This window comes from Apium graveolens, chromosome 4, assembly GCF_009905375.1.
Source record: "Apium graveolens cultivar Ventura chromosome 4, ASM990537v1, whole genome shotgun sequence".
Taxonomy (NCBI): Eukaryota; Viridiplantae; Streptophyta; class Magnoliopsida; order Apiales; family Apiaceae; genus Apium; species Apium graveolens.
Window position 1 is genome coordinate 106,743,985 of NC_133650.1, and position 72,089 is coordinate 106,816,073.

A 72,089-nucleotide genomic window follows, 5' to 3' on the forward strand; every position below is an offset into this window, starting at 1 on the left:
CAAAACTCTCTTTTCTAAAAAGCATAAGAATGATACAATATTAGTCCAAGTCTATGTGGATGATATAATATTTGGGTCTACTAATGATAGTCTCTGTAAGAGATTTGCTAAGTTAATGCACATCAAATTTGAAATGAGCATGATGGGAGAGCTGAAGTTCTTTCTTGGATTACAAGTAAATCAAAGGTTAGATGGAAATTTTATTTATCAATCCAAGTATCTCAAGGAACTCCTCAAAAAGTACAATCTAGAGGATTCTGCATCAGCAAGGACTCCGTCAACTACAGTTGTCAAGCTTGGACCATGTGAAAACTCCATTAAGGTAGATGTCACAAGCTACAGAGGTATGATTGGCTCGTTACTCTATCTTACTGCAAGTAGACCAGATATTATGTATGCTACATGTTTATGTGCAAGGTTCCAAGCGGATCCTAGAGATATTCATCTCGTTGCTGTTAAACGAATCTTAAGATATCTTAATGGAACACCAATTCTAGGTATTTGGTACCCTAAAGAATCTGGATTTAACCTTGTTGGATATACAGATTCAGATTACGCAGGAAGTGTTGTTGATAGGAAAAGCACCTCAGGGAGTTGTCAATTCCTAGGTAGCAGACTAGTCTCATGGTACAGCAAGAAACAGCAAACAGTTTCAAATTCAACGGTCGAGGCTTAATATATTGCTGCTGGAAGCTGCTGTGCTAAGATCTTGTGGATTAGGAATCAGCTACGGGACTATGGCTCTGTATTGAACAAAATACCTATTCTATGTGACAATACAAGTGCAATAGCCATCACCAACAACCCTGTGCAGCATACAAGGACCAAGCACATTGACATCAGGTATCATTTTATGAGAGAGCACGTCATGAATGGTACTGTTGAACTATTTTTTGTTCCAACAGAAGAACAAATAGCAGATATTTTCACTAAACCTCTTGATGAATCCACATTTACCAAATTAGTTGGTAAATTGGGTATGTTGAATAGCTTTAGTGATTAAACTTGTGAATATCTGAAATCTGTTCTTGAGTGAATTTACAAATGAATTTTTCATAAATGAAAAATTCATTTGCAAATTTATTTTATCATTTTCCATAATTTCTTGCTTATTTCTATGTAATTTTTATTATCTTATCTTATTTATTTACTCAACTTGTTAATTTGAATGTCTCAGAATATTTTATTTTCTCTAAAAATATTTTTCTATGAATTTTATTTGCTAAAAAATCAAAAGAAATCTATTTTTGGACTGAATATATAATTATCTCTGAAATATTTTAATTGTGTAAATATTTTCTTCTATATCTATATTAGTATTTATTGTTGTTTTCTGTAATTATATATATATATGTTCTTTTTTTGTTAAAAACTGTTTATATTTGGTTTATAAAATATATATATATATATATATATGTTTGTTTTAATTTGATAATTGAATGACAATCGGCAAGACAATTGAAATTGTCTTGCTGAAAGTCATTTCAGTATATTTATATATAAATATTTAATTTATTTTATACTAGAATGACAATCGGCAAGACAATTGAAATTGTCTTGCTGAAAGTCATTCTAGTACATATAAATGTTTATTTTTAATTCAGTTTAATTTTATAACTGGCAAGATAATCGGTATGACTATTGATTGTCATGCCAGTAATAAAATTAATATCAGATATTTTATGTTTTATTTTGTACTGGTATGACAATCGGTATGACTATCAGATTGTCATACCAGTTATATATTATTACTATTTTTTTGTTTTTGTCTTCTCAATTTGCCTTGTATGACTATCGGTATGACAATCGGTAAGACTATCCCGAATTGTCATACCAGTTGTCTACTTAATGTTTTTTTTCTGTTTTATTTTCTAATTCACTCAGTACTCTTTCAAATTCCATCAGTTTTTTTTTCTCTCATTTTTTCTCTCTCTCTCTCTCTCTATTCGATCAAACTCAATCAGCCTTCATTGTCTTCCCTGCTCGAGTTTTTACTCAGCATACAAAAATCATCACTCCTGTGATATATACATACACGTATATACATACAGAAGTGCTGTCGATTTTTTGTTAAAAAAATCAGTTTGTGTTTGTTTGATTTTGGGTAATTCTATTTAATTTTGTTTGGTGTCTTGTGCTTTTTCAAATCTGCTTTTGTGAGTTAAGAACTTTAACGAGATACATTTCTTTCTAAATTTTTTGAATATAATTGATTTAATTCGAATTATTAAATTAATTTAATTAATTCGAATTTTCTTAATATTACTCTTAAAATTCTGAAAGTGTGTGTCTTATTATTATTTTTAAAATGGCTCTCAATTTCCAAATTGTTTCGCATAATCTTGTTGGTTATTTTAATCCAGATAAATGTGATGTAGAAAAATTTAAGCCGTGGATTAGATTTTTAAATGACCATTCGATTGTTAGCTCTGCTATTAAATCAAATGTGATTTTAAATGTTGATCTGCTCAGATGATTTGCACAACCTCTACTGTGGCCGATGATTTTAAATCTTTTTCATTCACCGTGGCAAACACACAGTATGTAGTTGATGAAACAGTCGTCAATCGAGCGTTAAATTTTCCTATGGACAATTTCTGTAATTTGCCCTCTGAAAATGATATTTCAAACTTTTTCCATGCTATTCACTATCAGGGGGTGATTAATTTAACCAAGTTGTCTAAATCCAATTTGGTTTCTAAATGGGACATTTTCTTCGATACACTTTCTAAAGTGTTTGCCAACTGCACTAAATCCAACTTTCACAACATAACTTCCACTCTGCAGTATATTGGTCTTGCGGTTGTTTTCAATCAAAGGGTCAATTTTGGCAAACTACTTTTACCCATTCTTCTGAGACGTCTCACTACTGCTTTACATGATCATTCTACAAATCGTAGGGTCTCGTGCTACTATGCTCGTTTTCTCATGCTCATAGCAGAACATATTCTCTCACCTGAGCATAAAACCCTTTTTGCTAACTCCTCAGTAACCGAACCCCCTCCAGTAAGCAAAAAGATTTACACCCGCCAAGACACAACTTTCAAATTCATGCAAGTTCCAGTACTTGTATTTGCTTTCATGGCCACTTATATTCCTTTACCTATCTTCAATCTTCCCGGTCATGAACAGCAAGCTCAACCTCCAGTGGTTCAAACCACCCAGGCTCAAACATCAGATGCTCTTCCTCTACAGGTAATAATTCCTCAAACTCAACCTATTCCTACTTCTGTTAAAAGACTTCCAGTGGTTGATAGGACTGACCATGAAGTTGTAGAACCACAGCTTCAATCCCAGGTCATAGAGCCAAACACAGAGTCACAACCTATCTCAACCTCTCCCCCACTGTCTAAAATGTTGCCTAGAAGGTTAGTAGGAAGTAGTATGTTAGTGGATGTGAATGAACCATCAGCTCTGCCTCCACCCAAGAAAAGGAGAACATTTACTGAGGCATCTGAAAGCCCATCCTTGTCCTCCCAACAGGACATGGACTTTGAAATGGCCACTGAACAGTTACTAGAAACATTCTCTGAACAGGATGAATCTATTGAAATTCGCCATAGGGTCATGGCATCCTACACTGAGTCAAGCACAATTTCATTACTCACAATGGAAGCATACAGACCAGTAGATGATACTCAGGACACGGAGCGAGGAGTGCACATTGAGTCGGTTACAGTGCCTGCCATAATTATGGCAGAAGAGCAGTCACATGCTTCTGAGGGAAAATCTGACTCTCAGCCACCTTTATTAGAGTCATTTTCTCCCCTCCCAGATCCAACACCTCTGGCTCCCTCACGGGATTCTCCACTCGCAGATTTATCTGGAGAAAGTGGAAGGCAACTCGGTCAATCTATCCCTGAAGCAATTCAGACATCTATTTCACATGAAATGATAGGTTTGACTGAGGATCGGGACTCGCGAATTCCCATTGCACCACCACTGACCTCTCTTGAAGAGGCTAGGGTGATCTTAAATGCAGGTACAGAAGATCAGCATCAGGAAGACTCCTCACGAGCAATTATATTGAGAGATACACAAGCACGTGAGTTGAGTGAATTAAACAGGAGAGATATTCAGGTGAGCGCACACACAGACACAAACACTGAAATCTGTTAGCTCAAATTGCTAATCTCAAGGAACAACTTGCAAAAAGTCAGGCTGAAGCTAAATCATTCAAAGTACAAGTGGTTGAACGGTCTTCTTCTTCCACCTCTGTCAATAATCAGCTGGCTCTCATTAGGACTGAAATATCATATTTGAAGACATCTGTTGTACCAAAGCTTAACTCAATCCAGGCATCTCCAACGTTATCAGCTGGCGACATTTCAAACTTCTGCTCTCTACATACAAGAATGACTTCTCTTGAAGACTTGGTTGAAATGAATCATTCACTAGATTCTTCCAGATTTCTGAAGATAGAGACGGGCATGGAACATCTGAATGAAGGGATGAAGCACCTGTACTACATGATCAAAAATTCTCACTACCCTAATGAAGAACAAAGGACTTTCTTTGAAGGGCCGTCTGGTGGAGGCTCAGGCTCGGGAGGTGATGGAGGTCATGGAGGATCTAAGGGAAAGTCTGTAGAGGATTCCTCAACTAAGGGGGAGAAGAAAGGGAGAAGTGAAAAGGGAAAAGAAAAAGATTCATCTGCTGGAGGCACCGGGAAGCCTGATGATATCTACTATAGTGGAGAACAGGATGACTTTGATATTTGTGACGTTCTCACTGAACCAGTCTTGGAAGATAAAGATGGTTTCTTTGAAGCTGAGGAGGAAAATGATTTTGGAGAATGGGAAGAGGAAGCTCCAGTGGATCCTCTGTTTGAAAAAGAGTTTCAGCAATAGCAGTCAGAGATGAAAAGAAAAGAAGCTGAACTCAAAAAGGTATCCCAGATCATTGACATGAGGAAAGACATCCAAAGAACAGAAACTCTTCAAAAGCAACGTCTTCATGACATTAAGGCTCAAGAAAGGAGAAGAGATATCAGACTGAAGATTGGTGAAAAATGGGATGAAGCTAGGAGAGTACTTGATATGCCTCAGCTGAGCACAAACAATGATAGGCAGTTTCTACATCTTCTGGACAAGCTGGAGATCTCTAATCCAAACAATGACATGTACATGAATGCTATAAAGACTGAAGTCTCAAGGATCACAGCTGCCTTTGACAGATCCCTAAATGAGATGAGCATATTTGTATTTTGTCAGAGCGAAGTATCTTTCAAGGTGTCACTTCATCTGTTTGAGAATCGTTCTTTGTCAGAGATTTGGGTTCTTCTCAACAAAGTCAAAAGAAGCTCAGAATTGAATGAAGTTCTTCGAGAAAGGCTCAAAGAGTTTGCCATCAGGGCTAGTCCTCAAGTGGTCAACAATCCTCATCAGGTAAGATTCTTTAAGTCTGACTGTCTTCAAATCTGCCAGCTCGATTCACAATCTCTTAAAGACTACCCAGCTAAGCATCTGGTCTGGATGGAACATCACCTAAGAACTGCTGGATATTCATCCATGTTGAAAACTCAAGCAGCTGATCTGATTCAAGCTTATTGTGAAAAGAATATTAAAAGGTACAATCAACTCAAGAATAAGCTAAAGACAGTTGGAGTTCAACCAGTTAGACCAGACAGCTTCACTTCAGAAAAGGATCGTGTCTTTGACAAGGAGTTGCTTCAAGATTTGGAAGAAGGTGAAGTCGGAAGAAAAGACAACTGAATTCAATTAGCTCAAAACTCAATGTAATATGATTAGAGCTTTATCAATCAAGATAGACTAATATAGTTATATGTTCAGGCTAGAGGAACATCTATCTTGTATTCACTTGTAAATTTCTTTCGGAATCTGGAAAATGTTAAATATAATCCAGAACTTTTCTGCTATTTACTTTGCATTACTGTTTATATCTTTTTCTTATTTGTTAGTTGAGTTATCCTCTAGGTATTTGTTGTTATTGTCTAACAAACAAATAGGGGGAGATTGAAAGGCATATGTCATAGCCTATTTGTTTATTCGAGGATTTAACTCAACTCAAATAAGGATGTAACAAGTAAATAGTGGTCCTATCGTCCGAGAGATCTCTCAGAGTAACATATGTCAAAGGATTAAGTAACATTGTTCTTCTACAGACTTGATGACTTAATTCACTGGAAGAAACTCAAGAAATTGATCATGCCTCAGTGATATAAATCAAGATTGTGGATTTAATCAAGTGACAGAGATCTCGTCAGGGTATCGATTAATTACAAGGATTTAGTCTGAAGAAAATCAAGAGTATCAAGGTCAAGGCATGAAGAAACGTCACGGAAGTTAGTCACTCATGAACCAGACAGTACATCGAGTGTCAACATTGAAGTGGTGGAATTGATTCTTAATTGACAATGATTTTCAGAAGATTTTTCAGAAGAATGGTTGCTGCTCAAGATTAGTATTAATTCTCTATTAATTAATTAAGTCATATAAATTAATTAAGAGAATAAATTAAATCTGCAAAGATTAATTTATTGATTAATTAAATTAATTGATTAATTAATTCAGAATTATTATTTGATTAAAATCTGTTTTAATCCAGCAAGACTATCTTTTGTATTAGCAAGACAATCGGTATGACAATCAATAGTCATACCGAAACTCATGCTAGTGCATTTAGATTGTCTTGCCGAAAGTCCTATCAGTTCAATTGATAGTCCTACCGAAAGTCTTACCAGTTCAAAGGATTGTCATGCTGAGCTAAATGGATTGTCTTGCCAGTTAAAAATCACAGGATTCTTTATTAAAACACAGCAGTTGTTTTTCAAGACAAGAAGAGCATTGAATATATCATTCAGCAGAACACAGAACAAAAAGAAAACCTGCAGAGAACTTATTGCAAATTCCCAGATCATTTATTTCTAGTATTTATTGTTAAATCCAATCCACTAGAAATACCTTTCTTGTTCTTGTGTAACTATCAAGCGGATCGAAATCCCTAGAACTTAATCTCAAATCGCTTTTTGCATTTAATCTTTTTATTGCAAAAATAGAAAAAGTTCATGTCGAATTTATTCTAGATTTGTGATAATTGATTTGAGATTAATCCCTTGTAAACGATACCGTTTGTTGTAACACCTTTCAAGTTTAATAATAGTTTTATTTAACTTGAATTTTGTTTCACTTTTTTATTCCGCATTTTATTCGATTAAACGGTATTGTTTGTATTCAACCCCCCTTCTACAAACATATTGAAACCTAACACCATTGGATCCACAATCCGATCCCCAATCAGTAATAAAACATCATCGTGCTGTTGCTCCTTAACCTCAGGGTTCGGAGTCCCGCTACTATATACGATAACGAACTACGCTTCTATCACGATATTTATAAGGGTTCCTATAAGGGTTTTAACTGTCAATACTACGTTAGGTAGCCCGACTATGAACTTGGCAAGAGTTCTTATTATCTTAGTGAACTTATTATCTTAATGTCACATCATCTCTGAGGTTTATAACCCTTAGCTCTGATACCATTTCTGTAACACCCCCAAATCCGGGGTCGGGGATCCGGGTTGTCACGAGTTCCATTTCCCTTAATAACACTCAATCTTAATAAATAACCAACTACTGCGTACTGTGACCCCACAATAAACACACACACCACAAGTTATAGTCTCAGAGATGAACATCCAAAAATAACCCAAGTCATTTTATTCCACAATTATAAGCCATTACACCTTAAAAAGGGTTTCTGAATAATTTACATATTCTTTGCCATTATTACAATTCATAATATACATAAGTCTGGTACATCAATAGTTGAAAACCTAGCCTATTGGTAGTTCCTACCTCAGCTACGGCGACATCAACACCTACAGGAAACTGCGGAACGTTTCCTATCCGCTCGCGAATTGGGAGCTTGATCCTGTTCATCTTGTATATCTGTTATTGTGTGATGAAAGAAGAAATCAAGGGTGAGCAACAAGCCCACCGAAATAATATGTATAATAATTAACAATATATGAGCATTCTCATAGTACTCAAGAAAGTCTTGGTTAAGAAGAAATAAACCAAGTTGATATCTTAACGCGACCAAGACGCAAAATATTCAGTGTATACATACATATATACTTTTCACCATCTTTGAAATCCTCTGACATGTATAATATACACAGAGTTCCAGTTTATAACTGTACAAAAATATCGTTGCAAGGTGATCTCATATATCTAACCTTGTCTCAATGTTTTTCTGAAAATCTTTGATATGCATAAGATAATCATTTACTAGATATAAGTTTAAAAGATGAAGTTACAAGATACTCCAATATACTTATATCTTTTCCGAATACTACTTGAACTACCACCGTTCAAGTTATAATTAGTTTCAAAAGTTCATCACACTGATGAGACTACAAGATAAGACTTGAATAGTTTCAATCTTTGAAATATCATTATAAATAATGAAGTTACGAGATACTTCATTAAGTCCTGATATATATATACACACTTATATATATATATACATTTCATACACTCCTTGAAAACCTCTGTTATGAAAATTATAAACAGGTTTGTAATATCCAATGAATTTGGAAAGGAGAAAACCTTGGCATAAACCTGATATCTTGCTGATCAGGCAAAGATACCAATAAGTAACCTTTTCTACTAGTAGATGGACGAATTCCCCACTGGTCATCACCCTGGCCGCAATAGGACCTTATACTGGACTGCCACTCAGCCACTTACGCATTTGATGGACTCCCACTGAGCCACTTACACTTTCATGGACGCCCACTGAGCCCATGTTGCTTATGCCGACTCAATAGATGGACTTACTTCCCGAATGTTGGGTAAGTAATCAATTCATTTATCAAAACAGCAACCTCGTTGCGAATATAAAATACACCACAGAGCCGGATCCCTCAGGTTTTGAGCGAATATTTAAATCTCCTTCGAAAGGAAGATCTTAAATATAAAAATGAGTTTTGGGATCCGCTTTAACTTTTAGAAAATTATTTTGAAGACTCGAAAACATTTTTAAGAATGTTTGGAGTAATGCTGATTTAATAAAATAAATCAGTCCCAATATATTTAGAAAATATCTAAGTATTATTATTTAAATAATATTCCCATAAAGAATAATCTTTATAAAAATAATTGAAGTAGAAATTTTAAAACTCATACTTGGAATGAATATTAATAACCAAAGATATACTTATACGAAAGTATGATCTTTATTTGAATAATCGAAAATAAGTTTGATTATCGAAACATTATTCTTTAATAAAATAAAGAATATTATTTAATAAATAAGAGGAGTCATAAGTCCACGAATGAATATTCAAAATAATATTCATAAAATAAAATAAACGGAGTCATAAGTCCTCGAATGAATATTCAAAATAATATTCATTAATTAAAATAAACAGAGTCATAAGTCCTCGAATGAATATTCAACTAAAATTCATTAAATAAATAAGCGGAGTCATAAGTCCTCAAATGAATATTCAAACTAATATTCATTAAATAAATAAGCGAAGTCATAAGTCCTCGAATGAATATTCAAAGTAATATTCATTAAATAAATAAGCGGAGTCATAAGTCCTCGAATAAATATTCAAAGTAATATTTATTAAATAAATAAAGCTATCGAATAAACCTTATTTGATTAATAGTTTTGAAACTATATCAATATATATATATAAATATATATATATATATATAATATACATGGGAACATCGACTCCCGGTTTTAGAAAATGTACACCTTTGGGTCCCCTATCCTAAGGGTATACGCAACTACTGCTTATCTCTAGCATAGGTATTATGCAACTTATAAGCATTGAAATCAACAGATAGATAACCAGATTACGAAACAGACATGCATATATATACCATCTCAGCATGCTTCAATATATCGCAAAATTTGCTAATTAACCAACATGCATCTATCACAAGATAATGCATATACATATATACATCACCACAACAGTATAACGGGTAGAAAACTTGCCTGAGCGAATGGGGGTGGTAAAAGGCCTGGGACGAGTCTGGTAACCTATAAACAACATATAAGTTGGAATTAAACCAAATTCGCTTAAGAATCTAGACTTTAACCAATTAGACTCTAACGCTTGCTTTTGCGCTTAACGATTCACTTACGTCGCTCGAGTACCCTCGGCTCCACTATTTTTAATAAATTAACCATTAAGAATTTTAAAGCAATTCTTTCGCAAGTACCTTACCAACTGGCTAATCCGCTTAACATAATTGTTTCATATCCCAATTAGTCATTTAAAGTCCTTAACCAAGGTTTCAAAGTAAGCCAAGGGGTAATGGTTCGGTCGCGAAATGCCGTTACTTAAAACGGTTGTTTCTCCTAAACCGTACATCGGATTCAAGTGAACCACATATCAAAACGAAGCTCGTAACATGAACTATCTAATCATGGCAATGGTCAAAACCTAATAGTGAGTTCTCAGGTCCTGATGTTAAGAACAAAATAGTCTAAAGTAAATCGAACATTACGACGACTATGTTAACGCGATTACCAATTTTTATCCTACTCCAAATCAACCACCAATCAACCCCAATTCAACCATACAACCAAACTCCATACATACAATGCTATAACAGCCCCAACAACTCAATATTTCCAATTTACACTACTTCCCAATCATGAACTAAAAGCTTACATAAGTTCTTTAACTAATCAACAAGATTTACAACTCCAAACACATCACAAAACCAACACATCTCTAAATACACAATAATCAAGCTTCTCATTAACCATTACAAACATAAAAACTCTAAATATACAAAAGTAGGGCTAGAGTATGAGATTATACCTTCCTTGGTGAGTAAAAGTAACCAAGGAGCTTGGAATCACCCTTGAAAGTCCTTACCAAAGCTTAATCTAAACAAAAACTCAAGAACAAAATTTCAAGTTCTTGAAAAACACTATTCACCAAGAACTTTGATGAATTGATTAGCTATGTTAAACATGGAATCTTGAGCTTAAACTTATGGCTCATCTAAGTTATGAATTATGGAAGCTAAAGAAACAAACCTCGTGAATTATGAAGGTGTGTAGCTTGATTTTTGAAATTTTTCCTTTGCTTTTCATGGAAAAACCGAGAGCAATAGATGGGGGAAGAAGAGAAATGAGTTTGTTTTCATTGCTTTTGATTTTGGTGTTTGTGAAATGAATACTTGGTGGATATTGCTTTAGTAAAGTGATGACATCACTTGGATGACCTCACCTCCAAGCCACATGTCTTTCCCTTAAGGTTTGATGATGTCACCTTCTCTTTTAACCACTTGTTTTAGCTTTTCTTGGAAGCTTCCTTCCCATTCTACTTGTATGTGCTTGTCCCTTGGTCGTTTATTTGTTTTACGGTTCGCTTAACTCTGTTCTCTTTTGTTGTTTGAGGGATCACATCCGGGATCTTATTACTTGGGTTTCCCCTAAATCTTTCTCAATATCTTATAATCCTTTAATGATCCTCTCTTATAATCCTTGAATTTAATTCCCTTTAACCATGTTACCTTATACTCAATTCTTTCGGTATCTGGTGGATTTTCGGGAAAAATTAAAGTGTTCGGATTTGGATTCTGGCGATCTTTACATACACTTATAGTGTGGTATCTCAGAAGATCAATAAAAGAACCCCTACATAGTGTGGTATGAAAAGTTTTCTTATTCAGCATAATCGGCAAAATCACTATTCATAAGGGTTTCAAAAATTCCAAAAATTGGGGTTATTACAGTCTCCCCTCCTTAAAAGGATTCCGTCCTGGAATCGGATAGAAAATGAATAGGGATGCTCTCTTAGCGTTGCACTTTCTAACTCTCAAGTCAATTTTCCCACATTGTGGTTCTACCATCAAACTCTGCCTAGTTTGATAACCCTTCTCCTAAGCACTCTGCCTAGTTCTCAATTTTCCATATAGGTTACGTCGGGTTGCATGTCTATGCGCTCATATGCCCCTATTTGTCTGACATCTGAATTATACTTCCTTAATATTGATACGTAGAACACGTTATGAACTTGCTACATGTTCGGGGGTAGGGCTAGCTCATATGCTAACTTCCCAATACGTCTTAATACCTCAAAGGGTCCAATAATTCGTGGGCTTAGCTGTCCTTTCTTTCCGAACCTCATCCATCTTTTCCAAGGGAATACCTATAACAGCACTAGGTCCCCTACTTCCTATTCATTGTCCTTTTGTGTCAAATTAACATACTTCGTGTGCCCATCTTGGGCTACTACCAGTCGTCCTCTGATTAAATCTATTATATCTTTGGTCCTTTGGACCACTGCTGATCCGAGAATCTTGCGCTCTCCAACTCCATCCTATCATAAGGGAGATCGACATTGTCTTTCCTCAAGGATCTTATAAGGCGATACCTCGATACTGACATACGATCGATTATCGTGAGAAAACTTAATCCGCGTTAAGTGATCATTCCAAATTCTTTCAAGTCTATTGCACCGATTCTCATCATAGCTTCTAGCATTATAGCTTTTGCTTCTCAATACCCATTCTTTTCCAGTTCGTAGTCGTTACTATCTTCCGTACCTAATACTATACTTGTTACACTTTTGCTCGTTAGCGTTCTATAACCTTTTAATAATTGCGTCAACCTTAGTATAACGAACGCGTTAGATTCGGAATACCACCGCACTGATACTACTCCTTTCTAGCTACTTCTATCTTTGAAAGATTGATCCATCGTATAGAAGTAAAAGAATTTATTGAGAGATCACTATGATCATGAAAACTTGTTATATCGCATAGTTAGTATAGAAGGTGGCCAGCCTTTAGTACTTGACAAGCAATTAAACAACATGTGGTATCCTACTAGGCTTCTATCACACAGATAGATAGTCATTCGGCAATACCTCCCCTTCTGGAAGGGTTGTTCTTCTCAGCTTACATGAAATGAAAAGAAGAGAAAAGAACGAACTGAAGAGAATTGTATATATGAAAAAAATATACTGCCACAAAATATCTGGCTTGGAATCTTCCTCTGAACTATAGAGGTTTGTCATAGGAGAACAAAACATATATGTATATATATCAACATCAAGTATTATAGCATCGTATTTCACATGCCTAAATATTTTTGCTATTCCGTCCATCATTCTATGGACCCATGCTCTTCCTCGAGCTTATACACAATCACCTTTGAAACTCCCTCGACATCGAAAATCGAATCTGGGATCTCATTCTAGACATCATCGTTACTAGAATTATATGCTTGCATCGCAACCTTCCTCGTATAGTCATACGACCCTCTACTGATAAGGAGGAATAAATATTCAATAGGTAGATAATCGACTTAATTAGTCTATCAATGATAACTTATACATCACCATGACCCGATTAGTGGTACTCAATCTCAACATTCATTACAATACAACTCTCACAGTTATCATTGTCTCATTATTCATAGACTCATTAGAGCATTACTATGGTCCACCACTGACCTACTATAGTCATTCACTTTCCATGAAGTCTTAATAGCTAACCATACGGAGTTCATACATATCGTATCGAATTCTTCTAAGGAGGTAACATGATCACCGTTCATGATTCATGAAGAACACTCCTGATCTTGACGTACATTCATGACATGAAGCAGATAAAATGTAGAAGAGTTTTAATAAAAGCAACGATAGTAGGTTAATACCATTCTTAATCATATGTCTATATTAGGAGACATGAAGCTCAAAGGTTTATTTAGTCCTTTTTGAAACATGGTCCTGGCTTATTCTCAAGGTAGTTCCTTCTAAGATAGATAGCCCGCTCATGGCGATTACACGAATTAAACATTTACCAAACTACTATTACGGTTGGGTATTGCACAGTCATCAGAAGGAATGTCAATCTTCCAAACCATAATACAACCTTCACGGCTTCAACCATTATCACTGCATTCCTCTGGCACGAGCGCCTATAATTGCTCTCTTGCACTTAGAGTGTCGGCCACCTCATTGGCCTTTCCTGATAGTAATAGTTCCTTATAATCAATGTCTTTTAACCACCTTCAACTAAATTTTCTACCTCATTTCAATCACTGCTTATGTGAAAATGCTTTTCTTAAGTCCTGGTGAGAAAGAAAAAAATCACCATTTTTCCATAAGTCATTGCCTTAGTCTTTAGATGTGAACATTGTCACGGCTGACTCTCGATCATACTTAGGACGTCTCTTATCATGGATCCTTCTTGTTTTCACCAATCTTGACCCTCATTGGGTCGATCTATACTTTATTATGGTTCAACACGTGCCCCACCTGGCATTATTATAATTACGTCATATTTCCTTTATCAAAATTTCTATTCTTGAGAACGTTGAATATTACCTTTTTCCTTGTAAAACCTTTAAGGTTATCCTTGAATCGCTCCTCCTGTATTCCGTAGATACGGGGCATATCAAAATACCATTTACTAATACTAGAACCATTGTCTATGTACTACCAAAAAATTTCTCTACTGATCTTTAAAGGTTGTTGTTACCATAATCCTTTTTAATTTATACTGCAAAAACTCATGATGTCCCTATTAAGGGTGAAATGCCAACCTTTATGCATTCCCCTAAGATTCATCTCAAGTTATCGAGGTTCTATCCTTAATTCCACCTTTAAAAAGGTACGTGCATCCTTCCATGGATAAATCAAGTCATATTTCCTTGATAGATTATCTTATTCATCATTCCCACCTCGATAGTCTATAACTAATTTTATAATAGCATCTTTATTCAAATTGAGGTCAATCCATATGGCCTCCAAAATATAACAATGGTTATCCGCTTTTCTCTCTTGATTTGGTAATGATAACATGGATGTTCTGGAAGATATTGGTCGTGTTCAACGTGAAAATCTTCTTAATAAATCCTCATGTACTTGTGTTGTTTATCTCAACAGTCATCTCAATGTTGGGATATCTTTCATACCTGACGTCTCCCTTTCTGGGTATCATGCCACCGGTCTTACACTTCACATTCTTGAAGGTCACTTCCTTCATCCAATTTTCCTAATTTCTTATTTTCTTGTCTCCTTAGTCTATCCGCGTCTCATTTTTATCCTTCGAACTATCTCAAGGTTTCCTCGAATACTCTCAACTTAAGGGGATTATTTATCCTTCCCGGTAGGGACACTGCTTCTCGATTAAATCTAGCTGGGAAGCTCCCTCTTGCGGAACCTCCGCCCATGCTCATGCTTTTCCTCTTTATTCTTTTCTTCTCTCTTTCTTTTTGCATCTGTTCACTTCTGGCTTCTGCAATTATTGCCTTTTGCACCAGAGTGGCATAATCTGTAAGCTCAAGGATTGCCACCCTATTTTGAATCCATGGTTTCGGTCCTTGCTGAAACCTCCTAGCTTTCTTTTCCTCGGTGTTCACAAACTCCGGCATGAACCTTGATAACTCAGTAAATTTTGCTTCATACTCTACTATAGATAAGTTATTCTGCTTTATCTCCAAGAACTTGAGCTCCATCTGGTTCTCCATAAACTTTGGGAAATATTTTCCCAAAAATAATTGACTGAACCTCTCCCAGGTTATGATAGCATCTGTCTCCATGTTTTTCTTGGCCTCCCACCAGTAGTTGGCCTCTCCCTTCAGAAGGTAGGTAGCAAACAGTCTTCTGTGCCTCATCGGTACTCAAAATCTCAAAGGATTTCTCTATTTCCTTTAGCCATGCCCTTGCCTCAACTGGGTCGGCTGATCCGTGGAACTCAGGGGCTTAAGGGACTTGAAAGCCATGAAAGAGTTTGCCACAATATTGTTATTTTCTTGAGGGGTGGGTTGGGTTGACGCTCCAAGTTCTACCTTAGTAGTTGCATGAATTGCCCCATGGGATCCATGCCTGGATTTGGTACTTGTTGCTCAACCTCAGCTTCTCCTTCTTCAGCCTCTATCTCAAATCCTTCAACATCAAATGTTTCCTCCTCCTCTTCATACTGAGAGTCATCCTGTTCAACATAATCCTCATCTTCCTCTTCACTGTGTTCTTGGTTCCTACCATCTTGGTTATGGCTTCCCTGGTCCTCAAACCCAGGGTTCGCCCTAGTTCAAATCCTTCTTGGCGGCATGATACTGATAAATTTTTGGAAAATTCAACGTTAGGTCACAATCATACATAAGATTGTGCCTTGCACAGTTTTTATAATGGGGAGAACGTTATCTCGCAATTATATTATATTATGACAGTTCTAAACACAAGAAGTGCAATAATAATAAAGATAAAAATAGTGATCTCGTCACTAAAGAACTGAACTGAAAGGAAACAAATATATACATAATGCGAGAAATTCATAGTTCGATCTGGTCAAAAGTACAACAGTGCTATAGTCATCTGCCCAAAAGTGAAATACATGAGTCTATCTGTCTAGTCAGAGAAAGGGATACTATATACAAGTCAACTATCCCGGAAAACTGGCTCTTACTATGGCCTCGACTAACTAGACGACTAGACTACCACATCACCGGTCCTGAATCAATCACCAGAGCGGGTCAACTCCCACACTCTCTCCATCACATGACAGAAAATGTAATCAGCCTGCCTCTTGGATATCTTGCCATGTCTGTCTCCATGAAGTGAGCGGAGCCTCGCACGGGCCATAAGCTCTATCCCAATCAGCTCTCTCCTCAGAGATCGGGGTATGGTAGCTCTAGCCTCATGAGCTCGTGCACGCCTACCATCACTCTCTGTATCTAACTATCTCTTGGCCTCATCCAGCCGGGACTTAGCAATAGCCACTCTAGTCCTCAGAACATCCTGAACATAGCCATGAGCTAACAAAGACTGCCTACGGGCAGGGTCGAGAGGTGGTGAATCCGGATCTGCTGGGGGTACCTCCTCGGTCTGCCTGGGCTCGGGAGTATGGGTCTCAGAGCTGTCATCATAGGGGCTCCAAGATAGTGGTGGAGGGGTAGGAGCTCTAACTACGGGGAGTGAGGGTAGGGGGTACCAGTATACTCCACGATGGCACCGACATGCTCCTCAACTACTGGGACCTCATCTGGGTCCTCCTTATCTAAAACCGCAATAACCTCTATTTCTAACTCCTCTGACGGGTCCTCCTCATCCATATCATCCTCCTCCTCAGGCTCCGCCTGATCCTCAGCATCTAGCAGTGCCTCTTCATGCTCACGCTCGAACATCTCTGGGTACTCTATCTCATGCGCCTACACATTAAACGAGCTAAGTTATTATCATGATACTTATAAGGATTCCCGTAAGGGTTTTAACTGTCAGCGCTACTTTAAGTAGTCCGACTATGAACTTGGCAAGAGTTCTTATTATCTTTGTGAGTTTATTATTATATCGTCGCATCCTCTCTGAGGTTTATAATGTTTAGCTCTGATACCATTTCTGTAACACCCCCAGATCCGGGTTCGGGAATCCGGGTTGTCACGGTCTTTCTTTTCATAAATATCACTTAACTTAATTAAAAATAATTAACCTCATGCTGTGACCCCACAATAACACACGCCACAACACGTTATAGTCTCAGAGATGAAATTGAAATAAGTACAAGTCCTTAAATCCACAATTTAAAAGTTATTACAACCCAAAATGATTACTTAATAAGTTTACAGTTAATTGCCATTATCTGCCACAAGTTATAATTATACATAATTGATTCCTAAAAGTAGAATGTCTGGTCTACAGATAGTTCTACCTCTGCAGCTATAGTAGCTATGATATCAACGGGAAGACGCGGGACGCTTCCCACGCTCTTACGCTGGGTCTGCTTGAGTCTGACCATCTTTCGTAACTGTTGTTGTGTGATGAAGAAATGAAGCAAGAGTGAGCATTACAGCTCGCAAGATAATATATAGTTTAATCAATAATGCAAGTATCTAAATAGATAGCTTACTGGAAACCTTTATCAAGTGTAAGGTAATTACTTACCGGATATAAGCTAAAAGGGAGATGAAGTTACCAAATACTTCACTATACTTATATCATTTTAGAAAACTACTTGAACTACCACTGTTCAAAGTATAATAAGTTTTGGAAGTTCGTCACATAGGTGAGACTACAAGATAAGACTTGAGTGGATTCAATCTTTGAAATATCATTTGAAAGAATGAAGTTATGAGATACTTCATTAAGTCCCGATATATATATATACTTATATATATATCTCATACATTCCCTGAAAACCTCTATTATGAAAAGTATAAACAGAGTTGTAATATCCAATAAATTTGGAACGAAGAGAATTTTGGCATAAACCCGATATCTTGCTGATCAGGCAAAGATACCAATAAGTAACCTATTCTACTAGTAGATGGATGAATCCCCCACCGGTCATCACCCTGGCCGTATTAGAACTTTGTGCTGGACCGCCACCCGGCCTCTTACATGTTGATGGACTGCCACCCAACCACTTACACTTTGATAGACCGTACCCCGACCTGTCACTTATGCCGACTCTGTTAGATGGACTTACTTCCCGAACGTTGGGCAAATAATCAAATTCTTTTATCAAAACAGCAACCTCGTTGCGAATATAAAATACACCACATAGCCGGATCCCTCAGATTTTTAAGCGAGTATTTAAATCCCCTTCGAAAGGAAGATCTTAAATTTGAAAACGAGTTTTGGGATCCGCTCTAACTTTTAAAATCATTTTGAAGAATCGAAAATATTTTTGAGAATGTTTGGAGTAATGTTGATTTCATAAAATAAATCAGTCCCGATATGTATGTAAATATATGAATATTATTTAAATAATATTCCCTTAAGGATAATCTTTATAAAAATAATTGAAGTAGAAGTTTTAAAACTCATTTTTGAAATGAATAATAAATAACAAAAGATATACTTATACGAAAGTACGATCTTTATTTGAATAATCGAAAATAAGTTTGATTATTATTCAAAACTATCGAACATACCTTATTCGATTAATAATTTTAGAAAACTATAACTATATATATATATATATTATACTCGGGAACATCGACTCCCGGTTTAGAAAAATGTTCACCTTCAGGTCCCTTATACTAAGGGTATACGCAACTACTGCTTATCTCTAGCATAGGTATTATGCAGTTTATAAGCATGTGAATTGATAATAGAGTATCAAGATTACGAAACATGCATGCATATAAATGTTATATCACATGCTCCAATATATCGCAAGACTTTGCTAATAATAACCATGCACTTATCTCAAGATAATGCATATACATATATACATCACAACAACAGTTATACGGGTAGAAAACTTGCCTGAGCGACTGGGGGTGGTAAAAGGCCTGGGGCGAGTCTGGTAACCTATAAATAACATATAAGTTGGAATTAAACCACGGTCGCTTAAGAAACTAGATTTAACCAATTAGACCCTAACGTTCGCTTTTGCGCTTAATGATTCACATAAGTCGCTCGAGTACCCTCGGCTCCACCATTTTTAATAAATTAACTGTTACGAATTTGAAGGCGACGCTTTCGCGAATACTCTACCAACTGACCCATTAACCTTACATAAATGTTTCATATTCTAATTAGTCACTTAAGGACCTTAACCAAGGTTTCAAATTAAGGCGAAGTGTAATGGTTCGTTCGCGAAACGCCGTTACTTAAAATGGTTGTTTCTCCTAAACCGTACATCGGATTCAAGCGAACCACATACCAGAACGAAGCTTATGACATGATCTAGATAAACATGGCAAAGTTACAGATTAAACAGTTAGCTCTCTGTCCCGAACACTAAGAACAAGCAGTTGTATGAAAACGGGCATTACGACGGCTATGTTTACGCGATTACCAAGTTTCAAACCACTCCAAACAACCACAAATCAACTCACAACCATCAATACAACCAAATTTCACCCAAACCCTTACTACATCAGTCCATAACCTCATGATTATCCAACTCATTCAATCTCAAACAAGAGCTACCAACTATACTTAAGGTTCATTAACTATAAACAAGATTCAACCATCAAAATCACTACAAACTCAACCAAACTTTAAGCAAAAAAGCATCATGCTTCTCATATACTATATCAATCAAAACCATTCCTAAATACTCAAAAGTAAAGCTAGGGTTTGGAGTTTATACCTTCTTGAAGCTTCTTAACACAACACAAGAGTTTTGAATGCCTAAAAGAACCTTGCTCATTGCTTGTATAACCTTAAACTTTCATAAAAAAAATCAAGAAAACTAAAGTTATTTCTTGAAATTACTATTCACCATCTTCTTCCTTGATTTATTGGAAGAGATTCATGAAGAATTGGAAGCTTAAACTCCTAGGATATACTTATCTAATCATCAAGAAGCTAAGGAATTTACCTTGGATTTGTTTATGAAGTGAAGCTTGGATTCTTGAATTTTTTCTTCCTTGGAAATGAAGGAGGCCGAGAGCACACAAGTAAGGTCAACTCTCCTTCTTTTTGTTTTATGAAAATGTGCTTCGTTGCTTCTCTTTTTGTCTTAGCAAATGATTTAATTTTTTTATCATGGTTAATTTTGCATGGTCCAAAATCAACCAACAAAACAAAACCCCTTTGTTATGCTTATGTCATCAAGCCCGTGTCATCTTTTTACACTTGTCTTCCCTTTGTGGTGTGATGACATCATCATCTACTAATCCCTTTGATTAACCCCTTAATTACTTGGCTAATGACCGCTTATCTGTTATACGGTTCGCTTGACTTTCGTTCTCGTTTATCGTATGAGGGATCATATCCGAGATCTTATTACTTGGGTTTCCTAAACTTTTCTCAATATTTTATATTCCTTTTATGATCCTCTCTTATAATCCTTGAATTAAAATCCTTTTAATCATGTTACCTTATACTCAATTCTTTCGGTATCTGGTGGATTTTCGGGAAAATCAAAGTGTTCGAATTTGGGTTTCAACGATCTCTACATACAGTTATATACCATATAGAGTACTAATAAGATCTCAGAATATCAATAAAAGAACTCCTACATAGTGTGGCATGAAAAGTTTTCTTAATCAGCATAATCAGCAAAATCACTATTCATAAGGGTTACAAAAAGTCCAAAATTTTTGGGGTTATTACATCATCAAAGAAGACTAACACAAAATCCCTGACTTGTTCCACAAACACTTCATTCATGAGACTTTGAAAGGTTATCGGGGCATTGGTCAAGCCAAATGGCATAACCATGAATTCATAGTGCCCCTGATGTGTCCTGAAAGCAGTCTTATGTATATCTTTAGGTTAAACTCTAATATGGTGATAACCACTCCTTAAGTCCAGTTTTGTGAACACAACACTGCCCTTCAGCTCAGCCAAGAGTTCTTCAATAATTGGTATAGGAAATTGATTTTTTATGGTGATAACATTTAAGGCCCTGTAATCAACACATAATCTCCAAGTGTTGTCTTTCTTTTTCACCAGGAGGACAGGAGAAGCATAGGGGGAGCTACTGTGTCTAATAATGCCTCCTTCCAACATTTCCTTCACAATTTTCTCTATTTCAGTTTTGTGCATTTGTACGGGTTTGAGTTTACTGGACTGCTATCAGTTTTGAGGGGTATTTTGTGGTCATGAGTTCTCGGAGGTGGTAACCCCTTAGGTTCTGCAAAGACGTCCACATACTCATCCAAGAAACTTTTAATTTCTTGGGGTATGTCCTCTTGTGGTGGTTTTTCTGAGACAACCATTACTTGGATTAGGAAACAATTATCTTCTTTATTTATCCACTTCTCATTTTTCTTTTCTGAAACTATAGTTAAACTACTAAGTACTGCAGTTTGCACCAACTGTATCCTCTTTTTCTTCCAATTTAATTGATGCGCCCATGCTGAAAATCGAAAACTACTGGACTCATCATCTGCATCCAGTTCACCCCAAGTATAACATCGTAACCACCAATAGGCATTACCAACATGTTTACCTCGAATTCCTCATCAGTCATTCTCCATTGAAACCATTTTACTTGTCGATCACAACTCAACCTTGCCCCATTAGCCACAATGACACTTACCGGAGAACATGGTCTTGTACTTAACCCAAGGCATTTAGCTGTGGATAGTGACTAAAGTTGTGTGTTGAACCACAATCTATCAACATTCTCAGCTTATGTTTGCCCCTTGTTCCTTGAATGCTCAATGTATGCAGTCCCTCATTGCCAGAAAGAGTATGGATAGAGACTTCAGAATCTACAGACATCTGTTCACCCTCATTTTCAGTTTCTTCCCAAACGATGGCCAATTCCCCTGAATCAGCAATTCATTTTCCTGGTTCATCTTCATCCTCAGTTGTTAACATGAAAAGCTGCTTGTTTCTACAATTATATCCAAGGACACATTTTTCATCACAATGTACACAAAGTCCTTTATTCATCCTGTCCCTGAAATCACTATATGATAACCTCCTTATAGCTTTATTATCTGGTTTACTACCATGGCTTGCTTGATTCTTGAGTTTGTCACCATAACGGTTGAAATTTTCTCATAGAAGATACCACTGTGCTCATGACAGGCTTAGCATTGACTTTAGACCTTTTTTCCATAGCTTCTATCACATATTCTTGTGCCCTGGCCTTGCCTCTTGCATCTTTCAATGAAATTGGCTTATGCAGGTACAAGGTGCTAGAAATTTCCTATTTTAACCCACTTAAGAAATTGTTGACAAAATACAGTTCATTTAAGTTGGGGTTCTGCACGACAATATGCTTCTTCAGTTCCTCAAATTGTGTGATGTACACCTTACCCTTCTGTATTAATTTGTTGAATTGGCCTTCAAGATTTTCACACCCCCCTTGGTAAATCTGTGACATACTAACCTGGAAAAGTCAATTCATAACAACTCTTGATGTTCCAATTCTACAGAGTGGTACCATGTGTCTGCCTCACCATCAAGGTACAGGGAGGGATATACCACTTTCTGCCTGTTGTCCAGTGAAGGGTTCAACTGAAAGAATTTTTCACATTTTGAAATCTACCCTCTGGGGTCTTTCCCTTCAAACCGGGGAAAGTAAATTTTTGGGAATTTGTACGGGTTAAAATGCTGGTGATTTCCAACAAATTGATGTAGTGTGAACTGAGAATGTCCTTGTTGAAAGTGGGGTGGATGGGGTGGTGGATATATATTTTGAAGGTACATAGGGAGCATATTTTGAGGTATAGTTTGGTTGAAAAACCCCTGTGGTGGAATAGTGTGGTTCTGGTAATTTTAATGCACAGCGTGTTGGTAATGAGGTTGTGAATACGCATTAAAATTGAGTGGGGTTTGTTGCTGGTTCAAGGGTATAGAATCAACATTATAATGTAAAGAAGTGAGATATTATTGTAAAAGTGGTGGTAAATTAGTGTTTACAACAGTTTGTGTGGGTGGATGTAGATATTGACTCATGTGTAAATTAGGGTTTGGAAGGGTTTGTGGCCGTACCTTTGGTTAGAAGGAAGTGATTGTTGGAACAGATGTGTAGTATCCAGTGGTAATGAGGCTCCTCCTTGGTGTGATGATCCACTTTTACCCATCAACTCCTCCCAGTTGTCATTGTATGCACCAAAATTTGTAGGGGTAGAAGGCACAAACCCAGGTGGGTACCCTGTATTCCTGACAGCAGTTTATTTCTGGGTTTGATCGGAAGAACCCATCTCCGCAGTTTCCGGTTGCTTTCATTTTGCAGTACTTTTGAGCAGATCTAATATATCATTGAATTTCTTACTGTTATCCATTGTAGCACTATTGAGTTGTTGCATCTGAAGCTTTATCTCCTCCATAGACATTTGTTCTCTATTGTTCTTCCTCTAGAATTATTTGCATCTGCTCAAACTTGTTCTCTAAGATACTGATGGAATTTTCATATTTTTGTAGGTTGTTTTTCACTCCTTCAGCCAAGGCCCAAGGTTGCTCTGATACCACTTAGTTACAACTAAGGGTTTCACCAATAATTTACAACTACAGCTAATAAAACAAAACTTGCAGCAAAAGAAAATTAAAGAAGAAAAAAAGCATATTCTCATTTTCAAAGATGATGTTCCACTTACAGCAATTTCCTATATATTGGCAGACAATTACTAACAATACTATAAAACATTTGCCCGGCACATAATAGACCAATGGATCAATAAAAAGCCCAACAACTAGTTAATACTACCCAACCCATTAACATCTAGTCATAACATTACATACGCGTTCTAAATCCAATTCAAACTATTACCAATTCATGACAATCATACTGAAATAAAATTGCTCTGCCGTTAAGTTATGTTGACTTTTAACTGAGTGCCGTTAAAAACCGACACGTATGCTGCCAGGTGGACTGCTAGGTTATTTTTTTACCCGATAACCCATAAGTTCGAACCGAGTAGCTAAATTAAAACCCAAGCTCAAATCATAAACTCCAACTCGCATCATGTCGTAAACCCAAACACATATCAGTAGTAATAACGGAGATCTGAAGAATGGAGAAAGACGACCATAACAACAAAGATTCACAGTAAGTATCACCTCGATTTAGTAAATATTTCAACTCGATTTAGGGTTTACCTATTACGAATTTTAATTTTCTATTTTGATTTGGGTTTTTTAATATTGGATTAAGTTTAATTAAGTAGAACTAAAACCTTTTCTTTTAAATCTTTCTCATTATGTTTCTTATGTGATGTTTTATTGAATTGTTACAGTAATTACTATGAAGTGAAGCTCAACTATGTGTCATGACCCGACCCGATTAATTGGTTAAGTAAGAATTAGTTAAGAAAGGCGGGAAAGAAAATTAGAATATATAGCTGATTAGTCTTTCGAAGAGGGGGGATTATGTTGTAGCACTTTGTGCAAATTCTGTTCTTCCTCCTTTCTTATCTTGTAACATTCTGATACACCTTCTCTGTGAACACAATTGTTCTTAATAAACCATACACATTTCTAGTATAATTTGAGTGGTTAGTCAGGATCTTTAAGTGTTCTTGACACTATGGTGGTCACTTCGTACATATTCCAGTGTTTTTTTATACGGGACCTCAGTGCATGGTATATGACAATGTCGATTTGGAGAATATGACTACTCAAGATCTTAAGACATCTGTAAGTAATGTATTTGGAGAGTATGATTTTCTATATTATACTAATGATGGTGGTTTTAAATTGGTGAATAACGATTCTATTAAAGAAGTTGTTTCTTATAGTAAACTTTTAGAAAATGTTACAACTTTGTATGTGTATCATGTAACCCCTCAAAATATACTCTGGTAAAGAAGTAGAAATTGATGAGGAAGATACATATTTTCGTAGTTTAGTGATGAAGAATTTGAAGATATTAGGAGAAATAGTAGGATTGACAGAAAGAAAATGGATGAGTTTGAGGTGCAGAACTCTAACAATGAAGGGAGTAGTGAAGAATATATAGTACCTCTAAAAGTGACTTAGATGGATACACTAGTGAAGAGTCTGATGATGAGGCTTGCTATGCTACACCTCCTGACTCTTTTAAGGCTAAAAGGGTAGCTGAAATTTTTAGTGAAAATACTAAAGCAAAAGATATAAAGTGGAAGGCAGGTCTCATATTTGCTGATAAAAAACAATTAAAGAATGCTGTTAAGAGTAGTTCAATGGAGACTGGTAGACCCTACAATTACGTAGTTGATGATTTAAAAAGGGTGCAAGTGGGATGTGCAAAAGGGTGTCCCTTTAAAATTTGGGTCACATATATTGAAGAGAATCAAAGTTGGTAGGTGAAGACTATTAGTGATGACCATAACTTTGTGTGGAGTTATAATAATAGGCTTCTGAGTTGTGACTGTTAAATGGCTTGCTGATAAATATGGGGAAAGAATTAGAAAAAATCCAAATTGGAAATTATGTGAAATGCAAAAGGAGTTAAAAAAGTAACTTAAAGTGGAAGTTGGTAAGTGGAACTCTGGAAGTGTTGTAGGGTGAGGCAAAGGGCATTGAGAGGTGTGGACGAGAAAATGAAAGAGCACTATGCTAATATTAGGAGATTTGGAGGAGAAATTTTAAGAAGTAATCTGAGAAATACTGTGAAAATTGCTACCACAAGGCTGCAGGAGGCGATCCACCTGGGTTTGAAAGAATGTAAGTTATGCAGGTTTGAAAAAGGCTTGGAAAGAAACTTTTAGGCTTAAACTTGGTCTAGATGGGTGTTTTTTAAAGACGGTATATGGAGGGCAGTTACTTAGTGCTGTGGGGAGGGATGGAAACAATTGCATGCTCCATGTTGCCATGGCTGTCGTGGAAAGTTAGAACTACTCCAGTTGGAAGTGATTTTTAGAATTGGTAATAGATGATTTAACTTTAGGAGAAGGAACAAACTTGACACTTATATCAGATCAACAAAAGGTATAGTGTTTACATTTGTAAGTTTTCACAGATCTTATAATTACCAATAACTACTAATTGTTGTTTTTTTAATGTTTGTAACAGGGATTAGATAAGACCATAAGAGAACTTTAGCCATTTGCAGAACACAGGTTCTGTACAAGGCATTTACTGTCAAATCTGAAGAAGGTGAATGCACAAATGCAGTAAGCAACTGCTTCTGTGATGCTAGCACTTCCACTCATCCTCAACGGTTCAAATCAGCCATGAGAAGTCTGGAGAGGGTGAGAAAATCATCTTGGGAGAAAATGAACGAGAATATCCAAGTGTGTGGTCTAAAGCATTTTTCAAGACTCATTCAATGGTTGATAGCACTGACAATAATATGAGCGAGTGCCTCAATAATTGGATTTTAAGAAAAAGGTATATGCCTGTAATAGAACTGTTACCAGAAATTCATGATATGCTTATGATGAGAATGCATCAAAATAGAGATGCCATGGCTAGAAGGGCTTGCATTATAGTTCCAAGAATGAAACAACTGTTGGATGATGCTTTAAAAGGTAGTGCAGGTTAGAAAGCATTGTAGGATGGTAGAGAAAAATATGTTGTCCAGGTAAATGGTAGCTCGTGTGAAGTCAGCTTAAAGCATAGAAATTGTTCATGCATGGTGTGGGATTTAACTGGACTGCCCTACAGTCATGGTGTCACAGCTATTCAAGAATCAAGACAGAATCCGGTAGATTTTTTAGCGCATTTGTTTACAAATGAAACCTGTATGAAGATATATTCAAATTACATAGATGTTATAAGATGTGAGGAATTAAAGGATGATGTTTTGGGTGACATTATTTTACCACCTATTATTGTCAAGAAGCTCAAAGGGAGGCCAAAAAAATTAAGAAGAAAAGAAGGGTGTGAAGGAAAAAGTGTTAGCAAAGGCAAGTATAAAAGGATGAGTTATTGTGCAGGGTTACGCACTGTGGATATTGCAGGAAGGAGGGACATAAGATCAATGTATGTCCTGATAAACCTCCTGATTATGTACGAAAGAAGTCTACCGGTAAAAGGGGAAGACAAAAAAAGGCACATGAAATGCGGCGTAATGACGTAGAGATTGAGGTTAAATTACAGGGTAATGAAGCTGTAACTGGTGAAGCATCTTTGATGGATGAGGTACTATATCAGATGGATGAGAAAACATATGCACATGAAGCACATGTTCAACCTAAAGTTAAAATGAAATTTGTAAGTTTTTTACATATATATGTCAATATTATGTGTTACTCCATCTGTCCCTCCTAATTATTATTGTGTATCCCAATCGTTATTGTGTCTAAGAGAGAGTGTCTGACACGTATTTTAAGATGAATAGAAAGTGTAGTTCTATAACTTTTTTTAAAAAAAAAAATTTTAATAAAAGTTTAAACATTTTATTTTTATTCAGAAAAAGATTTTTTTTAAAAAAAAATTATAAAATTATACTTTATATTCATCTTAAAATGCGTGTCGGACACTCTCAGAAACGATAGATAGAAACGATAACAATTGGCAGGAGGGAGTATTTATTATCATTGTTCTAAAAATTCCTGATTAATTCTTAAAAAATATTTGGGCGATCTATTTTTTGAAATCCGATTAATATTTATAAATTATTTTTGAAATATATATTTCATAATAAATAAGGTAAATATATTAAATATTATTAAAATATTTAAATATATCCGATTTTTGTTCCGATTTACCGATTAATCCATAACTAAACTAATTAATACAGATTATTGATTTTTACAACCATGTTTATTACGTGATAATTACATTATTGCATTTTTTTTAATGGATGCCTACGCCGGGATGAAGAAATAGTAGAAGTCATGTGACTACTTGTACCCCATGTGCTTCAACACCCCTAATGTCATTTCACAAAAACAGAGAGAAGGCAAGCAAATACCCAACTTAAGTCAATTGGCAGACAAGGGGCTCAAGTGGGAGTCTACAAGTTTAATATTTCAAGATATAATATGCAGTTGGTAGTTGAAATTGGTCTTTTATTTTTGGTACGATAGTTTTTAATGAAATAATATTTTGAATTCTAATTTTGCTTCATGAATAAAAGTTTAACATGTTTGTTTTTAATTTTTTAATTGGTAATAAAAGGTATAATTAATTTAGCTTTATAAAGAAATGTTATTCATGTTCCTTTACAAAGTTATAACCGATAATGATTTTTACAAAGGATCGGCTATGTTATGTATGGTTATTGGATAATTTGATGTAGGTTAGATTTACCGCATAATAAAATAGGTGTTTAAATTTTTACCACATCATGTTGACATGTCAGCTTTCCGTTGGTGCCCTTAAATGACTTAACAACGATTATGTGATTGCAACTTACGATTAGTTCAATGAGTTGACCGCTAACTTTTTAAGTATAATGACCCAGTTGCGACTTGAATTATATTTTAATTATGATTAAGCTAATTAACCTGATTTTCGTAGCATTTCAACTAGTATATAAATAAAGCATATATATGGTCTATATATTATATGCTACAATTTCTTTATTTCCATTACAATCATTAAAAAGTTCTCGAGTATATCGAGTTGTCTTGTAAACAAGTTCGAATATAACTAAACAAATTAATCGAGCGGCACGGGAATTTTGAGATCATCAAATTTTTTATGAAAACAGTATACTACTCGAGTTTGATTTATTCTCAAGATTTTATAGGTTAAATGGCTCGTTTAAAGTTTTTTAAAAAATGTAACTTACAACTTAAAGTTGAAATTTTAATATAAATGATATGGACATCGTAACTTATAAGTTATTTAAGTGTTTGTATAATTTTAGGTAGAAGTTATTTATAAGTTAATAACGTGATTGGTAATCATAACTTATAAATTATAGTTATTTTTGAAAGAAAATAAAAGTAAATATTAAATTACATAAATTATTAATTTTAATACATGAACATAAAATAAAAAAGCGAAAATTTAAAAATAAGGATTATGACCTCAGGATAAAACTATATAATACACATTATTCTTCTCGACGGAAATAAAAATACTATACAGGATAAAAAATATAATTAAATACAATTAGATTGATTTAGTTTGGCCGATATAATAGTCTCAAGTTAAATAAAAATTATAAGATTACTTTGATTAGTTGACATAATGGGGTTATATAATTATGAGTTTTCTTCAATGTCTAATTAAAAATATAAAATTTGAAAATTAAAATTATACAAAGCAAATAATACAAGCATTATTAAACTACGGCGAAATTAAAGATTATTTCGTGAGTGTTTTATGAGCGGTAAAATTGTAAAATTATTAAATTTTAGAACTTAAGATAGAATAAAAAGAATATAATAACAGGTTTAAATATATAATATAATTCATTTTTCATTCAACAAGTCATAATAAAAACAATATAATTTTAAAATAAGAGTAATTGATGCTCGTTGAGATAAGAAACAAAGAAATGAAATGTTGAATACTAGGCTCTCAGACATTTAAATTATGGATCAAATGGCTTGAAAATTTTGAATTTTCATTTTTTTCCAAACATTGCTGAAAGAATAATGATCATTTAACCTCGTACAAGTCTAAATGGCGTGCATCCAAAATGCACTAAATGGTGTTCACTTTAACATGTTGCTCCAGCTGAGTTGAATTTGATCGCAATATTCTCAGCAAGTTAATATTTTATAGATATATGTGGGTTATACTTTAGAAACATATTGTTTGCCCGGACACATGACATGCATCATGACAACTTACTATTTTTAAAATTTTGAATTACAAGATTAGACATTGAGAATCACAAAGAAAATCCTACATATTTTTTTCATATGTAACCAAAATTTACCTGTAAATACTTATGTTTGATCATAATTCTTGTTTTAATTATAACATTTTTTTCTAGAAATTAGTCATAATTAAAATATATTTTAAAATAATTATGCTCCGACCATGGTAGGGGGGTCATTTGGGTTTTATTTGAAAAAGTTTTTTTTTCTACGAAAAGAATAAAAATAAATTAATAAATTTAATGAAATTAAGAGCAAGCCTTATGTCAAAATTTGATTAGTGACTAATTACCAAACTTTAACGTTTTAGTGTTAATAAAATAACATATATCGACATGTGCACTGTTTTTTGGGACGAAAAGCTGGAAATTTTATTACGTACTCAAATCCGAAAGAATATAATTTTGGATCAAATTAGGAACATAACTCCTATCGAAACTACGACCTGACAAATAATATGATTCCCTTACTAGTTGATGGGCCACCATATTAGCATATTAGCAGACCGTTTAACAAAAAAAACTAACTAGTTTTGTTTAGTCGTAAAATACAACCACTCTCCTCAACAATAGAAACAAAATGCGATCTCATGGTCACACTGCTTCTAATTGCTTGCACCATAACTAAGCAAGCAGATTCCAAGCAGTTTCATGCCAGCCCCGTATATACATCCAACTTAGGGCCTCTTTGAACGCCATTGTTTCATCTGTAACAAGTGATACCAGGTTAGGGAGAAACAATGTTTTCGCTTCAATTAACTCACCTTTAGAATTTTTGGCCACTAAACCAAAACCTACACCACCTCGGACAATAAGCACATCTGCGTCCATCGATATCTTGACTTTGTTTGGCTAGGGCTTAACCCATATAGTAGCTCATCTCCTTCTATTTGAGTTTGAAGAGGAGTCACGAAGGACTTGCATTGGGTTATTATCCATTGTACTAGATATTGCCTTGCAGCCGCAACTGTTCTTCGACGGAGATTTTTTATTCCAGACGAGATTGTTCCTTGATATCCAAAGTGACCAGCATAATGTTATAATCTCAGCAAACAACCTGTTATCAACTGTATTGAATATGTCTATTAGCCATGATTTGAAGTTGTAGGCTCTTGAAATGGAATAGTTGGTAGTAAAATCGACCAACCTTTGTGTAGAGAAGTGACAAGTCACTAAGCAATGCAATATATTTTCAGTCTCCTCTTGGAAAACCGCACACATAACATCGACAGTGACTCATTTGATCTGAAGTTGAGACAATGTCGGTAAGTAATCAGATAAGGCTCTCCATACAAGATTTAAAGTTTTTGGCGGAGCTTTGATTCTTCAAATAATTTGGCAGATTGTATCATTTTCCTATGCATTCCAAGCTCCTTTCTGTGTTCTCAGGAACCTACAAGCAGATTTAACCGAATAGATGCTTGAATCCTCAAACCTCCAGTATAGTTCAAAACCTGACTTAGATATCAGGATAACTAGAACACGGGCTTGACCCCTCTCGTTAAGCACGTCTGCCACTTTCTCCAAATTCCACTCCTTTCGATTAGTACAGAGCAGAGAAGCAACCATTATGTCCTGCAGCGATTCAGGGTTTAAGGTAGTGTATGGGTTCTCCTAGGAGAGAAGCCAAGATTGTTCATGAATTTGAATCTGAGTACCTTTGGAGGGTAAAATTATTCAAGAATTGCATAAAAATAAATATTATTTTAAAATTATATTTAGCAGTACAAAAAATAAAAATTAATCGACCTCAAATGAGGTCGAATTTGAGGTCGTGAAATGAGATTGAACTGCTTCGACTTTCCTGCCGGAGTAGGCCGCCTTTTTCGACTTCAAATGAAGTCGACGTACGGGACCTCAAATGAGGTTGAAAGTTGGCGCATGAACCACCAAATTGGGTGGCCGAAATTCAAAAATGTCACCCAAATTTCTCCATATCTACAATTTTTTCTCTGAAATTTCAGAAAATATAAAAAAGTCCATGTTGTTTTAAAATTTACTTAGAAGCTCGTTAAATTTGTAAATTTCTTAAAATAGGGCCATGAGGTTTAAATTTTAATCACTCCCTACAAAATTACCAAAAATACGTGAGTTGGGCCCAAAATAAAGCATGTTTGTACTAATATTGATTGGATACAACATTCAAAAAATATTTTTTGAGAACTGTCGATGTGACACAAAAATTAAAAAAAATCGTAAAAAAATTAGGATTGAAATCCTACAGTTATTTTAAGTATCTAAAAAGACCAAAATACTCTGGAAAAATCCAAAAGTTTGTCGGAAAATTTAGAAATAATTATGAAAAATTATTTCTTGAGCTTGAAAAAATTTGAAAAAATTATTTTAATCCCCGAGAGAAAAATAGAGTATCTTTGGAGGAGAGAAAAATACCCGTAGGTATAAAATTATTCCTAAAAAACTAAGAAAAACTTGAAAAAAATACCTGGAAGTAAGAAAAAATTCCTAAAATATCAGAAACATTATGAAAAAATACATGTGGGTACTGAATAATTAGTAAAATATTAGGAGAAATTAAGGAAAATGCATGTGGGTATAAGGAAGATATATTATTTTTGAAAAAATTGTAAGACAAGAAAATTAAAGCCCGAAAAAAATCTGAAAATATGAATAAAGGTCGAGTAGCCCAAAATAGGCCTAGTAAAGTGATCATCATTTCAACCTCGTTTTTAGTCAAAAACCAAGTCTGAATTCTGGTCGAAAAGCTTCGACCACGAAGTCAAAGTTGACCAAGTTTTCGACCTGAATCCTAGTCGAAAACCAGGCCGTGAATCTTGGTCGAAATGATTCGACTAGGAGACGAGAGCCGGTTCTATTTTCGACCTCATTCCTGGTCAAAATATCGACAGGATACTGGTCGAAAATTTACAAGAAATTTTTGAAAAAATGTGAAAATTTCAGGAAAATAGGGAAATAATTTATAAAATTATTTTTCGTGAGGAAATGACGCGATATATTTTTTATTGAAACATCAAAAATAAAGAAATTTCCTCAAAAATATCAAAAAATTGCTAAACACGTGGAAAAATGTGGAAAAGTCAAAAAAATATTATGATTTTTCTAAAAAATGTTGAAGCCTTGAGTAAGGCAAATCGTTGTAAATGTGTAGGTCGCTCCACACTTTACACTAGAAAGGATACCCTGTAAGTGCATAAAATAACTTAACTTCTACGAAACCTTACATGGCTTTCCTAGAAGTTGGGGGCAAATGATAGAGAATAAAAATAACCCTGATTGCGTAATTAATATCGCATTAATTAGGCCTGATTTGGTCTGAAAGAGGAGCCCAATTAATGAAAGCCGATAATTAATATTGCATTTGTTAGATATATTTGAGATGTCATGTCTAATATAATTCATGTTTAGTTTTCAGATTTTAACAGACAGGACATATCAGGACTTACTGAAATCGGGACTTACTGGAAGTCAAAACTTAATATCAGAACTTAAGGTCATATCAGAACTTTAGTGCAGGAAGACTTACAGTTAAGGAAGGAAGCTAATTTACAGGAGAAGATCTAAACTAAAACAAAAGAAGATATGCATGGAAAGAGTTAGAAGACTGGAAGACTTGTAAAAGATATCTGATTGATATATTTTAGGAGACATAATTATATTCCATGTCAATTAGAAGTTATCTTGTAACTGTGTACTATATAAACACAGATTTAGGGTTTACACTATATGTGTTATCATTATCGAGAAGATTATATATTGTAACCTAACAGCTCTTAGTGATATTTGTTCATCACTGAGAGAGAACAACAATTCTTATTGTAACAGAGTTTATTTAATATATTTGATCTTCGTTACATACTTATGTTAAATCGATTTGACTGTATAAACACTGTATTCAACCCCCTTCTACAGTGTTGTGTGACCTAACAATTGGTATCAGAGCTTATTTGTTAACACACATACAGTAAATATCCAAACAATCATGTCTGAAGAAACACAAACTCCAACCAAGCCCACCAAAACTCAAGAAACTCAAAACACACAAACCCACAGTCGATATGAGACTATTAGGGTTCCCATACTGAGACCTTCTGAGTATCCCATATGGAAAGTGAAGATGACTATGTTTCTGGAAGCTACAGATCCAGAATACCTTGACAGAATTAATGAAGGACCACATAAGCCAACTAAGCTCTCTGTTGTAGTTGCTGATCAACCAACAAAGACCATACCAAAGAAGAAATGTGAGTATACAGCTGAAGACATCTCATCTATTGCCAAGGATGCAAGGGTAAGGCATTTGCTGCATAGTGTCATTGATAATGTCATGTCAAACAGGGTAATTCATTGCAAGACTGCAAAGGAGATATGGGATGCTTTGGACACAAGATACCAGGGAACAGATGCAATCAAAAAGAACATGAGGACTATACTCACTCAAGAGTATGAGCACTTTGACTCAAAAGCTGATGAGTCATTAACTGACCTATATGACAGGTTTGTCAAACTTTTGAAGGATCTGTCACTGGTGGACAAGGAATATGATCTTGAAGATTCAAATCTAAAATTCCTTTTAGCTTTTCCTGAAAGTTGGGATTTGAAGTCTACTACCATAAGAGACAACTATGATCTTACTGAAACTACTCTTGATGATATTTATGGTATGCTCAAAACTTATGAACTTGAGATGGATCAAAGGAGAAAGAGGCATGGAAGGAAGTCAAGGACAGTTGCTCTTAAAGCTGAGGAGGAATCTCCTAAAGTTGTTGTCTTAAAGAGGGGCAAAGGAAAGGCTCTCATCATAAAGTCTGATTCAGAGTCATCATATTCTGATAATGATGATTCAGAAACTGAATGTTTACTTGAAATGGATGCTGATGAAGAGATGATGAAATTGTGTGCTCTTATGATGAAGGGTATCACAAGGATAGCCTACAGGAAAGTCAGAAAAGGCAATAAGTTTTCCAGGAAAAGTGGAAGTTCTGATAAGAAAGGGTTCAGAAAGTCTGAAGGCAAAGGAGGAAAGTCTGACAGAGGAGACAACTCAAGTGTCAAATGCTACAATTGTGGTGAAAGAGGCCACATATCTCCTGACTGCAAGAAAGGAAAAAATGACAAAGGTAAGGCACTTGTCACAAAGAAGAAAAAATGGACAGACACTTCAGATTCTGAACATGAGGTGAATTATGCCTTGATGGCAAATGCTGATGGCAGTCCTGAAACTGCTGAATTAAAGGTACCTCAAACAACTTATGCTTTTCATACTGATGATATTACTGAGTTGAGATTATATCTTAAAACCATGTTCATTAGTTATAGAGATCATACTTTAACATGTGAAAGATTAACATCTGAAAATCTTGCTTTTAAAAAGAGGAATGACTATTTAGAAAAATAGTTAGTTATGTTTTATCAAATTCAGAAAGAAAGAGATGATGTTTTTTATGTTAAAGATGAAGTGCCAAAATTGAATGAATCTCTAAAACTGAGTTAGAAAAGGAAAGAGAAATTATCAGAACTTGGACTAACTCTGGTAGAACAACTCAGAATTTATTAAGTAGTGGAAACTGGAAAGAGGGCTTAGGTTATGGAGATGATAAAAGTGAGAAAGGAACTGAATAAATTGAGCCAATTGTTGTTAAACAAACTGATAAGCCAAAGGTAAATCCTGTTAAGTTTGTAGAAAAAACTATAAAGTCTGATTCAGAAAAGATAAAAGAATCTAGGACAGAAGTAAAAGAAAAATCAACTTCTGACAAATTACAACAGGATAAACCAGCTAAAGTAAACATAGGCTTAATGACAAAGAAGCAGCTTAAGCAACAGCTGAAAGAGATTAGGAATGTCAACAAGGTAAAGGAAGCTAGGAAAAATAGGAATGGAAAGGAAGGTGTGAATAAAAGCAATAATTATATGCCTGTTCCTAATGCTCCTAGAAAGAAATATTATAACTGTGGAAACTCTAACCATCTTGCTTCTTTTTGCAGGAAAAATAAAGATATAAACTCTTTACCTCCTAAATCAGGAGTTAAGAGTCAGTCTGTTAGGTTTAAGCCATAAAATCTTTGTTTTCATTGTGGTAGTTTATGGCATTCCATTTATACTTGTAAGGAATATCATAGTTTGTACTATGATTATTATCAAATAAAACCTTCTTTGAAGAAAGTTAGTATTATTCCTTCTAGTGTAAAGTCTGATACAAAGTCTGATATAAATTCTGATATACAGCATGTTAGCATAAACTCTGAAATTAAATCCGCTGCAAATGCTAACAAACTTAAAAAGGCCAAAGGATACAAGCAAGTCTGGGTCCTTAAAACTAACCAATAGTGGTCTTTGTGATTGCAGGGCAACAGGAACAATATCCTAGTGTTGAACAGTGGATGTTCAGGACATAAGACTGGAAATAAAGCCCTGCTATCAGACTTTGTGGAGAAAGCTGGCCCGGGAGTTTCTTATGGGGATGGCAACATGAGAAAAACTCTGGGATATGACAATATCAATCTTGGGAATGTCATCATTGAAACAGTAGCTCTCGTCTCAGGACTTAAACACAATCTGCTAAGTGTGAGTCAAATCTGTGACAGAGGTTATCATGTGGATTTCTTTGAAGAACACTGTAAAGTTGTAAGTAATTCTATAGGTAAAGTGGTTCTGAAAGGTTACATGCATGGTAACATTTATGAAGCCAGACTTTCAACAAGTTCTGATGGTTCTGCAATCTGTCTGTTTAGTAGAGTCCAATTGAAGAAAGCTGGAATCGGCACAAAAGACTCTCTCACTTAAATTTTAACAACATAAATGATCTTGTAAGGAAAGATCTTGTGAGAGAACTGCCAAAATCAATATTTTCTCCTGATGGCCTTTGTGATTCATGTCAAAAGGTAAAACAAAGAAAATCTTCATTCAAGAGCAAAACTGAATCTTCAATTCTTGAGCCTTATCACCTACTGCATGTTGATCTATTTGGTCCAGTCAATGTCATGTCTATTACAAAGAAGAAATAGGTTATGGTTATAGTGGATGAGTTCACAAGATACACTTGGGTGTATTTCTTGCACAAGAAGAATGAAACTGCATCTACTCTAACTGAACATGCCAAACAGCTGGATAAATTGGTCAAAGATTCTGTTAAAATAATAAGAAGTGATAATGGCACTGAGTTCAAGAATTCAATCATGGAAGAGTTCTGCAAAGAGCATGGAATCAAATAGGAATTTTCTGCACCTGGAACTCCACAGCAAAATGGAGTTGTAGAAAGAAAGAACAGGACTCTCATTGAAGCTGCACGAACTATGCTTGATGAAGCAAAGCTACCAACCTACTTTTGGGCTGAAGCTGTGCAGACTGTTTGTTTTACACAGAATGCTACACTCATAAACAAGCATGGAAAAACATCATATAAGATGGTGAAGACAAAGAAGCCAAATCTGAAATACTTTCATGTATTTGGATGTAAGTGTTTTGTTCTTAAGACTCATCCTGAACAGCTGTCAAAATTTGATCTAAAAGCTGATGAAGGAAATTTTGTTGGATATCCACTTTCTACAAAAGCCTTCAGAGTCTACAATTTAAGAACAAGGGTTGTCATGGAATCTATCAATGTATCTTCTGATGATAAAAAGATTACTGGACTTGAAGATTTCAATGATCATGATCAGTTGAGATTTGAAAATGAAAATTTAAGTTCTGATTCTGTAAATTCTGATGGCTTAAATCCTGATCCTGTAAGTTCTGACGGGTTAAATTCTGATGTCATTGAAACTGTTGTAACTACTTCAAGGGAAAATGCACCTGTCCAGGGGAGCAAGCTGAAGACCCTACCACAACTCAAGACTCTCAAGAAGTATCATAACCTGTCACTGGCTCTTCAAGTTCTGATTCATAAAGTTCTGATAATTCTAGAAACTCTGATTCTTCAAATCCTGAAGGAACCAACTCAAATTCTGAAGTCTCAGAGAGTATAACTACAGGGGGAGCATCATAAAATACTGATGGAGACATCATGGATCATGGGGGAGGATCCAGTTCTAGAAATCAACTTCCATCTGCAAGGAAGTGGACCAAATCACATACACCTGACTTAATAATTGGAGATCCTGAAGCAGGTGTCAGAACTAGAACTGCAACATCAAATGAATGTCTCCATCACTCCTTTCTATCTCAGACTAACCAAAGAAAGTGGAAAAAGCTCTTCATGTGTGCAAGCAATACAGGAAGAGTTGAATGAATTTGAAAGAAATAAAGTTTGGACCCTAGTGCCAAGACCAAAGAACAGATCTATTATTAGCACAAAATGGATGTTCAGAAACAAAACTGACAGTAATGGCATAATTACAAGGAACAAAGCAAGGCTGGTTGCTAAGGGTTACTCTCAACAGGAGGGTATTGATTGATGAAACATTTGCACCAGTTGCTAGATTGGAAGTCATAAGAATCTTTTTGGCTTATGCTGCTCACAAAAAGTTTAAAGTCTTTCAAATGGATGTGAAAAGTGCTTTTCTCAATGGAAAATTGGAAGAAGAGGTATATGTTGAACAAGCTCCAGGATTTGAAGATCCAAAATTTCTAAATCATGTCTACAGATTAGACAAAGCACTTTATGGCCTTAAGCAAGCTCCAAGAGCATGTTATGAGACTTTGGCTCAATTTCTTTTGGAAAGTGGATTTCACATATGAGGAAATGACTTACTTTTGGTACAGATATATGTTGATGATATCATATTTGGTTCTATAAATGCCAAACTATGTAAAAGGTTTGTAAAGCTTATGCAGCCAAGATATCAAATGAGTATGATGGGAGAACTTAGCTATTTTCTGGATTCAAGTCAAGCAAAATGAAGAAGGTACTTTTATCAATCAATCCAAGTACATCAGAAATTTACTGAAGAAATTTGGAATGCAAGACTGTTCAACTGCATCCATTCCCATGACCACTGCAACCAAGTTAGATAAAGATACTGGTTCATCAGTAGATATTACTAACTACAGAGGTATGATTGGCTCTTTATTCTATTTAACTGCTAGTAGACCGGATATCATGTATGCTACCTGTCTTTGTGCAAGATTTCAGGCTGATCCAAGAGAACCTCATTTTATAGTTGTGAAAAAGAATTTTCAAGTACCTCAAGGGTACAGCTGATCTAGGATTATGGTATCCTAGAGAATCAGACTTTAAGCTAATAGGTTACTCAGATGCAGATTTTGCAGGATGCAATATAGACAGGAAAAGCACTAGTGGAAGTTGCCAATTTTTTGGAGGTAGATTGGTTTCTTGGTTTAGCAAGAAACATAAATCAATTTCCACATCAACTGTAGAAGCAGAATATATTGTAGCAGGAAGCTGTTTTGCACAGATTCTTTGGATGAAGAATCAGTTACTGGACTATGGGTTATAATTTTCTAAAATACCTATTTACTGTGATAATCAAAGTGTTATTGCTATGACAGGTAATCCAGTTCAACACTCAATGACAAAGCACATCAGCATTAGGTACCATTTTATAAGGGAACATGTGATGGAAGGTACAGTGGAATTGCATTTTTTTCCAATAGATCAACAACTAGCAGATATCTTCACAAAACCACTATGTGAAGCTACTTTTACAAGACTGATAAATGAACTTGGAATGGTTTCAGGTTCTTTCTCTAAATCTGCTTAGTTTTTGTTCTCATGCATCAGACTTTATGATCAGTGTTTACAGATTGTCTTATCTTCATGTAATATGTGCTTAAATTGTAATACATTAAATGATGATTGTTATCTAAAGTGGATCTATATACTCTGATAGTGATTTGAATGTTCTGTGACTATTCATCCCAATGAGGATAACTGTTTTAGATGCTGACCTAGTAGTCTTTAACATACTTGAAATCCCATGTTTGAATTAGTTGTTTATGTGGAAATTCATTAACACAAGCAAATTCTGATTTTGAGCTTAGTCAAATTTACTTTGTGTATCTTATTACTAAGTCACAAACTAGAGTCTTGCTTCTTATCTGTCAAATTCTGATGTCAGTAAATCTTAAGGATGAACCACATACTTGATAAGCCTCACTTATCTAAAGAAATGAAAAGAAAATTGAAGTCAGGTACTCCTTTAAGATCTAGAGTAAATATGTGGAAGGGAAGACCCAAGTGCATTGCTGGTATTAAGTTATATGCATTAGAAAAGCAAATAATTTTTTTTTGGTGACTTTTCACATTCTCTGATTACTGGAGAAATACTCTAATAATAGCATAAATTATGATAGCAGTTGTGACTCACTTACACTGAGAAGCCACTACGAAAAAGAATGTTAAAAAATGCATAAAATGAGCACAAACAGTTGAGGTGGATTCTTGCATAAATTTATTCTATAGTAGACTTCATTATTAATGACAGATTTTAAGCACTTTTCTTAGTTATGCCTTATTTCTAAGATGTACTCAAGTTTATCAGACTTTAATCTTTATCTGATATTTTGCTAAATACACACACTCTCACTCCATATGAATAATGAAAATTACTATGGTGATTAAGTTGTTTTTGACAAACAGTTAAGTGTTATATGCTTAAATTCTGAGTACAAGTTTTGATGGAAGTTCTGATGATTAAACTTTGAAGAAACAAGTTAGTATTTGTATGAAGAATCACAGATACAAACATTCACTTTTTGAGTAAAGAAGCCATGTTCTGGTGACTGTTAAAATCTGATAAAAGTCAAGTTCTGATATTAAATCCTGATGGAAATTCTGATGCTTACGTGGTATTATTTATTTACTTGACTTATTTGTGGTAAATACTGAAACAGTTATATTTAATCAGAATATAATTAGGTGAGATAAAAACAGTCATAATCATTGAGTAAGTGGGAAGCGTATTTTCCTTAAAAAACTGCATGTGCACATTAATTACTGCTTAGTTCTTGTGTCCACTAACTCCTTCTTTAACTTTTTACCGACTGTTCACATATTTCCAGGTGTAAATTGTCTGCCATGCTTCGAAAATATAACTGTTATCACATGGGTTGTATAAATAAGAGAGTTAAAAGATTTTCTAATCTTTTACCTACTTTTCTTATTCTCTCATCTCTCTTATTTTCTCTCACCCACTAATATTCTCTGAAGCTATTTTTCATACAGGCATTTTATCAAACACCTTGAAAACACTCTTTTTCTCATTTGATTTTTCACAGAAATGGCACCAAAAGATATTGTTTTCAATGGAGCTAAGTTTGTTCCCAACAATTACTTGGCTATTCTTAGCAAGGGTGAAGCTCCATCAGAACTTCACTTTATTCAGGACTTCCTTGCTAACTCTGAGATTGGGTATGCTTTGACCCAACCAGAAGCCATCTCTGGAACTCAAGTGCTGGATTTTTGGAGAAGTGGCATGTATGATGATGGTGGTTCTCATGGGTTCCCAAGTATTATTTTTACAACAGGGGAGGATGAGCATGTAGTTACTTTGGCTACAGTTCGACAGGCTTTATATTTGCCAAAAAAACTGTGTCTACAGTTCAACAGTTGAGGAGCCTGCCCTTCAGCAGATGATGGCTAGTTTGGGCTATGAAAAGACATTGGTAAAGCTTGGTCAATTGAAGAGACCTCACATAAGGAGGGAATGAAGTTTCTTCTTTGACTGCATCACAAGAACCTTTGCAAACAAGTGTTCAAACTTTGATGCAATTCCTATCCTCAGTCAGAAAATTGGGCATGCTCTGATTACTCAATCTCACTTTGATTATGCTACTGTTGTACTAGGATTCATAGGGGATAGGATGACAGAAGATTAAAATACTGTATATTTTGCTAGATTCTGTCAACTTATTTATAGCTTTTGTAACTCTGATGCACCCCAATTAGCAAGTGAGTTGATTTCACCATTCAAACTTGCTAAGAGAGCATTTACCAACTTATTATCTTCTGATAATAAGAAAACTGTTTTGAGACCCCTCCAAATCCCACAATCAGTCAAACAGTTTTTAGTAAACTCTGATCCAGCCACATATTCTACCATATATCCTGATGTCCACCCAACCCAACCTCCATCAGTACCTTCAACAACTACACAACCAACCACCTCTCAACCTCAACCAACTCAACCTACCATCAGAACTTACTTTCAACCATCAACTCAATCCTCACAACAACAACTATCAACACATATCATCAGACCTTCATCTTCCAAGCCTAAGAGGGCAAAGTCTGTTCCTCAACCTCCACAAAAGAGAAGAAAGATGATTCTCAGGAATGAATCTGACAGTGAAGAGGAATAAGTACAGGTTCATGCATCAGAATCTGTGACTGTTGAAGCTGAAACTATGGCTTTTCAGAAAGAAACAGAAGCTGTAGGGTCAACCCAACAGGTAAATGCTGAAACTCAAAGTTCTGATACTTTGAAGAGGAAGATAACTGCTAGTTCTGATGCTCAAACAACTCCTTCACTAGCAAGAAGATTGAAGAAAATGAGAGCTAAAAGGCACATGGTTAAGCCTCCATCTGAGGATACTACTGAAGCTGAGGAAGGGGATCAGGAATCTCTGATCTCATCAGAACCTGTTGTAATTGAAGCTCTGTCATCCCCTACTCAAGCTCAAGATACTGTGTTAACACCTCATGTCTCTCCTATTCAAGCTACAGATACTGTTGAAGAACAACCTGCAAGTTCTGAGATAGATATTCATAATCTGAATATACCAATTGTTCTTTATCTGGAAGCTCCAATGACAGTAGCTCAGTCATCTCAAGTCAACTCTCCAATCTTAAATGCTGAGATACCATCTACTCCAACAACACCAGTTCTGGAGATAAATTCTGATGCTCAGAATTTAGATGAGATTGTTCCAGAATCTCCAGTTGCTTCACATACTCTAGTACTGTCAGAAGATAATGAGTCTTCCTCAAGTTCAGCAAACAGTGTTTCTGTTGATACTCCTGCTCCTATTCTGGGAAAGGAGGCACTTATTGAGAAATTAGTTGAGCAAGCAGCACCTATTCCTTGGGAAGATACTCACAGAGGTGTGGAGTGGACCAAGAAGTGGAATGAAACTAATTTCATTCCAAGCTCTAAAATATTGACAGACCATATTGGTAAAGCTGATGAGTTGCTCACAAATGCTGATTTCAAGACATAACTCAAAGTCACAGCTATGTCTACCAAGAATCTTCAAGGTCTACACCGTGCTACTCAAGAAAAGGTTGATAAGCTTCTTGAAAAAGCTAAAAAGCTAGATATGGAGACCAAGCTTGACAAAAAGAGGTTTATTAGACCTATTTCTGAAAAGGTAGAAGTAATTGAGAAAGTTCAAGAGAAGCAACATGCCCAAATTGCTGAGGTCCTGCAAAATCAAGCTTCTCAAAAAGCTCAATTGGATGAACTCCAATCTTCAGTTGAACTTCTTCTGTCTCTCTCTTATTAACTGATGATGCCAAAAAGGGGGAGAAGATAGTTAAGTCCAAATGCTCTAATGATCAAGTACTGAAGAAGAAAGATGATGAAGCTGATGACCAGGAAAATCCTAGCAAGGGTAGAGGTCAAGTTCAAGGTAAAGAGCACAGCAACAAGGTTTCTTCTAGGAAACTAATTACTGATGCAAGCAGATCTTCTCATCAAAAGAAGACAAGTTATGAAGCTGCTCAAACTCAAAATCTGATAGCAAGTGCTGATACTCAATATCTAATATCAAGTTCTGATGAGCAAAGTCTGATGACAAAGCCAGATGTTCTGATACAAGGTGGAAGTCAAGACTCCCAAAAGTTTATGCAAACTCTGAAGCTAAAGGGGAAGCAGACTACAGTCTACTACAAAGATCCCAAGATTCAGACACTTGATGAGAAAATTGCTAGAAGATTATTTCTGAAGAATAATCCAGGAATGGATTTGGAAAATCTCAAGGAGGAAGAAGCTAGATTTAAAGCTGAAAAGAAAAATCTAAAGCCAAAAGTTTCTGTTGCAAATAAACCTCCAAGGCCTAAGGAAAAAGGTATTGTGATCAAGGAGAAGTCACATACTGAGGCATCAAAGCCCAAAACAAGATCACAATTTGAGATTGATCCCAAAGACAAAGGGAAGGGAAAAGTTGATGAACCAACCAAGCCACTGGAGATGAAAATTCCTCAAATTCTGATAAAACCAGTGTGCAAAATGGTTCAAGTTACTGATGATACTCTTGCTGAAGATGGAGATGTTCAAACTCTGAAATGAAGGAAGATTTCTGAAGAATCAAAGACAACATCTGACAAGGCTCAAGTTGTTCAGAGTGAAGAACTGCAAGCTACAATAGAAACAGCAAGTTCTGACAAGGTCATCAAGACATCAACCTCTGACAGTGCTCAAGTTGATTTGGACAAGATGAAAGTAGCTGACAAAAAGAAACTCCTATGGAAGAATGTCAAACCATCAGATCCAAAGAAAAGCCAATTGTTATCTGATTTCATGACTGTTGGATTGAAAGCCAGAGAAGCAAGAGAGAGAGCTGGACTAGGTTCTGATGAAGCTAAGATTAAAACAAGAGTTGAAGTGTTGACTAGAGATCCATTTCTTTTAACTGACCAACCTCTTGAAGATGTTACACAGAAACACCTTGATAAGGTTATCTCTGTTCAAGTGGTACTGGATGCTCATGACAAACACAATGTCAAGGAAAATCTGATTTTATTTCTTGAAGATGGAAGGACATATCAGATGTCAGAATCAGATGTGCTGAATAAATCACTGAAAGAACTTCAATTCTTTCATTACCTTTTAGAGGTAAAGTCTAATATTACCAGGAGATGGTCAAATTTCATATTGAAGACCATCAGAGATAAAGCAAGAATTTCTGGTTCAAGAGTTACAGAATTCATTCCTAGTATTGTTGAAGATGATGGAAGTAAAAATCCAATGAAGAAGGATTCTGCTAAGCTTGAAGTGTTATTGAATGAGAAATGTCTATGCTACAATGAAGATTCTTCTCATCCTAGGGTAATAAGACTGAATGATGGTTTAGAAAGAAACCATATCTCTGCTTTAAGGGCTGCAATCTACCAGATTGGAAGTCAGAATGAAGAGATGAAGCAAGTCAAGACTACACTATCTCAACTCCCGAGGATTAAAGAAGAAAAGTTGATATCAAGCTTTGTCAAGAATCATTATGGATTCAGATTGACTCAGTGAGATTGGTAAAAGTTACAAGGACTGTAAGTTGTAGTTAGTTATCTAGTTAAACTCTGATTTGCATTTGTACTTAAATGTTTTTGACATCATCAAATCTATTAACTTGTATATTTTGCATAATTTACAAGTTGGGGGAGATTGTTAGATATATTTGAGATGTCATGTCTAATATGATTCATGTTTATTTTTCAGATCTTAACAAATAGGACATATCAGGACTTACTGAAATCAGGACTTACTGGAAGTCAGAACTTAATATCAGAACTTGAGGTCATTTCAGAACTTAAGTGCGGGAAGACTTACAGTTAAGGAAGGAAGCTGATTTACAGGAGAAGATCTAAACTAAAACAAAATAAGATATGCATAGAAAGAGTTAGAAGACTGGAAGAATTGTAGAAGATATCTGATTGATATATTTTAGGAGATAGAATTATATTCCATATCAATTAGAATTTATCTTGTAACTGTGTACTATATAAACACAGACTTAGGGTTTACACTATATGTGTTATCATTATCGAGAAGATTATACATTGTAACCTAGCAGCTCTTAGTGATATTTGTTCATCACTGAGAGAGAATAATAGTTCTTATTGTGACAGAGTTTATTCAATATACTTGATCTTTGTTACATACTTGTGTTAAATCGATTTGATTGTATAAATATTGTATTCAACCCCTTCTACAGTGTTGTGTGACCTAACAACATTAATTAGGCTATTAAGGCCCAAAGTTATGGTCTGATTAAGACCCAATGAAGTTAAAAGGCTTGGTCCACTACTTAGCAAGACAAAGCTTACATAAGGCCCACAAATCATGAATTCATTATTAAATTCGTAGGTCATAAATCAGCCAAAATTACAGTTGAGAAAATAAGTCAGATCAGACTGAAATTTTTAAAAGAGTAATCCCCAAGAAACACAATCCTATAAGGAAGCAAATCCTTACTTTTTAGAACTTCGAAACCCAATCAAACTTGGAGACTTGCCCACCAAGTCTCCTAACCCTAAAGCACAGGCTCCTAAAGCCTATATAAAGGCTACGACCCTCCATTCCCAGAACTACATTTTGGAGCACAGCCTAAGCGTCACAAAGCCGAGAAGGTTCCACAAGCCACGAGGCCATCACCTAGAGCGACGTTTTAGACTAAATTCTCAAAAAAGGACGAATAAGTCACTACATCCTTGGTGAGCCCTTGCCGCCATACCTCCGAGGGCATCACCAAGAACTACGTTTTGACTTGATCTTTGGCATACACCAAGGTACGTAGACATCTTGTGAGGGCAAATTTAAGCCACGAAACACAAGCGCAGTCATTAAAACTCAAAACTCTCAAACCCCTAGCATTGATTATATATAATAAATACACCTTAGATTTTTATCCACAACATATGTCTCTCTCATTTCCTTTTGTTTCCTTTCTTGGATGTCCCTTTCATTTATTTGTATTTTAAAAGTTTCCTAATATTAAAATTTTATAATATATACATTAATCACATATACTACTTTTTTTCGTTGTACCCACAATTATACATTAATTATTGATTAATCTCACTACTTTACTCATTTTTCTTATTTTTCACTGTTAATTTACACTTTTTCTCTTAATATATATGCTCGAATTGGGTGGGACGGAGTGAGTAAATATAGGTGAAACATAATAACATAATTAGGATGCACGCAAGGAAGCATAATACAGTAAAACCCCTATAAATTAATATAGTTAAGACCTGACAATCTTATTAATTTAGGAAGTTATTAATTTACCTATAAGTTAATAATTATTAATTTATAAAGAGTTTTCGACATTGAATAAAATTGAATTTATATTTTTTTAATATTAAAAATTTTAATTTATATAAATGCATGTTATAAATTATACTAATTTCTGTATTATACCTAATTTAATATAAATTAATTACAAATTTGAAGTAAATAAACAGATTTAGTGTATATATATTAATTTGATTATTAAAAATGATGGTGCAACCGTGTTAAATACGATACAAGACCTATGACACCTAAAATTACTCAATGACGTATGACTTTTAATATATTTTTTTTTTACAGAACTACGTCTTTTAATTGAAAATGACACTTTTAGATAGAATTAAGAAGATCCAGATATTTAGGTTTTAGAATAGACCGACCAAAAACCTGTGCAATGCAATAATTATTTTTAATATTACATAATTTTTTTGAATTTAATTTGAAGTAAAAATTTTAAATTTTGAAAATTATTTATTTAAAATTTTAATAATATGATTTAATAATACTTATTAATATACACATAGGTGTATAGGTTAGTGATAATATAGTTTTAAAAAAATAATGTAATGATTAAAATTTATATTTAAATTTATAGGTTTGTTAACGAAAGATTATTATATTTAATTAAAAGGTAAATTTAGCTGAGATCAATAATATACCAATTGTTATTAGTCTGTTAACCGATCAAATCCAACTAACTATATTCAAATTTATGTTAGTTTAATATGTTTAAACCCGAATCAATGATAAAATTTTATGTGTCAAATGGCAAAAAAATTATGTTAGCTTGAGATCAGTTATATCAACCAAATCTAGCTAATTATACTTATTATTTTGTTTAATTTTATTTTGGTCCGGGGTGATTATTATTTTATTTTGGACCGAATAGATAATATGTATTATTATTATTATTATTTTCGTACGGAACCCGCAGCCGCTATCATTCGGGTGCGCACTGGGTAAATCCCACGGGCTCACACAATAACCTGTAAATCATGTGAACCAATGCATAAATTCTCCTCCTGTGAGATTCGAACATGTGACGAAAAGGATGGTTATCCCCTCTTTAATCAACTGAGTCAACGCTTATTTTGTTTTGGTTTGATGATATTATATTGATTCCACGGATTTCCTTTCAAATTTTTATTTTATTATAGTCTAGTCCAATAATATAATGTTTTTAGTGGGACCAATAATATTTATTATTTTATTTTAGCCTGATTCTTCAAATCCAACTAACAATATGTAGTTTTTTTTTTATTTTTTATTTAAAATTTGAGACATATTATAATTCGTTTATGAATATTTATCTATTTATGAGAGTGTTTTATGTTAAATATTACTATAATTACGGTGACCAGACCAAATACCAACCAAACTTTCAATGTTTCGTTTTTATTATAATAATATAGATAAATATATTATAAATTTTTGTTATTGATATTTATAAAAATATTTGTTTGGATCCGAAATATGTGGTTATTCTATAATATGATATAACTATAATTTTTATTCCTATTTTATAATAAGATATATATAGTTATATAAAAAACTGAATTTAATATTAATTATAATTAGAATAATTGAACGACGTAGAAAAATCTAGAGGACATAAAATCCTAAACTTAACCCTCGATTTGCTCTTACGAAGCAAAATTGATTCGAAGAAGATGTGATATCGGTAGATAGCTTTGCTTGGTTATATGAGGGGTAGGCATTAAGTGTATCTTGATTAAAAAAAGGTTGCATGAGTTAAAGAAAAGAGGCTTTCTAATATATAATATTAATGAATTAATTTAAATAAAGTTAAATAACAAATTAAGGATAATAAAGTAATTTAATGAAGTATCGTATCAATCAAATTTTTAATATTTCGTGTTTTGTTTATTATAAGATAGTATAGATATCCTATTTGACTAATAATTTTGATAAATTTATATTAATCTATTATGATTAATATAAAATTTATAAATAAGGGTAATCATGTAAATTAAGTGTGTACCAAAAAATAGGTATTGTACCAAAATTTTAATTTTAATAAAGTTAAATAACAAATTAAGGATAATAAAGTAATTTAACGAATTACCGTATCAATCAAATTTTTAATATTTCATATTTCGTTTATTATAAAATGGTATAGATATCTTATATGACTAATAATTTTGATAACTTTATATTAATCTATTATGATTAATATAAAATTTATAAATAAGGGAAGTCATGTAAAATTCAGCTTGTACCAAAAAAGCAGGTACCGTACCAAAACTTTCAATGTTTTGTTTTTGTATAATAGTAATAGCTTTTGTATAATAGTAATAGATAGATTAGGGCAATCATGTAAAAAAACAGGTACATTACTAAAACTTTCAATATTTCGTATTTTATATAATAGTAATAGGTAGATTCGAGTTTTATGAAATATAAATGACAAATTACACATATTTTATAATAAATATACTTGTATGATTATGTAAAATTATTAACTTACGATATTATTAAGCTTATCCATACTATATTATAATAGACGAAATATTAAAAGTTTGGTAGTCGGTCGGTCGGTACTTGGTGAAATTACTTAATTACCCTTACTTAGTTATTTCAATTAAAATTATTGGGTCGAATTTATCTAATTGATATTGAAGTCAATTTCCTCTATTACTTTACCAATTTCAATTATATTTTATATCGAACTCTATATCATTATAATTTATATTAAACTCAACTTCTTCTACCAATTTATATTTTAATTTATATCGAGTTCTATATTATTATAATTTGTTACTTCGCGCTAAATTAATATGCAAACTAAATAAATTATTAAGATTTAGTTGATATGTCATGTGAATCGGGCTAAGATAAAATAATAACACACACTCTTCCTCAAAAAATTATACAAACGAACAGGGATAAACAAAATAATATATTTTATTTATCTAGGATAAAAAAATACATTATACAATTGATTCAGACTAGCACAAAACTAAAACAAAAATACAATTTGACTAACAAAAAAATAATATATACTAATTATTCAGTCTAAAACAAAATTATCTTATTGATCCACACTTAAAAAAAATAAAATAAACTAAAAATAATTAGTTTGATTTGGTCGGTGTATTCTAAAATAAAATAATATAAATTACTGATCCAAGATGAATCAAATTAATATTAGACTAAGTATAATTCGTATCATATTGATGTATACTAAAAATCAAATTTTAATTAAAACGTAAATGTTGTTTTTAAAAAAATACACATAGAATTATCAATAAAGCTATATTGTTCAGTCAATAATATTGTCTTTTTCAAATATCTTTTATAAAATTACTGTTAATCGATTAAGTAATCAACATGTTAAAATAATATTTTTTAAGGTCCCAACATAATAAAGACATTATATTTGTACCCTCAATAAAATAATAATTTCGTTATAAAAACATTTCCCTCCTTACTAATTCTATCACTTTAAATTAGTTTAAATGTTCTAAAAAGTAATGAACATATACATCTACTAATATAATTATCATGAAGTCATATCATTTAAAGTTTTAAATGAACAAAACTAAAAATTGAATTCAATTTTTTTCTAAAAATTTATGTAATATTAAAAAAAAATTGTGTGATCCGTGCATCACACGAGTTTTAAGCTAGTATATTTACGCATGATTTTTATTAAAAAATATTATCATGTTATGAAAATTTGGCGAAGAGAAAAAAGAGTATTAATCTAGTACTGTATTAATTTATGGAGGTTGTATTGTATTAGGTTTGGTGTGTGACGTGGAAGATATAGATCAGACACAAGAGGCTATATGAAGTCTCAACTAAAAAGACCAAACCAGACACAAACATCCAGATTAGGAATTACAAAAAGGAACAAGACACGAAACTTCCGAATAATTTAATTGGTAATAATAATAATAATAAGCAGATTCCATTACAAATCATTAATTACTTCTCATCCCCCATTCTTCTTCTCCACTTTCTCAGTCCATTATTCCTCTAAGAAGGTATCATCTATGTCTTTCTTTTAATTCTATTATTACAATCTTAACTACAATTAATTAGTCTTGATTTGATTATATCTGTGAGGATTCTATAATCATTTAGCTCACATGTTGATACATGTTTGTATGTTTGATGTATGTTCTATGTTTGTTCGATGTGATTAATAGTCACCACATTATTATAGTTTAAATTGATTCTATTATGTTTCTTCCCTTTCATATTTAATCATTATAAATTTTGTGAAATATTAATCCTATCCTCGCCTAAACTTGAACAAGTAGTATATATAGCTTTAATAAGATTTAAGATTACGGAATTTTAGTGAATTAGTTGATTTAAGAATTTAACGGTATAGGCAAGCCCATTAATCATCCGGTTATTATCAATTCCCTCAAACAAACATAGCTCAAGGCCTTGTTTGGATTGGGGGTTGAGGAGGGAGGGGTTGGGTTGGGATAGGGTAGGTTGAACCCTAACCAGAGTGATTAGGGGTTGAACCCTTTGACATGTTTGGTTTGGTTTGTGGTTGGAGTAAGGTTAATTTTTATCATGTATGAATTATATATTGAAAAACAAGTGAATGTTTTTAAATTTATCTAAAAAATTTAACTAAATTTTAAAATATTTTTTAAATATTAAAATAATTTCAAAAAGAAAAAAATGAAAAAACTTTAATAGAGAGAGAGAGTGAGAGAAAGAGAGGATGAATAAAAAAAGTAAGCTGCGAAAAGTTTAATTTTTGTATTGCAAATTAACCCCTTTCAACCCCCTTGATGAACCCTCACAATACCCAACCCTTGCTTTGATAAACTTTCCCAAACATGGTTCTCTTGAGCCCGCCCTACCCCAGCCCAATCCCCCATACAAATACAGCCTAAGAGTTTTTCTGGATTTTGGGTTAAATATATGCACTATTCAAGTAAGAACCTAATTACCTGAGGATGTCCTCGTTAATTATTTTTAAAATCATGATCTGGCTGCAAATATATGTTGGTAGAATTGGTGGGAAAAGAGCATTGTGATTTTAAATAAAAATTGAACGAAATGGAAAATTGTTCTACTAGCAAAAAAATTAGGAAAAGCCTATGAATTCAACAAAAGACTAGATTGGATTCAAGCTTTCCAGGTTCTTCTTGTGTCTGAACGAAATTGAGATGAGGGTGCGTATGATTACAATTCTTGAATTTATAACCCTGTCTAAATTGTAATGGACCGAAGCTATGAGTTATGCACATAATCATGTTGCTTGGCTCTTAAATGCAATTTGACTGTCATCCATCCTTAATTATGCTATATTTGCACTGTAGAGTGAAGTCGGTCTATTTTTCTATACCCCCTCCGTCCCGCTGGGAAGTTTACGCACACTATTTGCACGCATTTCGAGACTTCTATAAAGTATAATTTCATAATGTTTTTTTAAATTTTTTTTTATAAAAGTTTAAACATAAAACTTTTATTCAGGAAAAAAAAATTAAAAATATTATGGAATTATACTTTAAACGAGCATTAAAAAGCGTGCCAAAAAGTAACGTAAACAATCTAGTGGGACTGAGGGAGTACAAGATAAGCTTAATGGCTAAAGATGTTTTTCCAAATTGATCATTTGTCCATGTCTTGTATAGTCGTATTTATGTGTATAGATTAATTAATTGAATTGACTTGGTTTTAGGCAACATGGGCATGAGATTGGAGTTCATAGTTCTTGTTATGTTGGGGACTAGCTTGCTGTGTCATTCTAGGGACTTGGGAATCATGGATCCTTTTGCTGGAAAAACTCTGTCAGGTAAAAAAGAAAATACATCACTGTTTCTATATATTCCCTTGTTGATAATGTCAAAAGACTTGCATAGTTTCTTAAGTTAGTAGATATTCTTGCATAGTCTCGCCTAAGATATCTGACAAATCCTTTAAACCAGATTTTTCGAGCTACTTCACTTTTGCCTAATCACTTTCACGTTCTCCACTTTAATAAAGAAATTTATAAGATTTTTATGCCTTTATATAACCAGAGTTTGAATCTAGAATCTAGATGTTACACAACTTATGGTATTTTATTGTTGCAGTCTCGCAGGCAAAATATTTGGGTTTGGAATGGGAAACTAAAGCTTCTAAAGATGTTGGCAAGAAAGAAAATGTTTGCACGCTGTGTGAAGAATTTGCTACAGATGCGCAGAATTACTTATCTGCTAACAAAACTCAAAAGGAGATTGTGGACATGCTTCAGAAGTCATGCACAAAGCTGCACTCTTTCAAGCAAGAGGTGAGCCCTTTTTACTTCTCTTAAATCCTCAAAGATTTATGTGTGGGACAAAGTATTCATTTTTATCACAAGTTCCAGAGTCTTTTATGGATTAAAATTTATCAAAAAGCACGCACATATAGTTCTGTATTTTTCTGTTGCTTTAATCTACTCTGATTTGCTGTTTTTTGACAGTGTCTCACATTGGTGGATTATTATGTTCCTCTTTTCTTCATGGAGATCTCCTCTATAGAGCCTGAAGATTTCTGCCAGAAGGTCAATCTTTGTGAACAAATAACTTTTATTTCTCAGCATCTCAAGAAGGATAGCTGTGAGTTTTGCCAGAAAACCGTTGCAGAAGCTTTGTTGAAGTTGAAAGATCCCGATACTGAGGTACGTGCTTAGAGCAAGTCCAATGCTAGATGCAAAATGGCTACAGCCATTGCTATAATTTGGCATCAAAAAGTGTTTTTTGGTGCTAAAATAGAACTTCAACTCCAATGCTAGTTGCATTTTGAAACCAAATAATTCCAAATTTAACTCATTTTTGTCTTTCCCTTCGAAATCTTATTTAAAGTTTACCAATATGCATATCATTTATGGTTACTTGATAATGTAGCATTGAAACATAAATGCATCCTTGGTTTCAAATTTAGAATCAAGAATGCATATATGCATCTTTGCATCCAAGGATAGAACTTCTTTGGAGTTGAAATTTTTAGCATTTGGTTTCAAATTATGAAAATGGCAACACTTATAGCATTGCATTGGACCTGCTCTTACAATTATGAGCTGACCAGGGTTGTTCTCACTGCAAAACATATTTTTTTTGTATATAAACCCATTGCTCACATGGACTAAACTTGTAATAAGAATTTTTATGTCAACCATGTACAGTTGTATACTAGATTCATCACTATATAGTATATAGATCTGCGGAAGCCCTGAAAAGATAGATTTTATTTAATTTTTAGTCTGTACAACGAGGCAACTCTAATCCATTTAGATTTTCTACTTGGATCAAGTTGTAAAAGGCTCAAAATGCTAAAAATAACCTACTCTACAATTTCACGCAGAGTTGGCTCGTTGGTTCATATAAAGATAAGTTTTTTTTTTGTATTATACTAGTCATGGTGCTCAAATTAATTGCGCATTTTCATAATTTTGGTTTTATATAGTAATAACCAACAGGAAAATTTTAAGAAAGAAAGAAATTTAGGTAACAAAAGCGATACACGGCGTGCTTTAGGTTTTCTCTATCTAATATCTAAAAGCTGGACTAACCCTTTGGTTTTTAATTTTTTTACTGTGGTAACTACCAAATCCCCTAAAAATTTGAGCATATGCTAGGTCTATAGGAATTAATTTTATCTAAAAGCTTCTAGTCCAAAGTTTTATTTTAGGTGCTTGTATTTTTCTGTCCTAGGTTTGTAGATTCAATTTTTTTGATACATGCAATTTTGCAGTCATTTACTTATCTTTTTGTGTAAAAACCCCTTGACCGGCAGATCTAAAGGTTTTGAGGGATTATCCTTTTAGTATTCTGACTGGGTGTCGGATAAGCTCTTTTGTTTGGTGTTTTGGTGCTTGTCTATATTTTGATTTTTTGATTCCGCGTTTCCACGGTACTCCGTGGTGTTAAGTATGGGTTCAAATGTAGGTCGATGTCAAGGATCTGTCTCTTTTTTAGAAACAAAAATATAAAATTGTTAAAGGTCTCACAATGTTCGGGCCACAGATTAGGGATTCTTTTGTGAGTTTATAAGAGATAGAATTTAATTGTTGTCCAAGTCATGACCAGGTATTCCGAAAGTCCAGTTAAAGAGATGTGATAAGTTTATATACTCAGGCATCCTCTTAGCATTATGTTGCCAATCTATAATATGTGAAAGACGTACTGATGTCTGTAAACATAGTGTAATTAATCTTGACTCGTATCATGTGAATATTGTAAGACCTCTAAAGAAGGGCCACAATTATGACCTGTTATCATTTTTTAGTTAGTTTTCTAATTAGTATTTGAATTTGAATTTTCTTTCAGCTGGAATTGGTTGAAATGCTACTAAAGGTTTGCAATTCAGTGAAGGGCTATGAGAAACAGGTTAGATAAAATTCTCTTATAATCATACACTCTTGAGCATTCACTTTTTTCGTTATACGACGTCTTTAAGCTTTCACATGTATTTAAATCTCTTGTGTGGGCTTTGACATCACTTCAATTTTAATTGCAGTGTAAAAAGATGGTGTTCGAGTACGGACCTATAATACTTGTGAACGCAGAGCATTTGCTAGAATCAAATGACATATGCACTATGCTCCATGCTTGCGAGTCATCCATATCAAATACCAAACAAGCATACTCGGAAGAAACAATCATGCTTGCTTCATCTTAAATTGTGCATAAGCCGGAAGAATCTTGTCTGGAGATCAGAATCAGCATATAATGAATTCTCCTCCTCCCACCATCACATGTAAAATGATACTGCCATTATAAGAATCTGCGTACGTCCTGTATATTACTGTTTTTACTGGAGACAGTTGCTAATCATATTCTAGACAATATGTAAGACGTTTTTCCTCATCTGCGATTATGTTACAAATTTAAATAGATATTTAAGTTGTGTATCCCCGAATTAATTATTTTTAAGTTGTTCCTGGTGGTATCAAGCTTAAAAGGTACATATGTAAGACCTTATCGCAAGTAGCATCAAACAACGAGTAATTATTAGGCCAATTTGGTATCCAGATAATTTGTCTTCTCCTTCAATTTGGGGCAAATTGAATATTTACAAAATGGTGTATTTTCAGAGGACGAACCGGTATGAAACTTGACGAGTCATGTGTGGGGGGGCAGTTGTGACCTGTGCTTATCTAAATGCTTTTTGCGCCAAGTGAACAAGAAAGGCAACCGTTAATCACAGAAAAGATGATGTACCTAATACTTTAGAACCTAATCACTTTCTTTATGTGCTATTTCAATTACGTACCTTACACTTATTCTCTTCTAGATATATACGAGTTAATACTCCTCTGTTTTTTTATACATGACATTTGACTTTTTGGCACACATATTTAGGAGGGTTGACCGCATATCTAGAATTATTATTTTTAAGAAATTTTTTTTTAATAAAAATATGGGATCAAAACTTTTATTCATAAAAAAAATTTGAAAAAAAATATTTTAATTATGTAGTCAAACCTCCTAAATATGTGTGCCAGAAAGTCAAAATTCCTAAATATGTGTGCCAGAAAGTCAAACGTCACAGAGGGAGTAATTATTACTCTACAAAAGTAGGCGCTAGGGGTGTACGCGGTTCAGATCGGTTTTATGATAAAAGTCGAACCAAAACGCGAAGAGCGGTTTTAGAAAATTGTTATCCACAACCGCATTTGCGGTTGCGGTTAACCGCGTCAATTGCGGTTGCGAATTTGCGGTTATTGCGGATCGGTTTGCGGTTCAACCACTTATTATAAAATAATTAATAATTTGCAAAAAATTAACCGATCGGTTTGAGATTGTGTGTAAGATGCAAATTAGTTGAGTGTTGTGCTTTTAGAAGGACCATTAGATTAGATTGATCTAATGGTTAAAATTAATTTCTAGTTTATATTTTAATTTTGGTTTTTATTTGATCATTTTCATATATATATATATATATAAAATTAATCTAAGCCATTAGATCTACCTAATCTAATGGCCCCCCTAAATCACCACACCCAACTACTCTGCACCCTCCCACACCCAATTTCAGCTTTTCCCCTCCATTTTTAATTTGATTTTTCCGTCAAATCGTAAGTTTTTTTTAAAATCCGATTTCACTGTATTTTTCTACATCTCTCAACGATCGATTTGCATACCATATATATATATATATATATATATATATATATAGGGACCTGCTCAAATGAGAACCCCCGTTAATGTGAGAACTGAGATATAATTTTAGCCATATATTCTTTTATCCAAATTAAATCATAACCATCCAATTAATTTTTTAAAATTTACCTTTTTACTTCATCTCTCACAACTACCTCATTTCTCTCCACCCACCATCACCACCTCCTGCTCTTACCCACTACCACCATCGCTCCAACCTCGCACCACCGCCTGCCGGTTACTGCCACCCTCCACGCCGATAAACACAAATCTGGTCATCGTCATCATCTCTCTCTCTCTCCCCCCTCACTCCCTCCCTCTCTCTCATCACTAACATCGCCAAACACCACCCTTGCCTCTTTTTCACCACTCACTCCGCCCATTTCCGGTGTCAACTCCCTACGACCACGCTTTAAGATCTGAAACTCCGATCCTGATATGATTTATCTCCGAAAAAACTTCGACTAATTAAATTTAGACCTTAAACTAGTAATCCATTAAGTTTTGCTGAATTTTATGATGGTTGTGTCAATTTTGGTGATTTTGGAGGAGGAAGTGCGACTATTGTGGCGTTTATAATTTATTTGTGCTGATTTAAATTTTATCTGGTAATTTCGTTATGATGTCGGTTGTTGGAGTTGGTGGCTGGATTTGGTGGCGAGAAATCGTGGCTGAGTATGGTGATTTTCGTTTGCCGATGGTGATTTTTGGTTTTTCGGTGATAATTTGTTTTATTCTGGTGGTTAGTGCATGGCCGGACAGAGTTGTAGTATGGTGGTTAATAGGTGGTTGAATTAGATAGAAGATAGAGAAATATTAAAATTTATAAATATTAAATATTAAATCAACGGTGAGAGATGAATATGTTGTATTTAAATGAGTGGATATGATTAGATCTCATATCTCATAATAGTAGGATTCTCATTGGAGTAAGACTCTATATATACACACACATATATGAGTTAAATTTTATGAAGTCCACTGTTACAGTGGAGTCTTTGGAATCCATATATGTTCTGCATTTAAAATATAGTTTAAAATATTGTAAAATATATTATTTTTCGAATGATGTTACAAATATCACTATTTTATTGAAAATCTTGTAGATAGCATACATTTTACAAATAGAATATTAAAAAAATTATTCTACAAAACATGCTTAGTTTGCAGAACATAAATGTTTATATTGCAGAAAAACATATATATTGTACTTTTAAATGTACGAGATTTGCATGATTTTAGTAAAACATGTTTTACAAGATAACACGTTTTAGAAGATATTTTATTTGCAAACGTACATGGATTTCGAGTACTCCAATAATTCATAGAACTCTACTATTTATAATTGAAATCTAGTATGAATATTAATTTAATTTAATTAATATATATTTAATTTAATTTATTATAGTACATAGTTAGAGGTATTTATATTATATATTTTTCTCACTAGATCTATAGTTAAGCTACAATATCTACGTACTTGTTAGCTATCCGGATACAATTGACTTGCATTTGTCTTATTGTAAGTTTTATTACATGGCGTATAACACATGTTCCTTTGATATCTTCAAGAAATCATAGCCATCAACATCTTTACACTTGGTCCTTTTTGCATCTCCAAAATTATTGAGATCTCCTCCCTTGTTTCTTTTGTATCTTGGTTTTTTGTTATTTTCAATGTCCTGCTTTAATTCACCAGATGTTAAGCAAATCACAGTTATTAATTTGATCTTGCTGTGAATATGGTTGTTTTTCATATTTATAGGATCTAGACCTGCAAGATAAATAGTTGTGGTCTGCATATTGTTGTTCAATTGATTTTTATCTACAGTGATGGAACATAAGCCAATTGTGCTGATGGAGCGCTATGAGCTGGGGAGACTTTTGGGAAAAGGAAACTTTGCTAAGGTCTATCATGCAAGGAACATCAAAACTGGCATGAGTGTTGCGATTAAGATGATCGACAAAGAAAAAGTTATGAGGGTTGGAATGATTGAGCAGATCAAAAGAGAGATTTCTGTCATGAGACTTGTTAAACACCCCAACATTGTGCAGCTTTACGAAGTTATGGCTAGCAAATCCAAGGTTTATTTCGTAATGGAACATGTTAAAGGCGGTGAGCTTTTTGATAAGGTGTCGAAAGGGAAGCTTAGTGAAGATGCTGCAAAGATGTATTTTAAGCAGTTGATTAGTGCTGTTGATTTTTGTCATAGTAGAGGCGTTTATCACAGGGATCTGAAACTGGAGAATATATTGCTAGATGAGAATGGGAATCTTAAGGTCTCGGATTTTGGATTGAGTGCTCTTGCTGAGTCAAAGCGTCAGGATGGAATGCTTCACACCACGTGTGGGACGCCTGCATATGTTGCTCCTGAAGTGATTGGTAAAACAGGTTATGATGGATGTCAAGCTGATATTTGGTCATGTGGAGTTATTTTGTATGTTCTTCTGGCTGGGTATCTTCCATTCTATGATTCTAATTTGATGGAAATGTACAGGAAGATTGTTAAGGCAGAGTTCAAGTATCCTAGTGGATTCCCAGTGGAAGCGCGCAGATTAGTATCAAAGATGTTGGATCCCAATCCGAGCACCAGAATATCCATACCCAAGATCATTCAAAAACCTTGGTTCCAGATAGGGTTCAACCTCAAAACCAGAAATGCTGAGGTAGAAACCATTCTAGAAGCTGACGATTTCAGCTCTGTAGAGAGTACCAGCAACTTATTAGAACAACGACTAGAACTTGACAAGCTTTGTGATCTAAATGCTTTTGATATCATCTCCCTTTCGGCAGGCTTTGATTTGTCATGCCTCTTTGAAAAGAAGCATCAAAAAAGGGAAGTAAGGATTACATCCATGTATCCGCTTCAGACCATCATCTCCAAGTTTGAAAATGTAGCTAAAAAGCTAAGATTGCAACTAACCAAGGAAGGAGGTATGTTGAAATTGGAAGGGGAAAAAGAAGGTCGAAAAGGTGTATTATCCATATATGCCGAAATCTTTGAGATTACTCCAAATTTTCATCTGATTGAGGTCAACAAGGCAAGGGGAGATACTTTGGAGTATCAGAAGGTGGTGACAGAGGACATACAGCCAGCACTGAAAGACATTTCCTCTACTTGGCAGGGGTATGAAGAAAAATCTAAGAACTAGTACTAAGAAACATTGTCTCGCAACAGCAAACGGTGGAATTTGGAAAGACTGTAATAATGGTTCATTTGTTCATACCTTTACGTGTTAAACACGAGTGCTTTTGTTGCAGGCTTGTAGCTTCCGTATCTTTAATAGTAATCCTTATGCAGCCACCGTATTGTGCTGTTGGCTGATGCTTTGTCCTTGTGTTTTGAAAGTTTGGTGCCAATTAAAACACTGACAACAATTAAACTGAAGTAACTATGGCATGGAGCTCGAAGCAAAATTGCAGAGTGGCTAGAGGCAGGCAAAAGGAATATTCAATATGCCACAGGAGCAAGGACTGCTGTTTATCCAACAAGAAAGAAAATGGTATCCTCTAGTTCTGGGCACACTCAAACTAAGCGTTGATGCTTCTGTCTTTGGTGGTGATAATTTCTTCTCGATTGGAATGGTGTTGAGGAACTACCAAAGCCAGTTTATTTGAGGAAAGACTACGAAGTTTAAAGGGAGTGTTTCAGTGGTGGAAAGAGATTGTAGGGATTCTCAAGGCTCTACTATGTTCGAAGGAGATACCAGATCAACTAATCATTATCTAAAGTGATTCCTAGCTTAGTGTCAATGCAGTAAACAAAGCCAAGCAGAACCATCTAGAGCTGGGAGATTTAATCTAAGAATGTCGTGAGATTCTTGGTTGTAGGTTAGATGTCACAGTTGTTAGAAAGCAGGCAAACAGGATTAGCCCATAGTTTGGCTAGCCAATAGGTTCAACGTTTTTGCTTACTCCTCTGTTTTTGTTGAAAAAACTTTTGTCAGATTGTTCGATGAATTAATGAATTGCATCTTTTATTCAAAAAAACTATTAAATTGAAGTATAACATAATATTGCCACATGCAATCCGACCTAGATGCGCAGTTCATATTTTTCACATATTGATCCTATGTTTGACTTCTCTTATGCTAGTACGAGGAAAAAAAAAATTGTTGTTCTCATATGTACCTGGTCCTCGTCTACATCCGGTCCCCTTGGTTCTCACATGCTAGTACATTAACTTGGTCCTCCATTTTCTTCTACATGTATAATTTTTGTTGTGCTTTTAAAAAAAAACTGTTTGCCTTCTATGTTTCTTGCCTCAAGGTAAAAACACTCACAAATCCCACGGAAGACGGACCAAGATATTATACCAAAACAGCTTGATATGTTACCTAATTGCTTACTAGCACAGACCTTGCACTTGCAAGTCATTATATATGCAAATGCAAGTAAAACTTCCCTGATGAAGAGAAGGATGATATATTGGATACAGCATTCTAAAACTCAGACAAAAGAGGAAACTTTTTTCCTTTCTTTTGAACAGGCAGTATAATTAACAAGTCCACTATTAGTTCCCCTTTATCTTTTTTTTTAACATCCTCTTTAATCATATGACCAAATTGACTGTACATCCAAGCTAGAGTATACACCGCCAACAGGAGACCTCGTGACCACTGATGAGTTATGGCTTGTGTTTACACCCGTTTCCTGCACAGTCCAATCCACTCTGCCAAAAAAGAAAGTGCTATTAGTTCTAAGTCTTGAAATGGAAGGGTACACGATCCACAAATTGTAACGAGTGGCTCTACCAGTTTACTATAATATCAAAATAAAGAGCACGAAAGGAGCATAGTTCCTCTAAATGCACATTACACACCCCTGTGTAGACGTACTTAAATATAGGCGCGAAAAAAAACAAAGCTTGTTTAAGACAAACATGAAAGACTGTTTCAACAAACTTATGGCAAATTTTGATTATTTTTACAGTTTAATACACTGGCAAAGTTTTCCTTGTAAAGCAGCCACAAGCTTCAGATTTAAAAAACAAGTGAGCAGGCAAAATATATACGTCACATGTACACCTAATAATAGAATATGAAGGTCAGATCTCAAAACACACCAAAAACTAAAGCTAATATAATTCCAAAAATGAGGGTCAAGCAGGCTATTAAGGGCAATGGATGTGATTCTGGTCTGTCATTATTACACCAGACACAGAGACTCCCCTGAATCACAAATTCATATATACTAGTAAGCAGGAGGGTCATAGCTGGATCCAACTATCTATAACTATAGACCTAAAATCAGCATCGATTTTACTGAAAACATGATAAAAGTCTTTTCAGAGGCAGATTTAATTGGTCAGCCTAAATTAACAATTCTATTGTTGTTTATGTTCCAAACTGAAACTGAAGGCGGTGTACTCATTAAAATTATATTTAGCACTTGCTCAAGCTTAATAGAAGCTATGTTACAGATTCAGAACTTTTAACGATCAGAAAGATGGGGAATCTGTCCTGTATTTGGACACAGGTGCGTACACAAATCTTATTTCACTAATAAACACATTAATTAGATCAAATTTCCAGGCAAACTCTAATAATACAAATCAAGTAAAAAGATGGTTCTGCAAGGGACTTCGCAAATTAGGCATCTTATATTTAGCTTGGTAATTGTAAAACTTAATCTAAATTAGCTGATCTTACTAATCTATCTATACTATAATATTAAAACCAGAATAAATTATTGAATTTTATAAGCACGGGATGTAAACTTGTTATATAATAATAGACGAGCACATATTATTTTAAAAGAATAACTTTTAAAATAATAACAAATCTTCAACTTGTCTTTTTTATTCGAATTACATAATAAAAACACATTTCAAAATTATATTGTAAAATTATTTTTACAAAATAGACTAATACTATAAAAATTAATTGTCTTTTAACTTCAGTTACTATTAACTACTATAAAATTAGATCATAATTTATAATTGTATGCGACATATCGCACCCAAACATTCCCTCGTACCCATCTGTATTCTCCAACCTATCCGTTCCCTCGTACAGGAAGCATTTAAAACAAAATTTCTGTATACGTACTCATACGTTGTTTCGTATTGATATTTAACTATGGCGCCACCATAACAATGACATTAAATGGAAACCAACAAATTAATAAATTGTATATTTTGATTCTCGTGACCACAGGATCGGTAAGATGTAGGACATCACAACTGGGTGAAGTGCAATATGAGTTAAATATTAAATTGACCCTACTAGATAGGATTTAACTGTGATAAATGTTGGAGGTTTAAGTTTATATTAATAATAATGATAATTAACAAAAACATTGGTGGCTTAAACTCTAATGAACGGAGATAAAAAATAATAGTTCAAGTCTAAACAATCACAAGAGTAAAACCTATAGGTGTAGCAAATTGAAGATATACGTAACTTAGAGGACTGCACAGCAATAAAGCATCAAAACTAGACTGACAGTTTAATAAACTATAATTCAGTTTCAATTGATTTCTTACACATTAGGCAAAGTTCAAGTAGCTGAATCTTTCAAGTTAATACCTTAATTCATTCATCTAAAGAACAAAAAAATTGGCTTCAGGGCAGTTAAAATATGAACAAATTTGATTAATAAACTTACTTGCGCCAACGATCAGCTAGAGAAAGCTCAAAGGGATGGTCAGTTGCTAACCCATTTGGGCTCTTACAGATTGGCTCATTATGAATAACACCTTCCTTTGAGTTCATAGAAAAATTTTCTTCTTTACCCAATGTCGGTCCAAACAAAGTTTCTGGTAACCATGGATCATCAATACAACCAGGGATCGAGTTACCATACGCCCTTCCAATATGATAACTTCCGGGTAGAAAATTCTGAGTACCAGAACGGATTTTCTCATCGCTTTTAAAGAGTGAAGCCATGGTTTTTTGATGCAAGGGACTTGCAACATTTTCCTTGTTTGATCTGTTTGAGTCTGGTGACAAAAGCCAGCTTGCTCCAGCCCCTAATAAACCTCCATCCTGACCGAGAGGAGAAGTATTCCACATCTGCCATGTTCCATTCTCATTTCCGTTGCACGAACCATCTACTGGAGTATTCTGCACATCCTGAGCTTTAGGGGTAGTCGGGAATGGAGAAGGACTAGCATTCCTTTCATCATGTAGTCTCAAACGAGATAATGGAGATTCAATTGGTGATGGCCTAATCACTTCAGATGAAATGGGTGTACTCTTAATAGGGAGAGGTTTTTCCAATTCCATGTCCGTTAAAAAGCCAAGGTCTAACTGAAAATTATCAAGAGACTCTGAAACTGGCCCCAGCAAGGATACTGGATCAGGAACATAGCACGGGTCTTCAAAAATGTCGGACTCTTCTGGTAAATATTCAGGAAGAGCTTCTCCAATAAAAGGGAACTTAGATTCAGCTGACATCTGAATACCTATACTTGTACTCATTGACCCAAAGGAATTAGTAGATACAGGAAATGGGGATGGCAATCCAAAATTAATAGGATTGTCATATTTCTTATATGAGGGACTCGTAACTTCTGATTGAGATTTCCCATTTGGTTTGCCTATGACTGCTAAATCAGAGGGTGAAGGAACAGCTTCTGAACGAGTAAGCCATGGATTTTTCGGGGCTTCATAAGGTTGTGGTTCAACGAGCACCTGTCACAGATGGTTAAAATTCAGATATATAACACAAAAATTATCTGCAATACAGAATACATGGCTATTTTATTTATCGTAGCAATATCCATATATCCTTGTAAAATAATTTAGTATCTTGCAATTAATTGAATGCATAGAGGAAACCTGAAATCCCTAGCAATGCACTTTTCTATTGTAATTACAAGTTGTAATTACATTTTACATATGTAATATACAACTAAATTGTAATCAAGGTTATAGTAAAAGAAGATTTTCATGTCAACTTCATAGCTATCGGCTATTTGTTTTTCATGATACGTTCAAACCTATATCCAGATTCCAGAGATGATAAAATCGAGCCAGTCTGTCATCTAGATGGATTCAAGCTGTGATTTCAGGGGAAAATGTTTTTGACTTGTGTATGCAGTAAATAATAATAATCATAATGATTAAATGATACAAAATAGCAGGTTGCTTAGCATCTACAGGTAGTTCTAAAAAAGCAAGATGTTCTCTTTGCCTGAAGCATTTACTTCATTTAACCAATGTCATTCTCAATTTTGATAACCATACTCTTTGGATCTTTACCAACGAATAATAGCCAATAGCTCTTTCACAGTTGAGATCTGCCTATACAATAAATGTTTTAAGTTACCTGGTTGTCTGTTCTTGCAAGAGTAAACCTAACCTTTCTTCTAATTTAAAGCAGAATTTACATTTCAATCCATTAAATTTTCTACCACACAGAATTTCTCCCTTACATTAAAATAAGAGGATCTGAACCAATGGAAAACATAGATTTCCTTAAACAAACTAAAGATTTGAGATGTCAAGTGAATCTCTTTAGGATCATGAAATCCTAATCTATAGGAGGGGAAGGGATATCAGCCTACCACATAATCCCACCATATATCCTGCATACCTGTATTACGACGTAATCATGTAACCAAGGGTCTATCTGTAAGAATCAGGTAAGGAGCCACATGCCTACATATCATGAGACTTAAAAATATACAAGTATTGTAATCAAATTCAAGAAGGCCTACAAAATAAATTGTATAAGATATACAAAAATTAAAAATGTATCTGATAGAGAATGAGAGATAAAAGGGGAACTAGGAGAACCAGTGCTTCCTTTAAGCAAGCATAAATTCTTCAAAGATGCTTCCTGTTTTACTAGAACAGATTCATATATGTGCATTAGTTCAACCAGTGCAAGTGCACCCACTTATTTAATAGGAACAATAAATATTTGTCAACTTTAGTTGACAAATGCTTAAATTCCAATGGTGAGTTAATAGCCCATCATTTAATATGAGCGAAATGCAAAATAAGGTTGATGACCATGTTACATGCCACACAAATGTCCTAAGATAACTGAGTTGAGTCACAAGCGACAAGACTTAATGCAAGTTATATTATATCCCTGTCGAAACACAGGTCAATATGGGTTCTTTCCATCCCCACTCCAAAAGAGTGTAAATATAATACCAGTAGACTACAGAAGCTAAGTCTAGTCTGAGATTACTCTCACAACCGACAAGAATCCAAGTTTTCACACATAATAATTAAGACATAATCAGCTAAGTTGGCAACACAAAACATATTCAGAGTAAAAAGATGACTTACAGGGCGAGCGGCGTTCTTATCTTCACTACTGCTATTTGATTTCGGCAATGAACGCTCCAACTGAGATGTCTCTCTCCTATTTACAGAAATTTGGTATTGATCAGCATGACCATTAGATTTGTGTTCTCTCGTGCCAGCCACAGAATTAATGGTACCCTTTCCAAAGGAATTACCTCCAGCTGCTCGTGAGGGGTACAAAGATGTGCCCTTCATATTATCGAGGTTTTTTGTTCCAGAAGCTTCACGGCTATAATTGTTTGTTAGAGCACCCTTACTTATGTCATTGTTAAAAGACTTTGCAGTGTATACCACAGATCTCTGGTTATTCCTACGATCGCTCTCACACTTCCTATTCTTTTCACTATCTCTGCCTGCTCTTTTTTCCAGTTCCTCAACATCTGAGTTGCTTTTACTAGATCCCCTGTCTCTTTCACTTTTTCTTTCCTGACGCTTTTTTTCTGTTTCTTTTTTAGTTACTTTTTCCTTAGAAGGAGTCGACCCTCTTCTACCATCTTTATCAGACTCTATCTTCTCATCTCTTGATCTCCTACGTTCTTCTACTAACCTGGAAACTTCCTCTCTTTGCTTCCTGTCTTCTTCGTCCCACTGTTCCTTTGTTAACTTAGCTTTCCGCTTCTCTTCAGCTTTTCTACGAGCTTTTTCTACTCTACTTTCTTGAAAATTTGCACCATTCTCACCTCTCCTGGCCATTTTCCTACGCTCTGCGTCAACTGATGCATCATCTCCAGATGTACTGACTCTAAATATCTTTCTCCAAACCCACATTATACTCAAGAAAAAACCAGTCAATGCTCTACACGCAAAAATAAGAGCATGAGAATAAGATTTTTCAGTTAAACAATGGTCATCTCCAAAAAAACTCTGTCCGCTATGCTTCCGCCTACCCTTCCCCGGAAAGGATCCACCAACCCAATTACCATTATCTAACCAATCTTGACCACACATCCAACCACCACTATCAGACCAAACCTTCTCATTCAACATCCTCCCACTCTTCCCCACCAAATCCTTCAAAATCCCATTATTTGAAATCCCCAACCCAGCCGGCACCGGCAAATCCAAAACTGGCCTCTTCGAAACATGGCCACAATACGAACACATAAACTTTCCACCACCAGGATTCTGCTCCCTATACGGAGTCAAACAATTCCTGCACCTCCTGGTAGCCGTCTTCCTAAGTTTCTGCAACTCAATAGCCTCAAACCTCTTCTTCTCCCTAAGCCTAGCATTCCTACGTACACGCCATGCTGACAGCTGTGGCATCAAAATCTCATACCAAAACAACGTAACCAAAAGCACAAACACACAAGCCAATCTCGGAGACGTAATTTCAAACCGAAACGCAGGAGGCAACAACTGAGACAGTGCCCATAGTCCAATAAGTGGAATCACTAACCATGGAAGCATGGTCGCAATTCGTCTCGACCACTTCTGAATCACGCAGAGTATACACATTATCCTCTAACCCCCACCCTATCTCTCTCTCCCAAATCTCTCTCCTCAATCTCTCTCTCCCAAATCTCTCCCACCAATTATATCAATTCAACAAAATTAGGGCTCAATATATGAAATTAAATATATATAAGCGTCTCCTTTGTTTTACCAACAATCTGTTCCAAACCCTAGGGGGGAAAATTACAGCATTAAAACCTAGTTTCAACAAAACAAAATTAAAAATGATTAGATAAATAATAATTTAAAATTGTTTACAATGGGAGAGTGAATTAGGGTTCAGGAACGTTGGTTTTACAATAATAATAAGAATAGAGTGAAGAAAAATGATGATGTGAATGGAGAGACTTACAGAGTGAATGAATCGACGACGGCGATTGACGGTGGCGAATGCTCGGAGGAGGAGAAGTCACGGTGACCGCCTCTATTTTTATATATTTTTTTGATTTGATGATGATTGTGTGAAAGAGAGAGAAATGAATTTACAGATAACGAGATTTATTGTTTTTTTTTATTTTAAGCAAAAGGAAAAAGCCCAAAAAGCACCTTAAGTTTATTATTTTATTAAATCTATATAATTAACAATAGATTATATTGGTGTTGTATTTTGTTATTTACCAATTGAAGAGGCTCCAAGGGAAACTGGACCAAATGGCTCATGGTCCGTTTCAACTGGATAATTTGTCTGACTTGGTTCTTCCATCTTTATACTTGGAAGGCATATCGTTTTTTCGTACAGTAATGGAGATTATACGGGGTTAGCATATTTTTAATGCATATTAAATAGAGCTGTTATTGGGCCGCGCAACGAGTTTAGAAGGTAATTGACTTAAATTTTATCGAGCTGAGTCGAGTCGAGTCATTTCATTTAATTAATCGAGTTAAAATCTATGACCAAACTCGAAGTCGAGCTTAGCAAATTGGGCGACCCGTCTCCTTTAATTTTAATTGAACTCTCGGTTTATTTAATTTCACGAATCGAGTCGAGCCTGCTCGTTTATTTAAACGAGTTGAAACCTCTACCGAACTCGTCTTGTTTTGTTAAACGACCCGAGTTGAGCCCTTTTAAACGAGTTTGAACCGGACGAGCTCGCTAGTCGTCTCTACATATGTTTTTGCTAATATATAAACCTAAATATATTTGTGTAGTTAACATTTTGGTTGCAAATAATGAAAAGATTTACGACAGTTCAAAACTGAAATGAGTACTCTTCTGCGAAGTGATCACCTTTATTTTTTTGCGAAAATACTTGTGATCATCCTTGCTTAATTAAATCGGACCTTGAACCACGGTTCGAGACATTAATTGATAGAAACATAAAATTTGCCCAAATATTGAAAACATCACAATATATGCCACTTCCGATTGAAAAACAAATTTTAGTCAGGAAAGTTAAACATTGCAATGACATGCAAATCATATTGTAATAAAGTTATCAAGTTATTTGTGTGTCAATCTATCCATCGATCTTTCTATTATTTATAGTATTTATACTATATTATAATAATTAAAGCTTTTTTATTTCTTAAAGACTGGCGACTGCATTTCACTAAAATGGCTTATACTATTTTGAATTTACACAATGATGGTTGTCTATTAAAATTCGTCAATGTGTTGGCTAGATTTTTTTTGTTTGCATTTCATGAGCATCGTCTCAATTCCAGTAAAGGAAAACTAACGGCGTTAAGTTTTTATGTAAATAAGTAATATTTTGGAGGGTAAATACGTAATATAACACTTTTACTTATCTTTGACCCTTCACACTTTGATTTCTCTATGATTGGAGGTCCACCCATTTTTGCATATAATCCTTGTAAAGACAACAGCTAACCTTTGTATACATTATAACTCTAGGCATTCCAAATCTAGAGACTATATTCTCCTCAATAACTTAAGAACTACCTTGTTATTATTATGTTAGTCCCAAAGAATCGTAGAAGGGGGTTGAATATGATAATTACAATTATTTTTGATTCGTTTCAAGTTCTTCGTTATAAGTACAGAATCAAAATAGACACAAAATAATTCGAGGAATATATTGTTTTATTAATATAAACCTTGAGGTTGCTACAATCTAATCAATGAATTGATTAGCTACAATAAATTCAACAACACAACTTTTTGTGTACAAGCTTAATAAATGAAGTCTTTAATGGAGCTCCCATAAAAACACTTTCTGCTGGCTGAGGAAGATAACCAAATGAAAAGTACATTCATTTACTGCTTTGTAGTCTTCAAATTGATGAGGACATGTGGCATCTTTGTATCCACACATTTCCTTTCAATTTGATGCAATTGATCTTTAATAAACACTCCAAATGCTAACTGGCAACTAGAGGGAAAGTTGTGTTGTTCCTAACTTGTGACCACTGGGTAAAATTCCTGACGTAGAATATTTCTGAGTTGTGTAACCTGCGACCACAAGGTAAGATGTATTGTCTTAGAATGTTTTTTATCACATTCTAAGTTGTGACCTCTAAGTTGCGACTACAGTGTAATGATCCTTGCCTTAAAACATGTCCTTTACATGACAACCTGCGACCATTAAGCTGCGACCCTCTAACCTGTGACTAGAGGGTAATAAGAGATTGCCTTAGATGTTAGGTCACACAACACTATAGAAGGGGGTTGAATATAGTGTTTATACAATCAAATCGATTTCAACACAAGTATGTAACAAAGATCAAGTATATTCAAATAAACTCTGTTATAATAGAACTGTTGTTCTCTCTCAGTGATGAACAATATCACTAAGAGTTGCTAGGTTATAATATATAATCTTCTCGATAATGATAACACATATAGTGTAAATCCTAAGCTGTGTTTATATAGTACACAGTTACAAGATATCTTCTAATTGATATAGAAGTCTCCTAAAATATATCAATCAGATATCTTCTATAAGTCTTCTAGTCTTATAACTCTTCATGCATATCTTCTTTTATTTTAGTCCAGATCTTCTCCTATAAATCAGTCGCATTCCTTATCTGAAGTCTTCCCGCACTTAAGTCCTGATATATATCTTCTGACGCCTTAAGTTCTGATATTAAGTTCTGACTTCAGTAAGTTCTGATTTCCAGTAAGTCCTGATAAACAGTAATTTGACTATCCGACGGATGACTGCTGTTAGGCACATCCGCCAGGATACAATCACTACTCGACGGATGAACAATATCCATCGAGTGAGTAGAAATGAATGAGTTTGGAGTGGAAACTATTGTGGACTCTGTGCAGATTGATGAAAATTTTGGCACAGATGTCTCAATAGTCTCAGAAAGAAATGGCAAGTGAGCCAACAAATTATCTAGAAGATGATGCTCACTTGCATGGATTTTTGGCTTTTCCAACAGAGTCAAAGATGGAGAATATGGTTGTGATGTTTGAATCATGTCAACATCCAAAGAGTGTGTGGGAGAATTTGGTGTTTGAGGTGTTTCAATTTGTACAGATTTTGGCCGTGACTCCACATTTATTGGAGCCACATCAATTTGACTTTGAGAAGGTGCAGTGACTGGGTCTTTAGCTCCAGTTTGTATTGTGTGTGTACCCTGTGCATCCCCAAGGGTTTTGATTTCTTCTTTCTTGTGTAGGTTTGTGATGAACTTGTGTCCCTACCCCTTTTGTTATGTGCTCCTGGTTGAGAGCTTGTATCAATAGTTACATCCTTTTGGGAGGATGAAACTAGAATTGAGCTTTTAACCTTATTAACAACCACATTTTGTTGGGAAACTGTGGTGTGGCTTGGTTTGGGTACACTATGCTCACCATCCTTATCCTTAGGGCTTCTTTGATTTTCACCCTGTCCCTCACTTTTCTTTCCCACCTTCATACTCCCCTCTTTGTGTTTAGTGTATTTTACAACTAGCATCTTTTGAGAGACACCAAAGGGGGCTTTCTTTGTCTTTGGTTTTGAAACTTTGGTTTTGAAACTTTGGTTTTGGTAGCTTGGGTAGGCATCTGTCTGGTCATTGACACATATGCCACTGCTACACTAGAAGAAAAAGAAATGGTTGAGGTTGGAAGAGTAGAGACAATTGAAATTACCTGACTTACCTGAGGTGCCTCCATTACAGGAAAGTAGAAGAGTGGCACCTCTTTGTGGTGATCTGCTCTATTGAGATCTGCAATAATTCTCCTTTCTTGAACCCAACAATCTAACTTGTTGGTTGGGTTCTCAAGCATAATATCCTCAGAGAGGTGGTTAGCAAGCATCATTAGAAATCTAGCATAATAAACATTCTTACCCCTTTTATTAAGCTCCCCCAACTTAAACCCCAACTCAAACAAGA

The 72,089-nt window shown here is 34.6% G+C and overlaps 3 protein-coding genes and 1 long non-coding RNA gene across 6 annotated transcripts; 3 read left to right on the forward strand and 1 right to left on the reverse strand.

The window, feature by feature from the left end:
* Positions 1-24,065: 24,065 nt before the first annotated feature.
* On the forward strand, positions 24,066-28,334 carry LOC141718796 (uncharacterized). 3 transcript variants are annotated; one of them, XR_012573992.1, is made up of 4 exons: positions 24,072-24,415; positions 24,603-26,274; positions 26,359-27,501; positions 28,186-28,334. It is a non-coding gene; the product is annotated as an uncharacterized LOC141718796 (long non-coding RNA). The 3 variants fall into 3 exon arrangements; XR_012573991.1 differs by lacking the exon at positions 28,186-28,334 and adding an exon at positions 28,114-28,128; XR_012573990.1 differs by lacking the exon at positions 28,186-28,334 and having other exon boundaries at positions 24,066-24,415; positions 26,359-27,539.
* Positions 28,335-50,802: 22,468 nt separating this feature from the next.
* LOC141718799 (uncharacterized) lies at positions 50,803-55,825 on the forward strand. The gene is made up of 6 exons (XM_074521181.1): positions 50,803-50,963; positions 52,631-52,744; positions 53,025-53,221; positions 53,396-53,593; positions 55,242-55,301; positions 55,432-55,825. The coding sequence occupies exons 2-6, from the start codon at positions 52,636-52,638 to the stop codon at positions 55,591-55,593; spliced, it is 726 nt and encodes a 241-aa protein (XP_074377282.1). The 5' UTR covers positions 50,803-50,963; positions 52,631-52,635; the 3' UTR covers positions 55,594-55,825.
* Positions 55,826-58,563: 2,738 nt separating this feature from the next.
* Positions 58,564-60,412, forward strand: LOC141718805 (CBL-interacting protein kinase 2-like). Its single transcript, XM_074521186.1, has one exon. It carries the CDS (start codon positions 58,911-58,913, stop codon positions 60,228-60,230), a length of 1,320 nt encoding a protein of 439 aa, XP_074377287.1. The 5' UTR covers positions 58,564-58,910; the 3' UTR covers positions 60,231-60,412.
* A 1,042-nt stretch (positions 60,413-61,454) lies between these two features.
* LOC141718804 (uncharacterized) lies at positions 61,455-68,346 on the reverse strand. The gene is made up of 4 exons (XM_074521184.1): positions 68,152-68,346; positions 66,327-67,997; positions 63,688-64,715; positions 61,455-61,750 (listed from the first exon to the last, which is right to left on the reverse strand). Exons 2-4 carry the CDS (start codon positions 67,800-67,802, stop codon positions 61,627-61,629), a joined length of 2,628 nt encoding a protein of 875 aa, XP_074377285.1. The 5' UTR covers positions 67,803-67,997; positions 68,152-68,346; the 3' UTR covers positions 61,455-61,626.
* Positions 68,347-72,089: the final 3,743 nt, after the last annotated feature.

Coding starts and splice junctions, on each gene's coding strand:
- LOC141718799 (XM_074521181.1), top strand. CDS start 52,636: ATGGGCATGAGATTGGAGTTCATAGTTCTTGTTATGTTGGGGACTAGC. Junction 52,745..53,024: donor TGCTGGAAAAACTCTGTCAG/GTAAAAAAGAAA, acceptor TTATTGTTGCAG/TCTCGCAGGCAAAATATTTG. Junction 53,594..55,241: donor TGAAAGATCCCGATACTGAG/GTACGTGCTTAG, acceptor ATTTTCTTTCAG/CTGGAATTGGTTGAAATGCT.
- LOC141718805 (XM_074521186.1), top strand. CDS start 58,911: ATGGAACATAAGCCAATTGTGCTGATGGAGCGCTATGAGCTGGGGAGA.
- LOC141718804 (XM_074521184.1), bottom strand. CDS start 67,802: ATGTGTATACTCTGCGTGATTCAGAAGTGGTCGAGACGAATTGCGACC. Junction 64,716..66,326: donor ATAAGAACGCCGCTCGCCCT/GTAAGTCATCTT, acceptor CATCTGTGACAG/GTGCTCGTTGAACCACAACC. Junction 61,751..63,687: donor CTAGCTGATCGTTGGCGCAA/GTAAGTTTATTA, acceptor CTTTTTTGGCAG/AGTGGATTGGACTGTGCAGG.